The sequence below is a fragment of the Xiphophorus maculatus genome, chromosome 24 (genome assembly GCF_002775205.1).
Source record: "Xiphophorus maculatus strain JP 163 A chromosome 24, X_maculatus-5.0-male, whole genome shotgun sequence".
NCBI classification, from domain to species: Eukaryota; Metazoa; Chordata; class Actinopteri; order Cyprinodontiformes; family Poeciliidae; genus Xiphophorus; species Xiphophorus maculatus.
Window position 1 is genome coordinate 8,389,222 of NC_036466.1, and position 72,089 is coordinate 8,461,310.

At 39.0% G+C, this 72,089-nt stretch overlaps 1 protein-coding gene across 1 annotated transcript; it reads left to right on the forward strand.

Annotated features, from left to right (window-relative positions):
• Window positions 1-18,147: 18,147 nt before the first annotated feature.
• On the forward strand, window positions 18,148-32,024 carry slitrk6 (SLIT and NTRK like family member 6). Its single transcript, XM_023329485.1, has 2 exons — window positions 18,148-18,653; window positions 28,146-32,024. Exons 1-2 carry the CDS (start codon window positions 18,606-18,608, stop codon window positions 30,621-30,623), a joined length of 2,526 nt encoding a protein of 841 aa, XP_023185253.1. The 5' UTR covers window positions 18,148-18,605; the 3' UTR covers window positions 30,624-32,024.
• The last annotated feature ends 40,065 nt before the right edge of the window (window positions 32,025-72,089 follow it).

The window sequence follows — 72,089 nt, forward strand, 5'->3', positions numbered from 1 at the left end:
AACTGCGGGTTCACAGTTTTGTGCTCAGCAGCTATCTCCTCCCCAGCGGTGCCATTAATAATGGGAGGCAATCTGCCTCACCGAGACGTGGGGGAATGTAGTCATCTGTAGCACAGTGGTGTGACCAGCTAAATGTTGCTAATTGATATGGACAGCAGGAGCCTCTCTGTGTGTGGGATTAGAAGGTGGTGGGGCGGAGAGAGCCTGACTTGTTTTCAGGCTGTGATGAGCCTTTTGAGCACAGACCAAAAGAAAAAAAAAAAGGAGAGGATACAATTAATTCCTTGTTCTCCTTTCCTTTCACTCGCACGGATCATTTTCTCCTTGTACAGTAAATGTGTGGGGAGCTAAGAGACACATTTGTATTCAGCCAAGCCTATCTATTTTTACCCCCCTGTCCAATGATTGATGTATCCTTTCAGCATGTACAGCCCTGCTATCCACAGGGATGAATAAACCACAGATGAGCAAGAGTCTGTAGGGAGTACACACACATTTACAGTGGAAATGCACATAAGATGTCTGCGGAAGTACAAATAGGGGATGCATCACAAAACACACAGTCGTTAAACCTCTGAGGCTGTAGCTGTACCTCAAAGTCCTTTGCATCATTCACACTGTTGCATCCGTAATGGATGCGGATAATGTCATGGCAGAAGCATGTTTGTGTTTTGCAAAGGGACTTCTCATCACAGAACCTGACATGAGACAACTCTGTCAAGTTGAACAACATGAATGCTGATGGATACGGAAAGGGCAGCCCTGACCGCCCGATACATTCATCCTTTGAAGGAGGGGGGATGGTGAATTCTCGTCGTACTCCACTAGCTAATAGAGCCGGGTCAAGAGCGCCAGAGTGGCCATTTGTGGTCTCGAAAACAGGATGTGAGCGATGTCGTTTAGGTGCCCCCTACATCTCTCCTCTTTTGCTGGGTCAAAACACAAAGTAGACGGAGGATGGCAAAAGATACATGGTCAAGCACTGGATGCTGTGCATATGGAGTGACATGGAGGTCTCGATCTGTTTTGGTCTCAATGACAAGGCTAATTGTGATCCCTTTTATTCACCGGCAGACAATTTACAGGATGCTCACCTTGGAGGTCTATTTATATAGGAATGAGTACTAGAGAGTAGGCCACTTGCTCTAGGGCCAATGCTGCATGACTGAATTGGCTTTCCAGTTGACATTCCAGAGAGTAAACAGTGCCATCTTGTGTCCAAAAATAAGTAAAACGCCTTGAAGAGTCACAAGGTAAAGTTGTTTGTATGCACACTTGCTTAAGAGTGTAAATTGTGAAACTCTATGAATCTATGAGTGCTTCGTTGATGCATTTGATTCAGTCTGGAAATCCATCACCACCTTGTGGCATTAATGCACAGAGTAGGCTTTTCATGCAAAAGGTAGTGGAGGTGGTTCAAGCTGGGTTAAAAGCCAAATTATGGAGTGGGGGCTCTTCTGGTGACTCAGCAAAGCATGCTCATAAATTTCCCGAGCGCAAATCAGATCCATCGACCTCTGTCCTCATGCTGTCTTCCTGTTCCACAAGCTCATCAGAACATCGGGCTCAGTGTCTCATTTATCTTTACCACTTTTGGTTTTTTGACAGCTGGTATCAGTTATCAGTTTTCAGCGAGGTCGAGCAGGTTTTTTGTTTTTTCTTTCCTCCCCACCTCGGTTTCTTGGGGAACAAGTGTCTTACTTAAAGAAAAGCATTTCTTTGACACAGACATCTGGAGTGATATCAAGCAAAAGCTGCCTGATATTCTGAAAGAAACGCAATTACTTGAGCCCCGACAAGGATAATTGCCAGGTTTTGTTTGAAGAAAGCTATTTTTTGTGGTTTGAAGTATGAGATATCTTGTATCATTTGTGTTTGTGGCTTCAGCCCAGAAACAAAGACCACACCTCTTATTAAAATTTTCACGTTTTACACCTCTTTCTGGCAGGGATTGCTATGTTTTATGCTGATGCTGATGACATGGTTGAGCTTGGACTTCGTGTGCTAGCCTGCAGCTATTTCAATGTGGCCTAAAGTTTGAGCCCTCTCTCATTTGTCATATCAACCTTGTATACCTCGTCTCCATGTAGGGAAGAGTACTAAATCTACAAGTCTGACAGAGGTACAGGGTCCTCCAGATTTACTGACACTTCTACTAAATATGTGTAAAAAGCCTTCAAATAAATGTAGGTTTTGGCCCTGGAAGGTGAATAGCATCCCTATTTGCCATGGTTCCATTTGTTTGCACAGTTTCATTGTAGACCGATATTTGGGTTTTTCTCATAAAGTTATAAAAATACACATTTTATCATTTTTTTTCTTCCAGAGTAGTAAACACAGAAATGGACCTAGCTAGTTTACATTAAAATAATTTAACCAACTTTGTTACATACAAGAAACTAATGAAATTTTTGTTGAGAAGCTTTCCACATGATAGGCTATACTATAAGTTATATTTTTATTAGTGCTGTGAATCGAATAAAAATTTCAATCTCACACTAGCATTGTAATTAATCAATTTATCTCTATGCTCAACCTTGTATGTTTGAAATGTAAATATGCATGTTTTTTGAATAAATAAAAAAAATTCTTTCAAACAGAACATGTCTGAAATTTTTCAGTTTTCCAGGTTTTCATAGTTAGTTCCATGCATGCACTTTACATACATCAGGTTCAGATTATTTGTGCTTAAATGCACAATCAGATCATTTATTATTGAAACAATACAACAGGCATTGAGAACAATGGTTTTTTTCACCGTTTTACAGCTTTTGTTACAACTACAAATACAATTTCAGGTTAGGAGTGTCTTCTCATTTAGACTTCATCATGGATAAAATATGGATTAAAGATTCCAAAAGATTTCATGTGAAAATTTCAGACTTTTCTACACACTTTTTAATTCTACAGAAAGAAAGCCGGGATTGACAACGAAAGAAGGACGCAAGTAAAGATTTATGTCCACTGAATGGACAGGAATGAAGGAGCAAACAAATGTACAATCATTTTAAAAAGTCAAAGCCCAGATCTTCATGTCACTGAGATGGTCTGGGGTAATTTAAACAGGGTTGAACATACAAAAAAACCTCTTAAATATTTATATCTGAAAGTGAAAAGTGGGGTAAACTGTCCTGAAACTGATGTCAGACTGGTAGCTGACTACAAGAAGCATTTCACTTTTTCGCAAATGAAGGTAGGACTAGCTACAAGACTAGCCAGTGGAGTAAGGTTGTCTTCATTTTTTCCTTAGGATACAATCTAACTTCTTGTTTCACGCCTCCAAGTCAAGCCATCTAAATTGATGCTAACCGGCAACAGTGGCATGAGTAGATGTTTTTAGCTGCTACATTCCTACCGTTTACATCATGTTTGTTTCCACCACTTTATAGAATAATACTCTGTTTAATCTCATCCAGCTTGCTGTTGACACCACCAGTCTTAATAGCGGCATAATTAAACACTGAGGTGGTGGCTGAAAGTGAACAGATAAACTAATACCAAGATGCACAGCAGCTAGAAAGAGTCTCTGATTTAGACCTTGGCATTGGGGGGGACGTAATAGTGACTTGATCGCACTCTGCAAACAAACCTTGTACATTGTGTTTTCCTTGCCTGGTAATTAGTTGCTGGATGTTTGTATTAGAAGTGTGCGTGCCATGTCTGCATGTCAACAGCATTGTGCGTGTGTGCGTGTTAAGCTTTACGCCGATCTACCATTCGGTGTGTACCAGCATACCGCTTTGGACAAATCACCTTCATTATAAATGTGTCTAATTACGGTAATGAGACGATTTCATTATCACTTAAACGACCTTGTTCCACATGCTAAACAAGGCCGGTTGTTGCAAACCCAGTGGGTTTGCTGTGTCTAGTTGCTGCTGGAGAATTGCAGAAGGGCATCTCAGCATGTTCTACCAGCTGTACTGTACAGGGTTATCTAATTGAACTGCATAAATTAATATAATATATAATGACAAATTTCAGTAGAGACGCAAGCTGGTGACATTTTTGTTTAGCTGGATGAAATTTTAATCAAAATTGAACAAATACTTGCAAGATTAAGGGGTTTGACAGTAAATCCAGTCTTGCAGTTTGGGTCACATTTTGGTCAATCCCATAGTGCAAAGAGGCCCATTGACCTGCTAAATTAACAAATTTGGTTTAAACTAGGTACTCTTGGTCTAATTGCATACAGCAATTCTGACACAGAATATGTCTTCTAATATTTAGCAATATTTAAGATAATATAATTTTTTGATGGTGTACATATTGTACACAAATAGCTGAAAGGCATAGAAATAGCTAAACCTTAAACACTTAAGTTCTGTCAGCAACTTTGATTCTGACATTTTTGAAAAATGTAGTCACATTGAATTATAAATGCGTGGTTGGTTGGTTGGGTATGTAGTGAACCGGGATGAGTGTGGTCAAGGGCAGGCTTGATGGGGACTGCTTGGAACCATTTCATCACTACTTGCAGTTTTTTTTTTTTTTTTTTTTTTTTGCCTGATGTGGTATCAATGTGAAATTTATAAATATAGATAGCTTAAAACAGATATATTTGTGATGAAGAGAACTAAACTGCAGTCTTTTGATACATTTGAGACTGATGAGATTAAAAGTGTATTTAAGTAGCATTATATAATGCTTCATGTTACACAACATCTCACACTGTTTCCTGAGCTCTACCTGGCTACCTCTAAGGTCTCCTCTCATCATTGCTAAGCACTCAATCTGTTTGGTGGGTGACCTTTAGTTGTCAAAGAGCTTATCTCCTGCTTTTAAAGCACCCTGCACCCCTGAACTAATCCTTGGAGCCAAACACTGCCGGCCTAATCCCCACTCTCCGAGGTCCTCCCTCATTCACCGTTAGCTTTCTCTCTAATTGTCCTCAAGGCTCTTAAAGCCTCATGCAATTTTGTTTCACTGCGTGTGCCTTTTGTCTATGAGTGAATTTATTGATCTGCCAGTGTATGCAGGTATTCTTGCCTTTGTAGTGTGTACCTCCTTCTTAGGAACTAAAAGCTGTGTGTGTGTGTATTTGACCGATATATTTGGGCAGGGACCAGTGACCATGGAGCCATCAGGGTGCATTTAGGAGGATTGGCGGGGTGTGCAGGGAGGGATCAGCATTGGAGTTGGAACTAAAGCTGCTCAGGCAAAAGCCCAAAATCAGCATTGAGGAGGTTAGAGGTGTGTTCTGTGAATGCCTGCGTGCATAGCGTGCATGTGCATGTGTGTCCTGGCCCCAAGAGTAGCAGTTCCTGGTCACAGTCTGTGGATGAAAGTAATTGCCAGTGGAGGGTAACCTGCAGATGAGCCCAAGCTATAGTGTGTGTATATGTGTGTAAAATTTTGGGCTGCAGTTTTTCCAGCTGCAGTTCAGCGAGCCTAAATGCCATGGAGCTTTTGTTTAAACACAACTGTATAAATCTGCTGAATGTTAAGGAAAGCATCATCCTATGAAACTGTGACTGCCATAAAAAATGTTTATAGTTGTTTTTGTTTGTAGATGTTAGACAGTGCAGAGAAAAGCAAACAATACGGCCCTATAGCAAGCTATTGCCAAGTTTTACTTCCTGGGCGGCCATTTTATATTCCAAGGTGATAGCCTTATCTGAGCCGTAACTTTAACTTCATGACTCGTTCCAAGTTCACAGAGCACAAATTCAAACTTTCTCTTCCAAATGCACCAAGCAGTATTCCATAGTAACAAATAAAGAATTTATTCTATTAAATAGAGATTTACATTTTGGCCAGTTCATTTCAAAAGAGTTGAAACTCCGGAAAACTGGATTCAGAATTTCTAAACATTAGTTTTCAAGCATTTATAATTGTGACAGTTTCTCAATTAGAATTGGCTCTAGACTTTAAATGGACCATTCAGATTTATACAACAATTTGATGTAAACCATTCAATAGTCACAGCCTTTGCAAATATCCGAATTGTATCCCTTGAAAGTATACTGTTTAAATGCAAAATACTTTGCATTTAAAAAATATGGTAAATTATTTCATTGTGAATTTTATTTTTCTTCTTGTTTTTTCCTCTTTAGCAAATAATTAAATTTAAAAAAAGCTTACTGTGTTGAATGTTGAATTTAATCATGATTATGCATTGACTATTTGAATTAGGTACTTCGTAATAAAATGTGACTTCTTTACATAGTCTTTGTTTTATGTTATTCAATGTATTTAACTTTGCACATACTTTACATGTTTTTTCTATGTGATTACTTAATTTCTGCTAATTAAATCAGACTAAATTACTCAAGCACTCAAGTATAAAGCAGCCTTTACACAGAACAACAATATCCGAATTGATTCAATACTGCCATCAAATATATTGTAGTTGTTGTCAGGTAGTGACAAAATAGAAAGAAGTTCACGCGTATGGTTAACATATTGTGGTACTATTTGACAACTTTAACAATTATAGATTTTAAACTTCATATCTGAAATAGCATCAATTTTGCTTGGGAGAATTAACCTTTAGGAGTACCTTATGTTTTTATGGAAACCGGCTTGTGGTTTATTTAAAATACAATATTTTATCATCACCATATTTCATTGTTCACTTACAGTAGTGCAATATTTACTACTGTTGTTCCCCTAGATATTTTTTCCATTTTTCTTCATTTGACCTGAAGCAAGCGTTGTACAGCTACAGGCTTTTAATGATTTTTAGTGTTGCTATTTTTACATCATCTTCACCTAAGGCAAAGACTTGGAAAGAAGCTCCTCCAAAATGTATCCCTTCAAGTCCTACTGAAATTTGCAGCAACCCTGACGGACAAAGTAATCTGCAGAGAAAAAAATATATATATTTGAAGACAATTTTATTCTCAGTTGCTGGTTTCATTCACTGAAGGAAAAAAAATAGTGACAAAAAATTGGGTTAAAGATCTCACAAAGGGCCACATTTTGCCCCTAAATACAGGAATTCAAGATGGTATTGAATTAATACCATTAATATAGAAACAGTTACAAAGCTATTTGTTAGTCTGTAATAGACAAAAAGGACTTAGTAAAACTTCGCTGCAGAGGCTACTAAAATTACATAAATCAACGAACAACCCAGAACAACATCTAAGACTTTGCAGGTATCACTTCAATGTTTGTGATTTGGTAATAGAAAAATAGGCAGAAGTCACATCTATAAAAAAAACCACTGCTGACCAAACAGAACTCTAAGCTTTGAAAAGCATGGAAAATAATGAATTACCTAATTAGTTTTCATTATAAAATCACATTTGCCAAAAACATCTTAACCCTCAAAGAAAATATTTTGTTTAGACAAAAGTTGCCTCAAGCTAATAGCATTTAAAAAAAATAAAAAACAGCATAACTACAGCTAAGCATAATGATGGCAGTGTGATGGTCTGAGGCTGAATGAGACACTGATAATTGATGGGAAATTGTATTCGGTTCTCTATTAAGACATCTTCATGGAAAATGCCCCATCAGTTTGTTACTTTAAGTTGTGGAATTTTCAGCAAGCTAAAGCGCCAAAGCATACCATTTGGAGTGACCTAGTCAAAGTTCAGACTTAAATCAAATTGAGTTGCTGTGGGGTGACCTTCATTCACTGTGGAGTTTATTACATCATTAGGATTTGGAGCCAGTTTAGTGTGGATAGCTTTTCTCCCCTTTAATGAGATTATTAAAAAAAAATAAAAATAAAAAACGCACTGGTTCAAATTTAGGTTGTTTTTGATATTAAAGCTGCTTTGGTGATGCAAAACAGCTAAGTTCAACAAAAAATCTAATCAGTAAGGGGAGATATTTTTTCACTGCACTCTACAATGTGTGCAGAATGTAAATCTGTGCAAACTCATTGCACAAAGACTTGCCTTAAGGTATTAGTCATATGCTCAGACAACTGTGAGATGAGGCCATTTCTTCATCTTGCTATAATACCCTAAATGGCGTGTAAATGTCAACACTGACCTCAAGTCAGCAGACTGTCATATAGTCATACATACAGTGGGTGTGGACAGGTCAAGTTGCTTACTTCTATTCTCATCTTTTTTAAGCTCAAGGGTTGCTTCATGCAGGTTGGTCGGGTTTTAGAGGAGAAACAAGCTGAGTCAGGGGAAATACATAACGACAATAGGAAATTGTTCTCTAAATTACGATAAATGGACAAACACACCAAAAACAAGACGACAAACACTGACAATGTACGACATATCAATTCAAACTACCTGCCTGTAAGGGTAATTTTTCAAGTCGAGTCTGTCTCATGGTTTACAGGTTTGATCGATGGAGGCTTTGAAGTGGAAAAAAACAATTAGTTGCTACTTATAATCTATAAAGCTGTTAGATTTTCCAAACAGAAGTGCACTGTTTCCCCCAATCTGCTGAGTATTTGATTAGGAATGTGTACGGTCCGGGTTTAGGTTTACTGCAGGTCAGAATAGATGTGTAGAATGTACAGTACAGTAGGGAATAATTTAGTACAGTTATCAGAATATTTTAATCAAATTTATACAGTTCCATTCTATATTCTAAATACAGTTAATTTTTCTGCACCTATTTGAATTTGAGTTGTATGTTTTGTCAACACACCACCAGATGGCGCCAAATGCAAACTATTTAATCCCACAATTCACTTTTCTTCATGCAGCTGAATATGAGGCTGATGCAAAATGACTACAGAAAACAGTATTTTTCACTTGGTAATTTCAGGAATTATATAATGTATGAAAGTACATAAAATGACAACATTGAGATTGTAATGCATGTCTGGTATCGCAACTGCTACGACTAATAGTTGACCCTAGTAACACAGCGGCCTATCTCGTCTGCACGATTCTACCGAGAGAATATAACTGACAACTTCAGGTGGGGGTGGAAGAAGTCACACAAAAGTAAGAGGAACATGCACGGACACACCAGAAAACAAACTACACACAACCCCAAGACATTTGAGAGCCATGGGGGGAGGAACAATGTGGCAGAAGAAAAGCACCCTGAGGTCCTTCCCAATATCTCCAAGCTACTTCATCTGCAAAACAAGCTGTCTTCCTACACCAGATTTCACCTCGACTCTGCTCTCAGTTCACGGTGGGTTCATCATTTGCCACGTCACCTTAAAGCGGCCTCATAGATCACCGGTCAATAACACAAGACTCAAGAGTTGTGGACACAAAAGCAAGAGCAGGCCCCGCCGACCTGATTACAATGGCACTGGCTCTTTTGTAGCACAAACACAAAAGGCAGTGCTGGGCTTTAATTAAAAGTTGCCCCAGGTGAACAATGAAGCAGGATATTGCCCGCTTCGTCATCTTTTGTAGCAGTTTGTGGAGGTGGTGACGGTGGTGGTGGGGTGTGGGATCTGATGCAAAGATGACTGGAGCGGTTTCAAGTGAACGACTCGAGAGCGAACAGGTGTTCGTGGGGTGGAAAATTACAATTATATATCACCATTTTTCATACTGCATTCATGACTCGCGATGGACAGGTAAAGGAGCCCTGATTCTGAACGGAAGGGCACCAATTGATAAATGGGGTTGGATTTCTAAGGAGAATTTGGTTGAATAATTAATCAACGTTCAGATAGCATGAGTAATGTACATTTCAGGAGAGGACAGAAGGTTTTCTTTCACACTTTGTTGCACATTCATAGTTCACCTTGGTAGCAGGATGTTGGATTCCCTTTAGTCATTGATAAAAGTTCCTTAGACTGTATGTTTCATCATTGTCATGGCTGAAAGAGGTCATTAACCTTTCTTGGGTGGTGCCTTCAAGGTCTTTCCCTCCAAACACTGGAATTACACAACTTTTCTGATTTTGGTAAGGCCATTTAATACATCCTAGCAACCTTTCAACCAAATTTACATGTTCAGATGTAAGGAAACATATCTTCCAATCAAGTTTTGCTTCCGGACTACTTTTCTTTTGCACAACAATGCTGTACTTCAATCTCAGAGTGGAAATAAGGCCAAACATCTAGTTTTCCTGCCTTTCCTGTCACATCTTTGTACTCAGCCAGCTAGCCAGTGGCACCTGTTTTCACACACTTGTCATACACTTGAAGCGTGTTGCCCTCAGGTGGGAGAAGGATCAAATCAGACACCTGCCATGTTCCCCATACAGCCGTGGCTTTGCATCGTGGTTCACCTTTGCCCTTCTGTCAGTGACACAACTGAAAACAAAGAAACACACACCTACTGGAGGAAAGGCTGGTTGTGATTAATAACTGAACTGTCTCAGAGTGGGTGTTGAGCATGGTGTGGGGGAAGGAGACAGTAATATAAAATTAATAAAAAGCAGTCGTGTTGCACACATTGAGAATCAGTTCAGGAGCTGTTGTCGTAGTAAGGTGAATTTTCAGGAAAAAAAATCCTTTTTTTCTCAACCTTAAAAAGTAGGTTTGTGCCAAATCCAAAGGGGGGATACACAGACACCAACAATGAAGGATCACCAAGAAAAATAAACCAAAAAATGTCAAATGGAATTCAAGCTGAGAAGCAAAACATAACTCCAGTAGCTCAGCACATTTTTGTTTAGACAGTTTACACGTTCCACTAGTCTTTAGAAGACTGGAGAATTTGACTCCCTGAGAACTTAAACATTTAAGAAAAAAAAACAAAAGAGGGTCAATGTTGGTTCGGTGCTATGCTAATTTGAAAGTCAAGAGCTAGCTCTAGGTATTCTGCCAGATATTAATTAACAACAATATATTTGCTTACTTTAATCCATTACTAACAAGTTGAAGAGCTATTAAACCTGTAAAAGAAAGGTTGTAGTGCTATTAATAACAATTTCCATATGATGATAAATTGCATTTTAGATAAAGAAACCATGTGAAATGTTGCATGATGTTTGTGCTGCACATGCTGTACATTTTTCAGTTGGACAACAATGCTGTTATTACGCAACTCCACAAAGACAGGTTAGACTGCAAAACATTGACTAAATAACGTACAAGTCTGGATCTGTGTGAAAGAGTGCAAATGCAAATCAGGTGCTTCCTACCAGTACGGATGATGGCAAAAGGAAAAGTTTAGAACAAAGCAGAACACAGCAAAGTCATTTCTCTGACATATCAAGCGACTCTCTGTCCCCTCTGCTAAATGACATTGTGAAAGAGGCTGTCATCTTAACGTTTAGGTGTTAGACTCTGTAAATATCAGCCAAGTTGCACATGAGGTTGCGTCAGCATTTCTATCCTTTATTGATTGACAGCTATTGCAGTCCAAACTGAAGGTTCAGTCTAACCCTTAAGGGACGCTACGTCTTCTCTTTTTCTCCACTCTCAACAAGTCTAGCTGCATGGTATTCATACCTATACTGAAAAATCTCAGAAAAACCACAAAACGATGCCTTCGGAGACATGATTTCAAAAGACAACAGATAAGGATGGAGAAGAGATAGTCATCCGCGTGTCTCTTGGGTGTCCCTCCGTGGTCTGGTTCTTCACGCCAACAATAGCTGAATGAAAACAGACCATCTGTGCAGAGTCAGTTAGGACAGCACTGCTGGAACCTTTGATAAAATGTGCTGGTTCCAAACATTTGATATACAATTAAGAAGTCACTTAGATGTCAGTAAATAGGCCAGATGAGGAAAGAAGCCGGATGATACTGTGTAAACTCCTCCAAAAGCAACACTAACAGAGCAGCTATTTTGACCTGAGGGGGGCTTGGGGCTCTTGGTTGCGTCAGTTAAGGGAGAAACAATGTGTGAAGAATGAGAGCTCTCCAAGTAAACTGCCTCCCATGCCTGCATGAGCTTAACAACAACATATACCCAATTGAAGAATGGTATGAAGGAATATCGTATCAGTACACTCTGTTTTTGATTGAAGGGGATTGTTGTGGTTACAAGAAGATACAGGGAACCGGTTCAATCTAGCTTGCTCAATCCATTTTCTTCTTATGCAGGATGTTATAACAGCTGAACTCAAAATATAGCCTGATTTTTAGTCATGCATGTTTTACAGAATCTCAGCTTGATCTTCATTTTAACACAAGTACACTGATTGAAAGGAAAACACTACAATCGGTGCAAAAAAGAAGAACAGGAACAACTGTTTACTTTACAGGTCTGGAAATGATGGACATAAGCATGAAATAAGTTAAGTGAAAGAAGTGTTAAGCAAAATCTGTAAAAATAAACCAGCCCTGGAGCAAAGAGGTGTGTGCAAAAATGTAATGATGGAAAGACAACATGACCTGAAATGAGTCATTCCTGACCTGAGTTAATGTTTCTGTCCATCAATCTGGAAAGTGTTATAAGACAATTTCTGGAAGATTGAAGTAGGGGTGCACCAATTGCAGATCTGACCGATCACAAATCATCAGTCTTTAAAATGTCTGACCTGCCAATTTAGATTTTTTGGTCTTTAAAGTCATTACACATAGTGACAATATCCAAAAATTATATCAGCACAAACACTGAAAACTGTCAAGAATGGTGGTGGAGGTGCTGATTTGGGAAAGTTTTGAGGCAAAAAACAAACAAAAAAAAACAAGAAACCTTGCAGTTAATGAGTCAAACCTCGACTCCTCTACATCAAGGTGTTCTAGTCAAACCTGAGGCCATTTTTCTTTACAGCTGATTGACTAAAGCTGGGTCATCAGCAGTAAACTGTTCTAAAACAGAGCAACAAATCTACAGAAGCCATGAGTAAAAAAAACTTTTGCTGCGATGGCCAAGTCAAGGTCAAGCTTTCCGTTCTCACCAGGTTACATACTTCAACACTTATGGGGTTTGATTATGTTCACTCTGTATAAAAATAAATGTTTAAAAAGCTAGTTTGCAATGATACAGAATATATTGTCTCATTTGAGCATGAAATAAAATTATTTTCTTGCTTTCTGGGGAAAATAAAAAAGATGCTTCTTTAAAATACTGTAAGAGACTCGCACATAATTTACATCCAGTTCACTTTCCAAATGTCTACTATGGTTATTCTGAGGCTCAACAACATGCAGTGCACATCGACTTCAGTCCCACACAGCTCCAGCCTGTAGACTTTTGCTTACCACACCAGCTTTGCATGATTGACAGCTCGAGGTGAGCGGTGTACAGGCATTCGATGGGATTCTGAAGTTTAAGATTTGAAGGCCCGTTTCTGCACAGTCTCCTATTGACAGGAGAACAGCCTGAGCCCTGGAAAGACTACTTTTTTTTTTCTTTCCCCCCCAATAAAAATTCTGATGCAGAGCGTGTGAGACAGGCTGCGGCACATGAGCGGCGCGGTGCTGGACTGTAGGCGGATCGACTCCTTAGGCCAAGACTAAAAAACACGCGCGGATGCGAGAGGATCACCGATATTTGGAGAGAGATTCTCCTCACGCACAACAGGCAAAGTTGTCCCCTGTCTCCGGGACGTCGTCTTTAGGGAGGATTTTCCTCTGGGCCTCTTGCAGCGGGGGCCGTGTTATTTCCGTGAGGATGACTGCAAGTGACATCAGAAGGACTAAAAGTAGAGGCAGCGAGGGCTGGAGCTGCAAAATCGACGTGCCTTCAGGTCTAAACAAATCCAAGAATGCAGCTACTGTATTATTTGTCCTCTACGACGCAGCGGAAAATGTTCCCTTGATAGAGGATTACATGGGTCATTATTGTACATGTTGCAGAATAATTATGTAAAATATGATGTAAAAATTCCCCATTAAGCAAACGTACACTCTTTGGAAGTTATTTCAGAGAGCTATAACATGAGAGCTGTTAAAATATGCATCAGAAAAGCCTCTACATGTACCCCAGCAAATCCTGATACTTGCAAAGTAACCAAATCTCCATTGCCTTCTAATAAATGTAAGGGTTTTCTGAAAAACAAAATGTTTTTGCGTATTCACCCACATGTCTGCAGCTCACGTCTAACATGGAGACAGATGAAGTTTTGCTGTTGCCGTTAGTTAATGGTGTGCTGCCCTTAAATATCTCCAGGCTCTCTTCCTCTCAGTGCACATGTTTCTGTCTGCTGCTTATCAGGCGAATGGGGGGGGGGGCGTGTAATTGTGCGCTACAATGTCTGCTCTGTCCCCTTCGATATGCAGAGGTAACATTGCACTCATTACTGAAGGAGCGCTGGAAGAAAGCGAGGGCACAGATCATGCTGTGGACTCAGCGGAAGGATTTAAACCGTTAAGTGCACCATGATTGTGATAACAAAAAAAGAAAGAAAGAGAGATGTGTTGAAACAGCTTCTGGCGAGCTGTTCCTGTCACATTCTCCACAACGCTGTTTTGTTGCTGTCATTACTCAATGTAGGCCTTTCATACACAGCGATCACTAAACGCAATTCAAAAGCCATTTTCCTGTACATATGTCTTGGTGATATACTAACACCTACGTCACCTTAATGGATTCTAGCGTGTTGACCCATAAACCATCACATCAACTTCAAAAACTTTCTTTAAAAAATAAATAAATAAAAAAAATCATACATGGGCCAAATATGAAGAAATTGGTTGACATACTGACAACTATAAGGGTTAAAAATCCATTTCTAAGGCTGTGGAAACCGTTGAGAGAGCCGCTATCCGTGAATCGGGAGAATACTAAATGGTTGTACATCTTAGAAGTTGTGGCAGAAGGAACTCAACAGAATAGTTCCAGCAGCAGATAAACAGCTGTAGGCCTCACTTATCAGAGTTGATAATTTATAATTGTCTGAAAAAAGGAAAAAATTAGCAAGATACTATGAAAAAGACCACGAGTGTTTCACTATTGAAAAAGACCAAGACAAAATTGAAACATCTGTTACATTTTCGCTTCACTTTCACACTGTACTCAGTCAAATGAACCAAACCTTTTCAACAGAGCTTGAGCATCAGTGTCACGTTAAAGGAAGCACAACATGTCTGTGTTCAGTCTTGTGCTGCTGGCGCAAACTAAAGTTAGTAAAGGAACAATTCAAAAAGTTTGAGAAACCCCAGACTGTTTGAACTAAACCAAACAAACAGATGCCAATAAGAGGCCAAAACTAATATTTTTGTGGCTCTGCTGTTCGTAGAATGTGTCAAATCCTTTCATCCGACTGAAACACACAAAAAACGATCAGAGTTTCCTCCCTGGGTTGCAGTGTGAGATGTGTTGCTAAACTAGGGGTGACTGGGTCTGAATTGGGGATGGAATATAAATTTGACTGAAATTATTCATGTAAACATTGTTTTTCATAGCCGTGTGTCCGTCCTTTCTTCTTCGGCTCGGCCTCGTTTCAGTGGAATTTACTGCAGGTGGAAGCAGCACGAAACTCATTTGTTAATCAGGTCCAGTTTATTATGAAACTCAGTCCCTATTGATGAAACCATCTGCCCATGACTGCGGCACATTATCTTTGGTTATGAGCAAAAAGTGCCTCATTGTTTGATCAAACAACACGCTGATGGAAAAAGAAGTAAATAATTAAACATAGTGTGCCGTCAGTGAGATGATAACTACCTCAACAGCGGGGCCTGTCAGCACCTCAAGCCACAAAGCATCACATGCAAACAAAACAGATACACATCTCGTCTTTTGTCTATTTTAAAACCGAGTCTACTTTGCAATTGAAATAAAGGATTTATTTATATTTCTAAAACAAGAAAAGGACAATGGGGTATTTTAAACAGTTATCTAGAAGAGGGGATATATTAATAATGGTTTTGCATGCATAGTCTGTTTAAGCTGATATCTGGAATTGGAACCCAGGTCATTTCGGGTGTGAACGAATGAGACGTTCATGTCACACTGTTGGTCATAAATCCTTTTCACTAGTTTGTACTTTTGCAGTTTTTTTTTTTTTTTTTTTTTGGAGTGGCAAAAGCAAATGAGATGGATTAGCTGCCGACAACTGATGGTGATACCCAAGACATGCTATGCTGAAGCATCTTTACTGCAAGGAACCGAGGCGTAAACATTTCAGAACGTGTCCTGTATGACAGTGACGAGGCACAATCCCATCCACAGCCATTCTTTCAACAAACTTGGATTATATCAGTTATAACCACATTTAATTTTCCTTTGGAATAAATAAAATCATTTTGAATTTGAATTATTTTGTGTCCAACCAAATTTTTCGGGAAATTGAATGAAGTCGAGCAGCTGACAATAAGTTATGAACAATTGATAAGATTGGCTACATTTACCTGTTCCTGTATTGTCTAAATAACAATGTCCATCCAGTCATCATCTAAGATTGTCCATCCATTTGTCCGTCTATGATCTGTCATGGATAAATGGACAGACTATTTTTTCTATTTCTATTCAAAGTTGTGTAAAATTCCTTTGGAAAAGTATGGAGTTTTTTTTTTTTTTATTCCATTGTCCAATGTATTACCCACCATCTGCTATTACCCAAATATAAAAGCAAAGTTTATACTATAAAATTCAGGCTTATATTTTGGTCCATTCAAGGTTATGTGAATTGAGAAACTACACTGCAGATACCGTTAACATTTAGGATAGTTGAGGTTCTTGTGTAATTTCAAGGTTATAACCTTTCCGGTTTATTAAAGTCTGGCTTCTCATTTCTCAGACGGCCTCCTCTGAGAGAATATCTAGGTTGTGTGATCAGTGAGGTCAAGCACCTCTCTGATGTTCCAGATGGGAGCAAATTTACACTGATCCATGACAAATTGGCCTGGTTTTAAGCAGCCAGTATGCTAAAACACAAGGTGAGGGGGGCATTCTTGACCCATCTGAAAGTGATCAGCCTGCAGAAAACAGCAGCTCAGAGGTTAGACTCAGATTAATCACTTACTTCCCCTAAATTACTCAGAGCAGTTTAATCAGATAAACTATTTGGCGCTTTGAAAGTTGTCGCGTGGCGGCGTGAGTCCAGATGATGGTGATGGTTTATGAGTGTCCGCGCCACAGGGAGGGTAGGGGTCAGGCTGAGCAACAACTCAGCTGGCGCTGGTAGCGCTGGAGTCGTTTTCAAGGACACAAAGTGGCTTGATTTCTGTTGGCTGTGTGATGTATTTAACATTTACTACACACCAAGACTCTAGTTTTATTTATCAAGAAGAAATTTAACACTATTACAAGTGTTATAAATGATGCACCTCCATGGTAACCTATTGTTTCCTTTTTATTTTAGACAAGTCTATTTTGGAAGCATTATCTGTTTGTGCCAGCTGTATACAGTATTGTATTTGTCCTTGGGGCTGAGAGCAGCAGGTTAATTAAAGCTTATCAATGTAAGATTATTATTATTTTATTTTTGCCCATAATTAGATAGGAACCTCATAGAGGAGGCACTCTGTCTAACAGTGACAGAGCCTTTCTGTCTGAGTTACCAGCTATGCCCCATTTAGACACCAGCAAAGTAAATTGGACCACGGGTGGGAGGAGACAGGAGTTGAAATTTGTGCAGACCAGGCAGTCAACGTATGAAATGTTACATTGCAAGAATAAAAATGATATTCTTAATAATTAGGACATTACTTTTGATGTCCTAATTAAAACATACTCTTAATTATTTTCTATGACATTCTTCCCCAGTTAATAATGAACTAAAAACAACTAAAACGACATGGAGAATGACTCGAAAAACAATGAAAATACTAAACATTTTACTCAACCGAAATCAAAAGAAATTGTTTTAAAGTAGGAAGTCAAGCCACATCTAATTTTCAGCTGCGTGGTGTAGAAAAGTGGGACAATTAAGAATAAAAATACAACACACTTAATCTAAGATTGTTTTAAATACAAAAAATGATTTTCCACATAAATGCATAAAATCTTATAGTAAAATTAGTGACATAGTAAGGTTTCCACAGATGACTAAACTGTGCGTACAATCTCTACTGGTTGTCGCTAATTTAAGAATTCACCTCCCTCAGCGCTATTCACATCTTGCCGTCAAGTCGCACACCGGCTGTTTGGCAAGGAAGAGACCCATCATTTCCCAAGTTTTACCAATGAAATGACGGAAGCTTGGTGATTTTACATAATCTAAAATTAGATTTTAGAATTTGGATGTAAAAGAATTGAGTGTTACCAAAGCTTAAAACGAATCTTATTTGTTTTATTTAAGAGATGATTGAAATACATTCAGAAAGTGGGGGGAAAAAGCAATCGGGTTCGTCATTTTATTAAAAAAAAACTTCACGTTGCAGATTTTATTTTTAAAGTCCAAAACGGAAACACATTTCCATACTGTAGTTACCCTGACAACGACTCTATGACTTGTCCACCTCTACAGCATGCAAATGACTGCGCGAGACCAATACAACTCAGATTGGTTAACTAAACAGAGCGCGGGGCGCATGCAGCGCCAGAGCAGAGCAGATCAGAGCAGAGTGCGTGTTTGACAGCTGCTGATATAACAAGAGCTGCACGAATTTCTGGAGGGGCGCAACCGTAGCCTATTTTAAATCAGTTACCTCGAATCTTCAACTTTAATCTTAATTAACTCTGCGGATGGTGTACACCCATCTACACGGGACTTGAGTGCTCAAGCTTGTCCCCTACGTGCATTGGAATAACTGGAACCCGAGAGACAAGCAGAAGAAAGGGTACACGGGAGCAAGACGGGACGGCTTTGAAGTTTATGCACCTTTTCTTTTTTTGGCTTGAACGGAGCTCATATTGGACAAGAGAGACGGCCGTTCGTTCCCTTTTCATGCGTCGGCTGCCCACATTTTAAAAATGGTACGAGTATGCTGACATTCGGACTACCCTGCTTTTCTCCACTTCGGTTTTATTCGGTAAGTCACGAAGCTGAGAATGCATGTGTGTATAAGGTGTTTAATTACTTTTAATTACAGCTGCGCACCAGTTTACTGTGGAAATTCAGGTCCAATTACGGACATGTTCAAACCAGCTTGTAGCGCAATTTGCAGCCAAATATATATATATATATATATATATATATATATATATATATATATATATATATATATATATATATAGTTTCTTAAATAAAAACGTGGGACATAAATAACATAACAGAGGGCATGTTCGACAGAAAATGACTTGGGAGGTGTGGGGTGCTTCATTATCTAACTCCAGCACACCTGGCTGTCTGCCACACACAGTTACAGTATTCCCACAGTGCCGCGCTGCCTTATGGCAACCTGGACTGATGTTGTCCGTTATTAAAGTTAACGTTGAGTGTTTGTTACTCATATTATAATAACGCATCACCGACGTGTTTGCTTTATGCAGCATTTATTATAGAGGTACATGTTGCGCATTAATGTTTTAATTAAGACTCATTTGTCACAGGTGTGTTTAATGCGCGCTGCGTCAGAGCCAATCAGAACGCCTTCAATAATAGCTAATTCGTTCAGTTGTTGGTCCTGCAGCACCGTTGTCTACTACATGAGGCTATAGTTCTTTTTTAAATGGAAGTTAATGAGGAAGGCAGTGTTCTAATTAGGTTGTGAATTGCATAATTGAGTCTGGGCTCCAATTTCTTGCTTGGATGAATCAATGGTTAATAGCCAAACAGCTTAGCTATATGTCACTGGAGTGGCGTGAATGTTTTTTCCTGGGTGATTTAGTGAGAAATGATCCTGCATGCTTCAGATTTCTATTCAGTCTGGAAAAGTTTGGATTCAAGTGTAATTAGAAAAGAAAAATGATTGTGGAATAATGTATTTTTAGACTTGCTATACTGTAAAACCTAGCCAAAAACATTGAACCTCCTGAAAAGTCTGACATTTTGACAGTGAAAGTGTAAGAGGTGTAAGATCCTGTCTTGTTGCAATAGATTCATATGAAATGATCAGGCAGCTACAGGGAATTAGGGCAAAAACAAATATGCTGTCGTAGATATCCTGCGGTTTAGTGGTGATAAGTACCTTGGCAATGAAGGTAAACAATTATGTGTTTGACCAGGTGTTTTATTGAGTAAAGCAGCTAAATAATATTGGCCTGACTGATGCAGATTTAGAGTTGCAACTTTAAGCTGCTATCAGACTGTGCTCAGGCGGAGAGGAGCAGCCCAGAAAATGTTGAATCAATCACAAATGTGCAGCGAAAAATAAAACAGGGCCTGCTCTCTTGGCTGAGCGAGTTGAACTGTCTCTTGCCACTTGAGGGGGCGGATGTCATAATTATCATTTCTCCTGGACTGCAGCGGAGAGGCCGCTGGCGCTGGCAGGATCCCAGCAACTCCGTGGGTGTATATAGTGACCATGTTGACTTTTTAGGGCGAGCCGCATCACTTCCAATTCGGAGGAGGTGGGGAAAATGGTGACGAGTAGGGGAGGCTATTCCATGTCACATTGAAATGAAATGAAACAACCTTCACCGTCTCACTCTGTGATGCTGCTGAGGCAGGTTGTTGTGGTTTTTCACCCAATACATTAGCGTGTATTAAAGTAAATGATCAGGTTGAACTTTTCGTCTAGCAAATGTTGTCGGACAAGACGCCTAGTTATTATGCTGTTTTACTGTTGTCCGCAAGTGTCTTATTCGAGACACCTGCAAGAAAATAGCCACTTTCACTAAAAAGCTCTCTTTCAAGAGGAATAGAGTAGCTGCAGGCCAGCCATCTTTTATTGGAGGACTGGTGAGTCAATAGAGTCCTCACAGGGCTCCTCATTATGTCTGTTCCACTTGGGGCACTGCTGCTCCTTAGTCTGACAAAAAATGGTGCATGATTGATAGTATTTAAATGACAAAGAGGCTTCTCGGGAGTATGATGGCTTTGTGATTCTGCTGAAATGCTTAGCGAGCAGGTTATTTAGGACAGCAAACACCCGACTGCCTTTGTTTGAAGTCAAACACTCCCATCTGTGGCACCCAGGTCACGTGTCTTTCTGTATTGTCGGTAAATGCCGCTAATCTTAACACCACCAATATCCAACCTAATCTGTTTCAGTAACAAATAAGGACTTCTGGGTATTTTAGAGATTGGCTTTTATTAAAAAACAAAAAATATACTTCCAAGCTTCTGCCCCGTGTTTTAACTGGAACCGCTCTAATTGCCCTCGGTGGCATTGCTAGTTAATTGGTTTTGTCCAGGCGGACAGGTCTGGCCAGTTGTTTAGTTGTCAGGCACTCAATTAAGTCTGCCACTGTTGCATAAAAGAGGCCATACAGACAGAAAGATTTCTAAAGTTTCCCAAATCTAGAGATTTGGAAAACTCTAAAGATTGAGACTGATTTTTAGTCTCACTGAGACTAAAACTCAGTGAGACATCTTTTTAAATTCAGAAGGGTGTTATTCTGTCTTCCATGAAAGGATTTTCCACTCATCTGCCTCTGTCTGCACACGGTTTCTATCAGCCTCTCTTATTCTGTTTCCGCCGGCAGCAGACTGGATTTCCTCGGACCAGAAATTGGTCGGCTCAGAGCTTCACGCAGGTGGAGTTTTTCAGTTCTGCCAGCTGCGCATCACAAAGCGAACCTGTGCCGATCTCTGTGTGACACAGGAGTGAATTATGCCAGCATCTGGTGAATGTACAGTCAGAGGGCAAGGCGAAGGAAGAATAGGAAGCAGTAAATTCAGACTTAGCTTTTGACCTCTTTTTCTATTTTTCCATAACAGGATATACAGATAGTAGCAGTGTTTTTGCTTGAGTAGCTGAAAGGTTTTAACCCTCAGGGCTTAAAGCTGGGGCCCCTGTTTTGATGATATGCTTCATAAGCATGCATGAGCTTAACATCCCTCTACAATGTGCCAACATGAACAATAGTCACCCAGAAGCAGATGCTTGCTTCTGGCATCCACAATGTCTTTTTAGAGAGCTTCTTCCCTAATTGTCATTAATTAGTTTCTTATTATTCCAGTCACTGGTAGGTCGACTTTATACAAGTTTGTCCAATTAATTAACCCAGCAGGATTCTGCTGAAGAGCTGGGAGCTTACCGTTCAATATAATTAGCACCTACTGACTGTTTTATACAAGTTTCACTATAAGATTTTATTTTTAGGAGGTAGCGGGGGAGAGGTGATAATACCGTGTCTGTTTATATTAACAGCAGGATGAGTTTTTGCTTGGTAACAATTGAGTTACCAAGCAAAAACTCATCAAACACTTTCCGCTGTTTTAAAAATTTTTGTAAATGTTTTTGTTAATGTTTTCTGCTTAATGAGTTTGTGAAAGAAAATCTTTTGCACTGAAACTTGTTTTGTTCCAGCTCAGTGAGCAGATTTGTCATCTCCACATATTTTAGATGTAGATTAAGTGTGTTGTCTGACAATTCTGCAAAGGTATTCATACCGCTTCAACTGGCTCCTCATTTAACAGCTTTAAAAACAGAAAATTGAACATATTTTATTCAAACTTTTTTTAATATATCAACAATGGTATCAGTAACTGGCAGGTTAATAAAAAAGAAAATCAGACCAAATGATCTGATGTCTAAATGCGGATATTATCTATTTTTTATTCAGTTTTGCTTCTATGAAATAATATCCAGTGTTTCCACACAAGTTTTTTTTTTTTCAAATTCTTTCCAAACAACATCTGTTGCTTTTGCAAGTCTATGATTTTTACCGTAGCATCAGCTGTAAGTCTTTCAGGCGTTTCTTCCATCAATATCAATATTTAGCTCCTGGAAAGACCAACCAGCTTCCCTGCTGTGAAAAAAACATCCCCACAGCATGATACTGCTACCATGTTTCACCACAAAGTGTGTTAAGATTAACAAAAACATCTGTTAACTTCAGCACGCAGCTGTATTTACACACAGAATGCCTATCTTATAATTATTTGTCTGAAGTACATTTTCTTGCATTAGATTTTATTTTAAAGCATCAGAGGTGGAAATGCTTCCCATAGTTTTCAGATTTGTGTTGCTGTCACAGAAACAGAGGTTTGGTTAAATATTTAAAGTTGAAATATTTTGGCCAGTATCTCTAAAAAAAGAACAACCTTCCATCTGATCAGTTTATCGACTGATTCAGGCTAACCACTTGTTATGAACTATGCTGGGCACCACTCAAGACGAGATGGTCTCTGCTGCATGTCATTTTTCTGCTTTTCTCATACAGCTACCTTTTTTATTGCCTGCTCTGAACAGATCAATTTCCAGTATGCCAGTCCCTGCCAGTGACTCACTGAAGAGCAGAAAGCGTCGCTTTTTAAAGCGACAGCTTTGTCGGCGACAAACATACATCTGCCGGCCGCAGATGGGTCTTCCTGCGAAATGCACCTCAATGCTGCTGTTATAACACTGCTGTTCATTTCTGGAGAACTAATTACTGCGCATTAGTTAAACAGACCATTTGAAATGCAAGCCTGGCAAATCACCCTTGCCATGGGGAGGTGAGCTGCCCTCCCTTTTCTCCTCCTATGCAGACCTGGTGATTCTATTCTTAGTGCTATCAGCATATGTTTGTATCAGGAAGTTAAGGTCCGCAAGTACAGATTTACACCAAATCTATTCTGGTTCTGGTTAATGCTAACATACTGCAGATGGAGGTAGTTTACAGAAGTTTTTAATGCTTTCAGGCTGTACAGTGTCATCCATTTCTCAGCTGATGGAGAATCTTTGACTCAGTTTTCAGCAGCGTAGTGACATCCATATGACTTTTATCCGAGTTGGACGAGCCAGCAGATCTGTGGGACGCCACCGTGGATAACAAGCCTTTCATATTCGCCTTCCCCTACAGAAAAATGGATCAGGCTCCTGCCTCGTGGGCTGTTCACGGCTCCAGCATGCATTACTTACTCTGACAGTGACAAGCACTAAACACGACTACAGCTGTGTTCATTTCCTCTCAAATTAATACACTAAGCTGTCTCCTGGATATAGTGCGCTCTATGCTGTACAGTTCAACTCAAGGTCCATGTTCTGCTCTGTTCTGTGTGTTGCTTCAGTGCCAAACTGTGACAAACGTTCAGATAAGACATATGCGGCCACAAGGCCTACAGCATCAAATTAGATATGAGAATACCAAACTATACAATACAAATCTGTTTTTTTCTTAAGCGTGTACAAATTCAGTACTCAAATATTATCTATTTAAGGATGCAGTCCTGGTCATACAGGACTTGATATGATGAGGTCTCATGATATAATGGAGCACCTCAGTGCGCCGCAACACTTTACAGCTGGCTTAAATGAAGTGTGAAGAGGCTTTTTATGGGTTTATAAGTGGGCAGACCCTGTTGTCTGCGTTACAGCAGCTGGAGGGGTTCCATGTTTGATAAATATTCCATCACTGCCTTTCCCTTCTCCTCTCGACTTCATCTCCGCGGTCCAACCCACCTAAGGTCTGCACTGCTTTTGATGTCAGACGGCGAGGAGAGCTGAGAACTCTCAGGGCCCTCACAAGACTCCTAATTGAATTGTCTGAACAGCGAAAGAAGCACATTCAAATCCATACATATGAGCGCAATTCAAGACCGGAAAAATGTTTCATCTCCTCCAGCCGTCACAGAGGAGTCGCATGGAACATTGATTGCCTGAAAAATGGATCTGTTAAAGAAGTCTGTTTGAAATACAGAAGACAGAGAGCAGCAGGCTCCTGCCTCCAATACCTCCCATCTGCAGTGCTATCATGCAGATAACATCTCCTAATAGTCCCTTTTTTCATTGTGTATTGTCCTGGAAGCCAGCAGGGCACAGTGGTGGCTGCTTCACGCAGGGACTCAAACAAGCTCTTGCTGGTAACCAATAAAAGGGAAGATATCTCCGTCCCAGCCTTACATTCCCTGTCTTGTTGCTTTTTATTGAATAAACAATTCATAATTAATGAGATTAACTAATTACATTTTAATTTTACCGTTCATAAACATTAGCAGCTGGAGATCGCAGAAAATCACACTCATGGGGTTGGTACATTTGGGGGAATGCTGAGAAAGCCAAAAGAAATTATGGAAGTTGATTAAAGAATTCCCCAGGTCAGAATAACCACGGAGGCAAAAAGAAAGAGTCCCTTTGTTTTCCTTTATTTTTTGTTTCTCCATTTGGTTGCTTTATGTCCATTTGTTCATCTGTCATTTGTCCATAACTTTCTATCCATTTGCCATTTCATTCACCTGTTGGTTCTCTTGTTCTAGCCTGTCTGTTCATTTCATTTATCCAACGTTTTGTTCATTTGCTCCACTTGCCAGTTGAATTTTGTCCCACTCTGTCCCGCTGACCATTTGTGTGTCTGTTCAGTCTTCTGTCCGACCAATCGTTTGTACTCAATTGTCAAGTTTGACAATTAATTTGCTCATGTTTGTTCATCTTTCCCCTTCATCTGTTCATTTGTCATTGTGTCTTTTTACTTGTCTGTTATTTCTTATTTGGTCATTCCTTCCTTCCTTCCTTGGGTCCTTGAAGATTTCTTAGTCTGGAACATTATGGGATTTTTACATTACAATAGGAGTAACTTCCTGCATGTTTAACACTGGGTTTTCAGACTGCAATAAACTACTCTCCTTTTTCATGTGTTCAAATCCTGGTTTTGTAGCAGCTCTATAATGAGTTTGTCTCGGGAAGATTTTCCACTGTGCTGATGTCTGACTTATAGAGATTTTTATGGCAATTTGGAGCACAAGCTATTGCTGGAGGCAACAACACACAACTAATTACTCTGGAAAGGGAGGGATTACTAGTATATTCACTTTAACATACACTGCACGCGAATGATCAATCACATTTATAGCGATCGATTTCCTTATTTTGGGAAGAAGCAGCTTTTTACGGTTATCTGCAACAGGCTAACCTCTGATTTTCCAGTCCTTGGAAATGAGCACAAGTCTAGATATGTGCCTGGAATGCCGACAGTGACCTTGCAGTTTATGTCTGAATACCTAATAGCAATGACTTGGCTTTAATCAATAATTTCCACTCGACCGCACAATAATTTATCAAAGAAAGTGAGCAACGTTATAGTGGAGAGGGAATGTCGGAGAAAGCCAAACTTCTCTCTGAGGTCTTCTGTTTGTAGTGAGAAATTGAAAGAATTTGTGTGGTGTTGCGTAACAGAGGTAGGATTTATATTTTTACTTTAGTCCACATTCCCCAGTGTCAACACACACACACACCCCCAGTATCTGCTGTAGGCCAAACACCCCGTCAGAGTGTGCCCACGCCTCATCGACTCTCAACTGGGTGGAAGTATTCTCCCGAACTTAATTCAAAAGAAAGGCTGACTATCGCGGCTGAATCATCAGTCAGAGGATTCATTCTCCAACAAACCCAGCTGAGCCGGGCTCGCCCCATTCTTGCTTTTTTCAGAAGCTAATCAGATTCATTACCAAGAAGAGCTGTCATATTCTGTATCCTACCTCTTTGAAGAACTCTGTTAGCTAACACGGCATGTCTGGCTCTTCCTTGATCTTAGAAAGATGTCTACACTTCCCCACCGGTCCCCCTGGGACTGAATTAGCTTTTGATCCGTGCAGTGTTAGTCAACTTTGTGTAATAGATTTCGATCAAATGCTGATTCTGCTTTTTGGAAAAGTCCGTTTTTATTATTCCCTTTGTCACTCAAGGGAAATTCAACTGAAATCCTCTTCATAAGAGCTCGGTTGAAAATTTAGCGAACAGCATTGCCAGCTTTTGAGATGGAACCATCAGATAACCTTAAAGGATTCAGACTGATGTCTTTAAACCAGAAACACAAAGCCCTTCATCAGTCAGATAGAGCAGCTGTCATAAATGTGGCTTTGACATGGACTGAAGCGACTTTTACATTGCATGACTCACGCTGAGAAAGTCTTAACTCAGATGAGTCAGCATGTATAAAGGGCAGAGAATTCAGTGGAATGAGAGTCATTTTTTTAAAAGTAGAAGTATCCCACACTGAGTCAGTGGAAAGGGAGCATCTTCATCTCTTTTCTTGTGTAGTCAGAAGGTTAATGTCCTTCGGTACAATCCAAATGCATTTTGGCTTCTGGAAATAAAACCCAATACTGCAGAAAATGTTATTACTTCCCACTGTCTGAATACCAATTGTGATACTAGTCATTTTTAACAAGAAACATCTCAGATGGTTTGGATGTCTTCCATTCTTTTTACTCTAAACACGTCCCGTTGCTTTCTTAAGTCATCTTAAGAGTAAATGTAAGAACAGACAGCATCATGGATATCAAGAAACACACCGGACTAGTCAGAGATAAAGAAGTTTCTAGCAACGTTGTATCAGAAAACAGCATTTCAACATTTTTGGACACCAAAAAGAGCACAGGTTATGACCAAACATGTCAAAGAAGAATTTCCAGTCAGAGCAGATCATAAATTACCTTTTTCCTCCTGCAAGCAAAACGCTTGCTGTAAGAAAATCAACCTTAAGAACACCATCAACCACAGAGAACAATGGTGGTGACAGCAGAAGGCGGTGCGCTACATGTCCTGACCAATATAAATAAACATGGTTTCTTGGTTCTATATAATTAAATTAATTTGAATGGGAAGTTAATCAGAGTTACAAGATGGTTTGGGCAAAATACAGGAAAATCCTAGGAGAAAATAACCTGCTAAAGATTGACCACTTGCTTTATTATCACATTGCAAAAATAATATTTTACCAAGTATTTGTGGTCCAGTTTCTAGTTCAAATATATTAGTATACTTTAAATAAGAGTGTTAGGTGAAACCTGACAAAGAGTAAACTAAATAAGTACTGTACATTTTCAGTATGTTAGAGGTGCTTGCTTTAAGTCAATAATTTGCCGACATTGATGAAAAACTACTGGATACCGGTGACAATCTGCCAGTGGAACAAGATATTTTTCCACATACTATAAGCCAAAATGTCCTTTTATACTGCAGATTATTTCACTTATAGCTAGTGCTTTTTCCTCAATATTTTGACTTTATAAAACAAGCTCCTATATCGTACTGAAAAGTTACTTGTCAGTTTTATCTTATTTCAAGTACACCAGGATATTTGCACTAGAAACTAGACCAAAAATACTTATTTTATTGTATATTTTAAATAAAAGGACATGAAAGGTGCAGTATATTTCCCTGTAGTTTCTCCAACCTTGCACAAGGTCTTTTGCAGGAGACAAACCTATCCAGCGTTGCAGATATGCATTTAAATGAGTTGGTGAATTTGTTTATTTTAAGGCTTTCCTTAATTGTGCCTTAATCCAATACAGAACCACTTGTTTTCTCTACATGCATATAATTACCTCATAAAGGCATGTTTGAACTCGATCTGTACACTCAGTAGAAACTATGTTTTAAAGCATGGTAATCAAAACAACCATGTTTTAAACAAAATTACCAAGTGTTTTTATTCGTTTCTGAAACCAATGTAATCAAACCACTTTTTTTCCTCTCTCCTTTCTGTCTCCACAGATATCCAGGTCCAGAATGCAGCCCTGGATCATTTTAATCGGCTTGTTTCTGTCGGCAGCTCACACCCAAGATATCTATCCCTCAAAGGCGTCGTCTTCCATCAGCGAGTCGTGTGAGTCTCTGTGCTCCTGCGAGGCAAAGGACGGCGTCCTTCATCTCAACTGCGAGCAGAGGAACATCAGCAAAATCTCCCAAATCCAAATCCCGTCAGGTGTCTCCTTCCATCTGAATCTTTACAAAAATGACTTAGTGGAGCTCCGAGTGGAGGAAATGGAAGGGCTTAGGGGCGCCCTTTCTCTGCACATTGGGGGTAATAGCATACAAGAGCTGGAGCCAGGGGTCTTTAACACTCTCGGTTCCCTGAAAAAGCTCCACATAAATAGCAATTTTCTTGTCACCCTGAAAGAGGACACTTTCCAGGGTCTGATAAATCTAGAGTTCCTTCAAGCCGACACGAATTTCATCCGGATCATCGAGCCAGGGGCATTCAACAAGCTGATCCGCCTCAAAGTCCTCATCCTCAATGACAATTCCATCGAGTTTTTACCCAGCAACATCTTCCGCTTCGTGCCGCTCACTCACCTAGACCTACGAGGCAACAAGCTCCAGACGCTGCCGTACGTGGGCTTTCTGGAGCACATCGGGCGCATCATGGAGCTCCTCCTGGAGGACAATGACTGGATCTGCGACTGTGATGTCCTCCATTTAAAAACCTGGATGGAGAACATGAGGGCACAGTCGGTCATCAGTGACGTGGTGTGCAGCTCACCGCAGCACCTGAAGGGAACCATCCTGGCTAAAGTCAAACGGGATGTTCTGTGTCCGTTCCACAAAGACCTCCCGCTGGAGGGACCGCCATCAATGGATATGGTTGTTACGCCATCGTCCAAGGTGTCTCAGATTCCCAAACAGACACCCTCCCATGTTCCCGACAGTCCCTGCGTGGAGCACTGTTCATGCCACAATCACCCTGAGGCTGGATTATTGATGCACTGTCAGGACAGAGGGATTCAGAAGGTGTCTGATATCGGAATACTTCAGGAGAGCCCTACTAAGCTGGTTATGACAGGAAACATGATCCAGAAACTCTTTAAGTATGACTTTGTCACATACGACAGGTTGGAATTGCTCAACCTGGCCAACAACCGCATTGACTACATCGATAACGAAACATTTCTCAGCCTGAGCAGCTTGAAAAAGCTTCAGCTGAACGGGAACAGGATCGAGAAGCTGTTTTCCACCATGTTCGTGGGCCTCCACAACCTGGAGTCTCTTTACCTGGAATATAACCTCATCAAGGAGATTGCGCCAGGCACATTCAACCCCTTGCCCAAACTGAAGCTGCTGTCACTGAACAACAACCAACTGAGCTCCCTTCCGGCTCAGATCTTCCGCAACGTTCCCCTGGTCAAATTAAACCTGAGGAAGAACCTGCTCATGCACCTGCCGGTGAGCAACGTGCTGGATCAGCTCAATGTGCTGGAGCAGATCTATTTAGAGGACAACCCCTGGGACTGCAGCTGCGATCTGCTTAGTCTCAAGCAGTGGGTGGAGAAGCTTAAGACAGACACCGTGGTGGGCTCTGTTCTGTGTGAAACCCCCAAGAAGGTGAAGCAGACGGAGCTGAGGAGTCTTCGCCACGAGATGCTCTGTCCTGGGTTGGAGACATCCACAGTCACACAGGGGCCCCCTGCAAACAAGGGTCTCCTGATCTCCTTAACCGACTCCATACCGCTCTCAGTGCTCATCCTCAGCCTCCTCATCTTTATCCTCATGATCATCTTCTGCTCGGCCGGATTGGTGGTCTTCGTGGTGCACCGTAGGCGGCGGAAGGCAAAGAAAAAGGCTACGGAGGAACCAGCACGGGAAAACACCAGCAGCACTTCCCCGATCCACTTACACTACAGCATGTTTGGGCAGAAGACCACCCACCACACCGTGACCCAGAGGACAGGGCCCGGTTCCTTATATGAGGACAGATCTCACAGCCCCATTGTCCAGATCTGCCGGAACCCCACCTACTGCTCCCAGCACAAGGGCCACGACTCAGATCTGGATTACAGTCTGGATGATCCAAAGCACCACGTCTGCCGGAGCATCATGGAGAAGGAGAACACCTCCCCGCTGACGGGAAACCCCAAGTTCAGGGCCATAGCTGAGGAGCGGCCGGGGGACTTCGTGACCCTGGGGACTCCCAGCTCTCTGTACAGGAACATCCTGGAGAGAGAGAAGGAGCTTCAGCAGCAGCTTGGAATAACCGAGTACTTCAGGAAAAACCTGCCGCAGCTGCAGCCTGCCATGGACATGCAGGTCCCAGGGCACCAGGAGGAGCTAAAGCTAATGGAGGCGATAATGTATTCTAGACCACGCAAGGTCATGCTGGAACAAACCAAGAACGAGTACTTTGAGCTCAAAGCGAACCTGCACACGGAGCCGGACTACTTGGAGGTTCTGGAACATCAGACTGCGTTTAACTGAGCTGACATACAGTATATATCATGTCTAAACCAAGTGCCTTGGCCTGTTTGCCCTCTATTTTCCACAGTGTGAAATGTAAAAACATAGAAATATGATAGATATATAGATATATATACACACAGGCACATGTGTTTATTGTAGCACAGAATGTATCTTTCCGTTTCTGCTCATCTGTTGAAGGTGGAATATTGTAGAGATGCACCAATCAGGCTTTTTCCGGCTGAGACCAATTTCTGTTTTACTCTGTGCCAAATTTTATTTTACACTTCTTTAAGAGGAATTCTGATGTATGTCATCAATAAAAAACAATTCAATTGAGGTTTCTTTTTCACCTTACCTGTATTTGAACCTGCTGACGGAGGGAAAATCGTCCCGATTTCATCTCTTGCCAACTGATCGGTGCATCCCTACTAAGCATTTTCAGCCAAATCAAACCTGGAAGAAGCTGTGGCTGTCTGCAGAGCAGGCCTGGGTTAAAACCCACGCTGAAATCCACTCTATCAGCTTTTTACATGTGATTAAATTTTCATGCTCCTACAGCAGCCGAGCGAATTGATCCACGCAGCACAACTCCCTCTCCCCCACTCCCCCCACTCGGCCTCCTCCCAGGATAAAGCAGATGTTTGGAAAGAATTGAGTGAATTTCAATCAGTGCTTGACCCAGAATTCCGCTTAATCAGTCTATCCCGATTCTGGCCGTGACCTGATTACACCACCCCCCCCTCCTGTCAACCCCCCATGAGAGCAGCTTTAACGCTGGAACCAGAGTTCTCGTGCCGTAGAGTCAGCAGTTCGTACAGCCAAGTACATTGAAAAAGGAAGAAAAAAACAAAAACACAGCGATAGGAGTGAGGTTCTCCTCCTGACAGATGATTGATCCAACGCGCTGCAGAGCTGCAGTCAGAGGAACTTTATTTTTATACAGACTGAGGCAGATCAGTCAGAAAGTGGAGTACAGTATCTACACAACTTGTACAAAACGCATTGCACTATTTAAAATGCCATAAGATGGTGCATGACAATCAACAAGAGTCCTGCTGAAACGGTTTAGTTTTCATTTCTGCCAGAAACGAGCCGCTCACCATGTGCTCATTTCATGTGGGAGACCGACGCCATTATATTTCTGTTGAATTCATTAAAAAAACAACAAACAGCCAGGAACAGTTGAAGACAGAGACATTTGCAGAGTGGACCGGATTTACGTTCCCTGTTTTCAGAAACAGCTCATGTAAGCACACTCTCTGTAGCTTTTCTACTTTAACTAGATTGACTTATTTATTCTGTATATTTTGTATATACTTCTGTTCCATTTTATCTTTGGGTTTTGTGTGCCTTCAGTGCTGTACAGAATATAAACAGAAGTTGTATCTGAAAGAGGAAAAATAAAGAATTGCTATATGATGTGACTCTGCAAATTGTCTGCTTCTCAGCAGTGCTCCGCCTCCTCACTAATTAACACACCAGGTAACCTGGACTGCAATACTACGACTTTTTCTCGACATGTTTTATCTGTCCTCTGCAGTGCTTATGGATATTTAGGTGGATGTACATGTTTAAGCTGCATTTCCTTCTTTTTCCTGCTGTGGAATAATTCCACCCCCCACCGATTGGAGCAAGCGTAGTCTTTAATCACACTGCAATGCCTTCAGAGTTCTTTCCTTTTCTCCATTTCATCTGCCGATCCTCTCATTTTCCTATAATAACCCGCAGATCTAAAGTTCTGCTGCAAGAATACATATAGGCTCTGAAGCTTGAAATGCGCAAGCACACAATCTGGCATGCAGCGCTGGCATCTAAAAACAGAATCCCTCGTCTGCATGAGGAAAATAGCTATATATTTACATGCACACATTGTTTCAGCAAACAAGCAGCTTCTACTCATAAGCAGCAGGAGCCTTACCTCAAGGTGTGACTTTAGCAAAGTAAGTAAGCTAAATACGAATGTGAAAATAATTCAGAGATTAAATATTTTAGATTAGCTAGTGTACCAGACAGGTTGAAATGTTATTACTTGACTGGTGCTGCCCAGATGCCCTTCAAACATCCTACATCAGCTGTCACTAAAGTCAAATTTCAAACCTCCAATGTAATACACAGTTCCTTCTGACAATATTAATAAACATCTCGTCACTAAACCTTTCAGCACCACCCTTAATGGAGACTTTGGGTTATTCCTGCCAGATTTGCACACATTGAAAATGAATTTCTTGCCCATTTACAGAGTAGCTCATGCGATGTCGGATTCCACGGTGTCTGTGAGCTGCGTTTTCAGCCCTTGCTACAGAATGAGTGTGGTTTGATTATTGTATGTACAGAGATGCTGCTGGAAATGTAAGCTTGTACCTCAGTCTCAAACCATTTGCTCTAATTGCCTTGTTGAATGCCATCCAGTTTCCATGTTTAGAAGGTTATTTTTCTGCATCTGAACTTGAGCTGAAACAATTAATCATGATTAATTGATCATTCAAATAATCATCAACTAATTTATTAATCCATTAATCATTAACTGAATATGTTTTAGCCAGAACTCATCCATTGCCAGAGTTTTAGCTTCACCGGGTTCAGATTAACTAAAGGAATGCAATGTTATTGCATTTTTGTCAAAATGTATATTTTATTTAAAAAAGGAATTGATTTGTTTATTTAAATCTTAATTTATTTCTAATACTGTTTAAAAAAAGCATGAGTGGTTAAATGAAAAGTCATTAGAATGTACCAATTTTTTTCTTATTAATCATCAGAATAATTGATTAATCAATAACTAAATAAATCATTAGTTGTTGCATTGATCTCAACTGAATAGAGCATCTTCTTATACATTATGTGTCCTATGTGTTTGCTAAGGCTAGCTGGCAGATGTATGTCTGCTAAGGTTTCTTCTTATGCTACTCTGCTTCCATCCCTTATATTATGCAAAATTTGTGGGAACTTAAAAAGTGTTGCATAAAACATAACCTGAATTAGTTGCATTTCCATCTGTTAGTAAGGAGCAAACCAACCAAGCTATGCAAAACATAATTTCATCATTTGTTGACACTACAAACGACTAATAAACAAGATGTAGATGTTGAAAACTAGCGTGAATCACTCATCCCAGAAAAATAGACTGAATTCTCTATGCTTTGTACCTCTGGAACAGAACAGGTCAACCATTATGGCAGCTTTGTTTTTTAACAGCATGTTATAGCTACAACAGCACCTGGAAATTAAAGAAAATAAACAACAGAGCACTTTGACAAAGTGCATCTTGTAAATTTTTTAAGTCATTTGTCTAAATTAACTTCTATCAAGCCCATTTACATTTAATAAATGCATCAGCGTATTTTAGACTTGAAACACAAACAAGACCAATTAGATAAGTGCAAACATCCTGCTAAGTGTCTATTTACTTAGAATTAACTGTTAAGCACCTTATAGCTACATGATGAGTGCTCAGATTCCTTCTACATGAAGGGAAGCAAAATGATAGCTATGTAAAACACGGTTCATCCTCAGCAATGTGTCTGACAACGTGTTCAGTGCACAATCAAAAACCATCACATAATATTCACCAATACTTCCACCGTTGTAATGACCAAACATAAGAAAGTCATCCCTGACACATAAAAGCTCATTTATGAAGCTGAAGGAAAAATGAGGAAATATGATGTAGCTGAGTGAGATCATAAAAATACAAAGCAAAGAATTTGCCTTATTGACCATCCCACTATATTTCTGCAGTGGCAGATTGTCAACATATTCTAATCTGTCACAATCTTGCATCGTCATATTGCTTATCCTTGGGATTATTAAAAGGAAGTGCAGCTGACTACTAATTCCTTTCATATTTTTCAGATGTTCATTTGTTGAAAAATATAATTTCACTTCTTTTTGACACCCAACATTGTGTTTATACATCACATGACGATCACCAAACATGTTAAAGGCTATGGTTGTAATGTCACAAAATCTGAAAAAACTTCAAGGGAAGTAAATATGTCCACAGGATGGGACTCAGGTTCATGGTCTCCGAGTAATTACCCAGGTTATACATCATTTCCAATGTATGAATCAATGTCACTTAATATTTTTTGTAGGTCTTGTTTATCATACAGCATCTTGCTGCGAGGGTTTCTTCTGAACTCGAGGACATTACTTAAAGTAATTTGCATTAGCATCGCATCCAGAGTGGCTGATACGGTGACATTTTGCTGCATAAATTTGCACAACAATGACGAAACCGGTGGTACATCAGGACTAAGTGCCTCTTGTTCCATATGAGCAGAGCCCGCTGTGATAACCGCGGATGTCCGGGTTTCGATTGTAGCTCCTCAACGTAATGCCTCTGTACACCAACTGTAATCATGTGTAACGCAATTATGTGGAAATGCGAACAATGCCGCCCAATGCACAATGCTCAGCGAGCTCACTGGAAATGAAATGGAAGGCACAGATGAAAGTTGGACATAAAGTGCCCTGTTTACACTCTTATGCACACACTCAAAGCTCGACTCACACGGCCAAACAAACTAAGACCTTAATTCAAACAGTGCACCATACACCAGCTGTGACTGTTTACAATTCCTTTTAAACCATGCCTATGTTTGATTTGAATAGCAGCCAGAGAGAAAAAAATATCCTGTATCCTCAAATGTAATTACTGATTTGGAAATGTGGTTTTTCTACATAGATCCCCCTGAAATACTGTAAGAAAATGCCCAAATAATACCTTCAATACACAGAATAACAATGTGTATTACAGCGATAAAGTGGCCACCATCTCATATATACCACAGATGATAGATTGGGTTTATTAGCAAAAATGTTTTCAAACAGAAGTCTGAAAAAAAATCCATAAGATTTCACCCAGTTATTTATAAAAATGGTCTATCTGATGCAGCATCCCCGAAGCCGCAGATCATAAATATTCATATCCGACAGCACAACAACAGAAGATCTCTTCTGGGCAACAATATTGATCACTGCTTTTCTTTTTGTCTTATTTGTATCCCAGAGATTCACCGGGGTGCTTTGAAGTAAGCACTAGTCAATTAATGTCTCACACATGATATCGCCCAGGCCGCAATACTTTCTCGCCTTTTTGAGTTCCGGTTTGACATTTAATGAACAGTGAGTGGCAAAAGGCAGAACAATGGCCCCCGCTGGATGTGATTGTTAGAGCAGCAAAGGGGGTTTAGGATCTTCGGAGTGGAAGGATACGAGACCAAAAGTTGAATTTAGCCAGAGATGCATTGAAAGAAGTGAAGTGTTAACATATTTGCATTGGCTGAGCAAGCCGACTTGTGTTGCAAAAGTCTCTCAGTGTTAATCCATCCATTTTGTCTTCAATTGATGGGACGTGATTTAGAATTAAACTCCATTGATTTGTCCAGTCTAAGGCTTTTTTAACCATGTTTTTGCTCAACAAAGTCAAAAGAAGGCTACAGTCGACCCAAGCTATACTAAACAATCCAATTTACCCATGTATGAAACAACAGTAGGTCCTACCCCGAAACAGAACCAGGCCTCCCTACTTTGTAACCTGACCCGTATGTCTTCTTCTCTGATCTTTACTGTTGGCTTAAGCTGAAGAGTTGGATATATCTGGACTAGAGATTGATGGATGTTTAAAAACGACAGCAGTTGATATTCTATTCTTTGTTTTGGTTGACCCAATACCCATATGAAATTATGTCAGAATTGTTTGCTTCTGGGATAATTCCAGGATTTATATGATTCAGTTTTTAGATAATTAACACTTTGATTTATCAGCATACTATTATATTGTCCAACCTCTAATGTGACCGTTAAGAATTTTTTCTCAGTCCATTAAAACAAAGGTATACTGAGTGGACCTGCATGCAATATTACAGGCTTAAAATATATCATTTGTATATTTAACGTGTTCCTTTTGGTGCACAGTGGTGTGAACAAGTGTTTGATGTGGGCCAACATTCCTCCACAGCGCCGTACAAGACTCATTGCAACTTATTGCAAATGCTTGATTGCAGTTGTTGCTGCTAATGGGGGCCCAAATAGTTATTAGGTTTAGGGGCCAATCAGTTTTTCACACATTGCCATGTAGCTTTGGATTTCTTTTCTTCCTTAACAGTAAGCACTTATTTAAAAAGTGCATTTAGTATCTACTTTAGTGTAGCTAACATTTAAATTAGAAATGGGCTACAGTCAAGCTTATAGAAGTTGTTTATTTGGTTAGCTGTCAGGCAATATGGATAAATAAGCCAATATTTTTGCTGAGTTAAATCTCATTTTGCTGTTAACAAAAAAGGGAAATGAGAATTTAAGGGCTGTTAACATTCCACCTCAAGTGTCCACACGTTGCGTTGTGTACTTAGCAAACCTGATGAATGAAGCACCATCATAATCGCCGCCTTTGTCTGTCAGCGCACCCCCACTTCCTGACTGAACTGTAGTCTGTTGCTGAGCTCTACCCTGGGGGCGATCTTATGATGCCGTCTGCCAGACTGAGCAGCTTGCGCCGACGCCACGGACACCGAGCCCCGATCCTGTTGTTTGCTCGGCAAACAGTTCAAACGCAAAGCCGGTGACCCAGTTTTTAGGATCCCAGCATCAGAAGTATTAAGTCGCGGGACGGATTGTGTCGAATCCTTTTGTTGTGCGAGCAGCCGCTCAGGTATGGGGGATCAAAACAGCATTAAAGAAAAATCCCTAAAACCAAAAGTAATTCCATTCACGATTTTTTTTCCCCTCAATTTTGTTTTTGCTCCAAACAATGAAACATTACATACATACTTCCCATGAGCCATTCTTTTTCTCATGCTCTCTCGTTTTGCAGAAACAATTGTTCTTCCACCCGTATCCTCGACATGAAATGCAATTAGTTTCAAGAGTTTTATTCATGCGAGGTAGTGTTTGCTTTAAATTCTTTCTTGGACGTTTAGGTTTTTTATGTGAAATTCCAGTAGATTTATAATACAACTTTGCTAAATACAAAAAAGAAGAAATAAGAGAAAGTGAGGGGTGACCCGAAAAGTCAACCGCGGCACTTTATCACCAAATAGCTCCTGGCGTGCACCGCACATCCCAGATTGATGATGGGAATCAGTGATAGGGAATTACTCCTCCTAATAGATTGTGTGCAGAATTTTATCAGGTATCGCATATACTGCATAACATATAAATGAATGTGGAATGAGATCATAACCAATTGATAGATTAAATGGTAGATAAATCTGAGACAAGAACAGAAAGTGCTTTATGAATAGCATCGATTTGTCCTTTTCTCACACAATGACCTTTTTCCCATCGAATCAGAAGCAATGCTCATGAATTACAATGCACAGTGTAAAGCCGTTGTCTTTTAATTGATTAATGTTTAAATAATAACTCATGGGGAAAGTCATGGAGACCGAATCAAGGACAATGTGCTCTATTAAGATCTTTCATGTTTTTCTGATTAATTTGTGTCATTTTGTGAACACTTCATTTTTTTTATTGAGCAGGCACGGTTATGAAGACGTTGCTTCCGCTTCCTAACCATGCTTCAGCGAGAGAGAAGTGACATCAGCATTAATGACTGCTAATTTCAAAAGAACAACGTCCAGAACAGGGCCAAAGCAGTGCCAAGCTAAACACTAAATGTGCAAAGTAAGCCCCACTATATCAGGCAAAAAGTCGCAGTTCAAATCCACGGGGATGCACCACAAAGTTTAAAAAATAAATCACCTTCAAATTCAAGGACATTTTAAGAATCTCATATTCCTAACAAAAAAATAGGTTGTAATTGACCAAGCATGAAAAAAAAACATGTAAGGATGCCTGCAGACCAGTCCTGTTTAGTCCGCTTTGATCAAACTCCAGTGTTGTTACAAAGAAAGCCTAACTTCTTCAAAACCTAAAACTCTAGGTTTGGTTTGGTTGAGGTGAACAGTGGCGTGGATTTAATAAATATTTGAATGCCAAGCAGACCAGAGAGGGGTGTTAAAGCAGGAAGTATACTGAAGGTCAACGCATTCTGGGTCAATACAAGAAAAACAATGCATGAGTCCAGCTCTAGCTAGTTCTAGCCTGAGAAATAGCTTGTGGTCTTTAGCCAAAGACAAAAGAGAAATCTTAAAACCACTAAAATCTCACGCCACTCCATTTTTGTTTACATTTTGTAAAGAAAGTTGTGCTTCAGAGGTTTTCATATTGTTTTCTTCAGTGGTTCTTGGTGCAGCGCCAGCACAGGCCAGGAGGTAAACAGGTGTTTCAAAAGGTTTCGTCTGTTTGACACAGTAGTGTGAAAGTGGACCACACCAATTGAAAACATAAAATGTTTAAAGTTGGTCCCCAAATCAAACAGAGTCTACTGGACTACCAGGTGTGAAAACATCCTGATAACTTGTTATTTTCTCATGGCTAGAATATGCAGCTTCATCCTGCCAGTACTGGCAGAAAGGTCACATAAAGTAGAGTCAGTGATGCATGATGTTGACTTTAAAGGACAGATAATTTAAATTACCTCACAACAAAAGATCAATGCTTCAAAATATTCCAAAAATACAGCAAAAGGAAGTGTGTTCTTTGGGGGAAATGTTTAAATTACACTGATTGGACACTAGCGACACATAATAGAGTTTATAAGAGCTTTAAACTTTAGTGACCACAAACAAAACAACCATGATCACTTGCTGCTTACTGGCGTATTGGGTGAGTTCATCATCATTATTGGCTTATATTTCCAATGGCACTGAATCTGGTCACTAATAATGAGAAACTTCCATCTAGTGTGAAGACAACTTTAAAAGTTCAAGTTACCAACAGGTTTCAGATATGATCAATATTCTCTAATCTTTTTATTTTTTCACATTTGCTGCTCTGAAGTGGTGGCAAATCTTGCCACATTCCCTTACATTGTGCACTTTCCACTGCAGACAAAAAAAACAAATTGACGACAGTCGGTAGGCAACAGCTGACAAACACGCAACATGTGTAATGTACAAACGGTCACGCTTTCTTCCATATGGCACAGATGCGAATGTAGCCAAAATTCAAAGCTAATTTTTGAAGCGCCTCCCTATAGATTCAGTGAGTTGGACATTACTGGCAAGAAGAAAAAAAAGCCCATTCATGCAACAGTGAAACATGCATCATCTGCGAACACAATTGTCTCGCCAACAGCGGCGTAAGCTTGTGGAGTGTGTCCTCAAAGTCTGCAATAATGAGGAACAGATCAACAACCTCCAGGACAAGAGTCACAAGTCCCACTTGTGCTGCCGACATTGCAACAAATTTTCTCATGTGATCACACTTGCAGATAAATGAGACGGTCGCCCTAAGTGTTTCTAATAATATTACAAGCTAATGACCCATTTCATAAAGTGGCTCGCCCAGCCCACTTGGCACGCCGAGCGGGAGCACTGATGGGCTTTCGCGGCTTGGAGAAGACGTGCCGACGCAGCAGCACAACCCATCGGTTCCCTTCCTCCCCTGAATGATGGCGCAATTAAATGTTTCATAGGGTGCCAACGTCAGAGCCGCTCCCAGCTATCGTGTTCTTCATCCACAAAGAGCTGTCAAGCGAAGCACAAAGAGATGAAACAGAAGTAGAAGTATTTTTCCTCCCTCTTTTTATATTCCATTTTCTTCTGCTTGCTTCATTTTTAACTTGGTCCAACTTTTCCTTTGGACTCCTTTCCTTCTGCCCCCCTCTCTCTTCACTGGGGTGGTGCATTTGAATCTCAACATCAGAAACGTAAACTTTTAACCTTCTACAGTTAGCCCAAATCCATAAGTAGTAACACACTTAGAAGGGCGGCAATTATTTTGAAGTGGTGCTTTAGGCAAGTTCTTGAAACTGTGGAAGTATTGAGTGTGCAATACCACCACAGATTTGAGTCAAAAGCTGCTTAATTGAAAGAGCATTTCAAGCAGAGAGGTCAGCCTGCATCTTATTCCTGAGCCCATTGGAGAGTCTGGCATCCAGAAGAGAAATCCCCGCTTATTCCACTTCCACGCACATTAATTTCTCTACAGGAAACTTTTTTTGTTTTGCAGGTAGGGCAAGTGGTTTTGTCTGTCGATATTGGAAAAAAAACCTCAGGTTCTACCTTCACTTCAGGGTTTCTTCTAATTACACTCAAAACCTTTTTCACCGTTTTAAGGACTAACTTCACTTAGCCTGGAAACAAGTTAATTCAGTTATGACATTTACTCTTCCTTCACACTCTGGCACAAGTATTTCCAATAAAATTTTAAATTTACTTTCACCTGAAAAAACAACATCAGCTATTTTTTCACTTTATTCGAGGTGGAATCTACATTGAATATGGTTCAGGATTGGCTCAAAATAATTTAAATGACAGCTGCATCTTGTTTCCTGGTGCTTTATGCACTGATGTAATATTTTATACTTCTTTGATTCTCTCTACAACTCTGTCTTTGCTACACAATTCTTTCAAGATTGCAGCCATTTCTGGATTGTGCACACTCTGAACACCTTCTTTAGAAAAACCTTTTTCCGACTATTAAGTCAGTCTACCCCATTACCATAAAGTGACTATAATATGGCATATTAATTCTATTTTTAATGGTCTCATGTTTCTTTCAGAAACTGAATTTTATATTTCCGTTAGCTGGAAGGCAGTAGTTGTCAGAGATACATTTTCACTTGAATTTAATAACTGAAATAAATTAACTTGCACATATAGACCAAATATCAGAGGTGATATTTGGTGGATTACGAGTCTAGAAATACATTTAATCAAGAGTTGTCAGTTTTTAGCTACTGACAGTTTATTACGGGTTGCATTTGGGTTTTATTAGGGAACTTGGGTGTGTTGTGCAGTTGCGTGGTATCTATGAAGTACACATATAGCAATTGTAACCAGATCCTATATAGGGAATTACTAAATTTCATAATTCTTTGCAGAGAAAAGTGGGTTTATCCAATAGGTTTAATTTCATTCGACTTTCTTTCTCCCCACCTTCTGACACCAATAAAATATGAACTTTTGTCGGGGTCCTCATGAAACTGAACACTTAAGCTGAAGTAATACTCTAAATGGGGTGCATTTCCACCAGTCACTCAGTGTATGACTCAGCTAAAAGAGTTTACAGCCAGCAAAGGAAGAACACTGACATTTTATATACTTGTTAGGTCTTTAACAGCTGCCATCATAAATATCCAGCAAACATAAATCTAATCTACCGGAGATCACTGGCTGGATCATACTGACCTGATTCACTATCTAGTCATCGATTTGTATGTTTATGCCAATCATTTAGCTGATGTAGGCATTGTTTTTATTTATTTTATTGCATAGTGCAATTTGAGTGCAAATAACGTTTTTATTTTTATTTATGTATTTCAAATATGTAGATGATACCTAGCTTCAAGAAAACACAGTAACTATAGAACACTGTAACCAAAGAAGATAGCCGGCAAATTCAAAAATGTACCTGGGGACAATGGGTAAAATGTGTGCTGTAATAAACATAATAAAGCAGAAATAAGTATAAAAATTGAGTTAAAATAATAGGTGTTGGGCTATGTGTGCATGCAGCGTGAGTTGTTAAAGTTTCTACCCTGTAGTGTTTGTAAATATAAATTCTGGCCCATATGTTGAAAATTACCATGAATTGTTTCTTGGCACTTTATGATGTTTAATAATATTCCATCTTGGAATGAACTACAGCGCCTCCCATTTACAAGATCTAAAGAGCTCAAAACCGCAAATTAATGCAACATATTTTTACAGCAGCTTGGAGTTGACTTTTCACAGAATATACAAAACGTTGAAAATGAAGCCCACAGTTGCTAAACCTATCAAGTAAATCTTGGTGCTTTACATCAGAGTTTTTATTACAGACATTTTTTTTTATTATTTGATCGTCTAGTAGAGATGCAGTATGTGGGTAAAATAAGTCAAGAAACCACTAAAAATATGTTTTTTTATAGACAGAGCTGATACAAAACAGATTTGAATAAGTTCACTCAGTCCTAGTGGAGTAACAATGTAGAATCAAACTTATTTTTCTTTTAAATGCAAAGAATAATAATGGATATATGTTGAGGTTTTACCTAATGGACATGATATCCCAAAAATGGTTGTACTAGGACAACTGCTGCCTGTGAACAGCTGTAAAAAGAACTTGGGACACCAAAAACACATACATTCATAACACTACCACAGAAGTGAATATCTACAGTATCCCTGTTCTGGTGCAGCCAATCAGTGTCAAAGTAAGTGAATGGCACTCCTGTAGTGTTGCCCCAAAATATCCCAACTTCCCTAGCTGCAATTTCTATCCAGTATTTCAGATATCCTCTTCAGAATAATCTGCAAAGAAAGCAAATTTTTCCACAAATGATTTGGAGTTATTCCACAGAAAAAAAATCTGTGAATCTGAAAATACTAAACTGCAATTAAGCAGGAGTCCGCTGTACACATTTATAAATCAACTTGATCCTATTCTGGTTAAATAGTTGGAAGGCAGCACTTTAAGTGGAGAAAATAAACTCTCCAAAGGACAGGGACATTTCAATACAATATCCTAGCATTGCTTTCCCCATCCAATTGACAAATCATAAGCAGACCACCAAAGACTGAGAACCCAGACGGTCCTCTTCATCATCTCAAAAACATTGCAGTTCAACATGGCTATCGATTGGAAAACAATTACTTTAGAGCGCCACAACGACCATATTGTTGAGGAGGAAAGTGGTTATCAATGTTGCATGCACTCTTTGCCAAATGATCCTATTAAATCTTACAAACTGAAACGTCAAACCGACCTACCGGCTACGTTCGTCTTTTACACACTTTATGATTTCTGCAGTAAAATTCATGGCAGTTAATCCATTTTTACCCTGTTTCCAATAAATTGCATTGCTGGTTTGACTGCAAGACTAATGAGGGGACTATTGATTTTTTGTGTGTCAATTTTATACCAAAAAAGACTTGTGATTGCTACAATTCAAAATGAAACTCATTTCTTTACTTTTAAAAGTGACATAAAAAGCACTGTATATGATGCAAATCAAAGAAATGCACCACATGAAACATAAATGTTGCTTATCTGATGCATAAACAAAGCTGCTCCATGTCACTGTTATCTCTTAAATCTGTCAATAAGCGGATGTGTTGCTTTTTAATCTCCCTCTTCATGCCTGCTTCCTAAGTTGCTCCGTGCTGTTTTTCCAGTTTTCTGCCACAGATCATTAAACCCATCTCCAAAATCCCACAGACACCTGACTCGCAGGTTATGTCCCCCTCAACCTCTTCCAGCGGTCTGGAGGATCCTCAGAACTTCGTGACATGGTTTCCCCGTCTGCTGGGGGCTTAAGGAACGTCCCTCCTTGTGAAATCACTAAGTCCCTCAAGTCTCTTATGTGGATTTTCGAAGCTTCTTATTTGGAATTATAACAAGTCCTTAAGCTCCTGGATTTAGCAGAAGAGGATTGCTCTGGAAGAAAGGAAAATGTTGTACTTAAGATCAAAATTATTCCTTAATTTGCAAAAAGTCATTGACGTAATGTTTTTTAAAAAAAAAGAAAAAATACTCCCAAGCTTTTAGCTCTATAATATTTCAGCAATATTCTGTTAAAAAGCACCTCAATTTCCACCAACCAGCTTTAAACTTCAACAACTTTCATCCTTCAACAACTGCCAAATCAAGCATGCATTTTTAACCCACACTGCAGAGTTTGACCTCCTTTCTTTTCTCCTTTTTCACTTCTGCGAGGTTTAAATCCATGAAAGAAAACACGTGCCATTGGCTCCGGGCCTAACATGTTCCTGCTGTTGTATTCTTGACGATAGAAGTCAAAGCAATTAAGTCACTCTTCGCCCATAGGCCTCAGTCTACAGGAAAACACATGGGCTACAGTTTCAGTCAGACGTTTATATACTAGAACACATTCATATATGACATGTTAATTTGGCTCTTGGTACGTTTTGTGATATGGAGTCACTGTTAAAGCCTAATTCATTATTTTTCAATAAGGTTGGGGTCACGGTTATGTCAGTTTTGATTATCCAAATTTTGTTGATGTGAGGCGAACCTTTCCCAAATGGATTTTTTTTTTTTGCTTGACAATCCTCTAAAGGCTGCAGTTATCCCAGTTGCACCTTCTCCTACCACACTCTTTCCTTCCACTCAACTTTTTATGGATATGCTTGGATACAGCACTCTGAATAACCGGCATTTTTAGCAAAAACTATTTAAACTTAAATCAAACTTGCTGGTCAGGACAGACTTTGCTGGACGATAAATGTTCCCAGAAATTATTGTGATAAATGATACTGTTGTTTAGAATCTACTTTTAAGTAATCTATTGACAAAGACCAATAAACTTAAATTTTCTAAAAACTTGAAATATCAAAAAAAATAAACATTAAAATGGAAATAACACACATAACCAAAACCATAAATAAAATGGAATAGGGTGTCTCTTACAAAATTGCAACTCACAAAGTATCACAATGGAAATTGTGGAGCTTATATTAGTTTGTCATGTGATTACTGGCTTAATTGCTTGAAAGGCCTATTTGGAACAGGGTCCAAACTTCCAGAACTCAAAGTGGTAATGTCATCCAGATAACCTTTACTTTACTGTTTGCATTTATTCCACATAAGAAATATATCATAAAGAACTAAGTCATTAAAATTCCACTTTATGACTGTTTAGACATCAATTTTCTATCCAACATTTCAAATTTATTCATTATTTCTTCAGTATGTGGCTGTAAAATAATTCTATTCATGAGCAGCTTTAAGTGGCAATATGCATCAAATTGTTCTCTCCTGATGCTTTGAATACACACACAGATTGTAATCATATACGATTTGTCATAAATAGCGCTGTGATTGTTGCAGTAAACGCCAGCGTTTCCAGGAGAACGGAGTTCACGCCGTTGACACGGACTGCAAAACAAACGTCTGGAGCCTGACCGAGGTCAGCTTTTGCGATTCAGCTGAAACTCCGACCGACCCACACACCACACAATAAACGCAGACGGGCGAGACTCAGCTTGCTCTGGAATGACGGTGACGACTTGCCGCTTCATGACCTGGTGAACACGCTGGGTGTGCAGGCATGTATGTGTCATATACACAAAGCCCACTCGCAGTTCTCAGTTTCAGCTCTTACTAAAGCCAGCATGTGCTTTATGATGCCACCCAGTTGGAAAAAAAATCTCACAACCTGTGCTAATTTGGTCCCGATGACACAGTCACACACTCTCACGTGCCCACGCTTGAAAGAAAAGAGATATTAGTGGGGCTGTGAGGCGGGTGTGTCACCAGAAATGTAGCTGACTAAGCTGGTACAGATCAGACACTGAATTCAGAACTTCCGCTTGTTTAATAAAACATTACTAATTTGAAAAACTAACAAAAAAAAGTGAAAGTGTGGAGAGCAGTCTTTGTATTGTTAATGCACTGTGAAAAGTTCATTTTGTTCTTCTTCTTTGTCGCACCATCTGACAATGATAATTCAGTAGAAACATGATGATTTTCAAATGATTTATTAAAATGAAAACTTTCTTATGTACAAAAGTAATTGCCCCCGAAAACTATCGCCTGGTTCTGCCACCCTTTGTATCACAACGGAGTGATTTACATCATTACGGAAAAATTGTGGGCCACAATTCTTTGCAAAAATCACTGTAATTCAGCCACAATGGAGAGTTTTTCAACCATGAACAGCCTGTTTAAAGTCATGAAATTGAGATTTTAAGATTTAAGTGTAAAGTTTTACTAGACCAAGACTTTAACTTTCCGAGACATTCAGAGTTGGACTTCCTGGTTAGGTGTTGGATCATTGTCCTACTGTGAAACCCTAATGTCACAAACAAACTGCAAGGATTATTAACTCACTGCAGAAACACAAAATCTTAAAAAGTACTTTACAGTGCAAATATCTTAACTAGGAATAAGAAAAACATCTAAGAGTCCATTTTGGTCAGCAGTGGCACTCATTGGATCTCTCCAGTGGTTGCCATTTTACTCCAGTTTCTTAATGCTGAATCATAAACATTGAACTGAATTATAGCAAGAAATAGCACCGCAATTGTGAAATTGTGCTTTCTCGACATTAGTGGAGTAATAAAAGTTTTACACACATTTGTAATGGAAAAGCAGCTTGTGCTGAGGAAGTTTCACTATATTTTCACGTGAAGCTAGATTAGTTTGGAGAATTTTCTTCTCTACCTGGACTACGCCAACATCATGGCCACCTACCAATGCACTGCACTTGGACATGGCATGCAGGACTATGGAGTCAGACTGCTTTATAAAGCATTTTCTCATGCTTTATAAAGGTTTAACAAACTCGATGAATCACACAAAATCCCTTTCAGCATATTTTTTCAAATAAGAAAATGTGAAGGGGACGGACTCTGCAGTGCTATCCACTCTGGCACTATCTGCTGTAAGCTAGGTCACAAGCTTCAGCAGGAAGCCTCCCCCCCCACCATCTCATCAGCTCCCCTCCGCACGCTCACACTTCCAAAAGGTGCACACGGGGATTTGTGTAACTGGATCTACACAGCACTTCACTGCAGGAGCTCGAGCCGGCTGTCAGTTTGGAGAAAGAGAGTCTCCGAGCTCTCGGAGTTTGGCCTCTTCCTCCCTCTCCATTCTGCCGGATTCTCTCCTGATTCTCCTCACTTCTCTCTCCCTCTCCTTTAACCTCGCCTCTCTACCTATATCTCTTCCTCCCACTCCCCTACAATCCCTTGCCTTCCATCCTGACAAAAAAAAAAAAAGCATCAACATGCCGCTATCGGTCTGCGTTACGAGCACATGCATCCCTCTTTTGCTCCATCAACCCCCTGGGTTATTTTTAGCTGCCTTGCTGCACCCACACAAATGAGCCAGAGCCTCCCTCCAACTTAACGGAAATCTCATTATGCGGCATGCACCACTTGCGGAGAAGTTGGACAGGAAGAGTAAATCTCTAAAGATCAAATCTCTTTGATACGGGGAGCTTATGTAGCCAAGCAGGTCCCCAAATCCAAAAAGGTAAAACAGATGCAGCTGCAGCCCTTGTCTGAAAGTCGCGGAGTTCGACTAAAGCTTGTTTTGGCATTTGCTTTAAGGTGTAGCAAATTACTCAAGCATTCAAACTATATCCCCTATGCCATTTACTGTCAATCACTATGGGGCTCTTCTTTTTTTTCTATCCATGCTCCCTAGCAACAGTTTCAACCGAAAGCACTGGGTAAGTAAGCAAACAATCTTTTATTTACAGTCACTGAAGTTCTTCAGTGTTAGACATTTTCAGATTGACTCATGTTCCTCTTGCTGCTATTTTAAAATACCAGCAAAGAATTTCAACAATGAAAGATGCTTGTTTTCATTTGCACAGACAGATTTCACCGGCGGTCATCCATGAAGGACTCCACTGACGTGTTATCACACCAGAATGCACGAAAACCCAAACAAAAGTAAACAAAAAGATATCAGATAACACAGTTATTCAATAGTTGATCAAAAACAAGAGAAGTAAAAAACACGCAAGGGATTTTATTTGTAGCTGAAACGTGTTTGATGACCACTTAAGGAAGAACGTTGCGGGTGTTGGGTGCAGCTGAAATGGCAAAGCCAGCTACTGTCCTTAAGAAAATCAAAACAAGATACATGGAAAGATGTTCTAGTGCAGGACAGACGGTAAAAAAGTAAAAAAAAAATATGCAGAAGAAGGGGATAATTGAATCTGTACACTATCCAAAACAGAGTGATACATTTTCTCAAAGTGAAGTTCGCCTTAGCAAGTGCCATAGTGGCTTGATACAACTAACTCTTGTAATAATGTCAGACAAAGTTTTTCCTGTGACATTAATGCTCTTCAAAGTAATGATCGCTTTATGCTTGTTTTGAACTAAACAAGCTTTTGAAATGACTGAATTCCTGTACGCTCCATAAGGATTGCATGTCAGTAGACCTTGAAAACACAGGTTGCAGGTGAAAGGACCTTTGATCTTCTTGTTTTGGAGCTTTCTTCCTTTAAATACTTGTAGAACCAAAGCAAAAGCAGCCAAATACAATCTATTTTTTTTTGGGGGGGGGGGGGGGGTTATCAGATCTTTTGTTTAATATGTGCCATGGACATGTTTTCCAAACTCCATGGTTGGCATTTGATGACACCCTGTTTTGGGCGAGTCCAGGAGGACCGAGAATCAGAATAAGGACAAGCCATTACCTTGAATAAGAATCAGTAAGTTTTTTTGATTAGAATCTTCAGTTACAGTTCCAGGAAGTCTTGTTTTGATTTCACACCTGAGGTAGAGAACGGAATCCAGCTTTTGCGGAATTGTGACTTTCTGAGGAAGGGCAAAAAAAACCACAAGACATATGAGAAGCTGAGTCAAATCAGAACAACTAACACATACCGTAAGTGACAAGACATAGGCCAAATATAATGCACTCTTCTATCAATTTAGCTAAGAACAATGTCTGGAATCTGAACCTGTTAGACAGAAAAGGCCCTCCTCCTCAAGAAACCTTTTCCTTTTGTTTTCTTGTAGTCAAAGAGTAAGTTAGTAATGTAGACTTTACACTTGTGTAATCGTATTATGTTTAATTTGTGTTGAATTTTAACCAATGAGAAGGAAAATTTCAGATTAAAAATTTGATTTATTAAGTTTTGATTATGACTGGAATTTGAGACTAATGTTTATTATTATAGATTAATGCAACTCAGCTGCTGCTGAAGACTGGCACAGGTTACATTGCAACAATAGATACCCTAATAAAAGTTATATAGAAACATCCATCTAAATAAAATCCTCAACTTGACTTTATAACGCTTGGCGGACATTAGAGCACCTGGAAAAGCCACATACCCTGCCCTTACCTCCTCCATAAATTACTATGCAAAGGACTAATTGCACCCCTTCCTCTCACTTATAGTTCAATCAACCACAGAAAATCCTGCTGCAGAGGAGTACGAGGAAATTATGAATTTATCGACAGTATTAAATTGAATATGATATAATAGTGCGACTTTGGCAGAGAAAATCACTGTTTATGGTTTAGGCATTGTCACTCTGAATAATACTTTTTACACTGCACAAATAATTGCTGACACTTTGTCGAGTTAATTACAGATCACCCACATGATCCAGTCTGCAAGACAGTAATTTACTTATACTGTTGGCATTCACCTACATGCCAGTAGTTTCCTTCTCTCCTTTCTATGCGCCTCATTGTTGCCTCTGCACCTCAGAAATTGTGCCATCACTGCTTGATGTCATATGTTAATGCCACATCGACAAGACTAAATATCTAGATTGTTGAAATGTGGATTGTAGCAAAGTTAGCAACAGAGTCAACAGGAAAAACACTTTTTTACTTCTATTTTTATACACAATATTTATGTTTCTGCCTCCAAAACAAGCGTATAGATAAGAAAAAGGAGGTGATGCCTTGCACATTCTTGCACAACAATGATTTTCACATACTCAGAATTGTTCCACCACACATCGTCATCTTATCGGAGCTTTTCTTTTCCATTGAAGTCTTTGTTATTCAGGTCTTGCTACAGTCTCTGCCTCTAGATGTCCTCAGGTTAGAAGCTTCCTTAGTCAAACATGTCCTCTATTCTTAATTTGGCAACTGTTTCCACTCTCTAATCACTCCTCCCTTTATATCAGAGCCTGCATTTCCTCAGTCCATTACCAGAGGCTTCTGTTCAAGGTTAGTTGACTTGATTCTATTCAACTATTCATCCTTTCATCACTCCATCTATTAATCCTCCTATCCGTCTATCCATCCAGCCAACCATTGACTATGATGTTAAATCACCAGCCTGTACATTCATCCAACCACCAATGTTTGTTCCATCCCTCAATGAATCCATTTATGTCAATGCTTTCATCCACTAATGAGGTTACCAATCTATTTGACAGCTCCTTAAGTTCATCAGTTTGTCCATCCATCCGTCCTCTGACAGCGGTAAAGTCATGAATTCAAAGGAAACTGTTTCAGGAAAACTGTACTTTTCCAGCCAAAAAGAAATTATGTAGAACTCCACCACAAGTTGTAAATTGTATTTGTTTTCATAAGTGTACTCAAAGCAGTCTAATTGTTTATCTTCAAGTTATTTTTCCATTTTTTAGCCCACTCTTATTTTTTTTTTTAAGCTATGCCGCTACAATGTCAGCTGAAATAGTTTGGCTTAACCTACATAAGCTTAGAGACTTTTGGACATGTTTTGTTCTCCACGTTGCAAACCTAATGAGGAACAATTTAATTTTACTTAAGCGTTTTAGTGACAAAGGTAACATTTCCATGAAAACCTTTCAATAAAAGAAAACTTAGAAATTCAGAGTTAAAAACACAAGGCTTAAAAACTTATTTCCCTGTTTCTTGTCCCTCAAGGACTTTTCAGCTCAGCACAATGGCTAGGGAGGGATTACATAAGTTTTAAGTTTATTACACATAATTTGAGCTACAGGTAAGAGGCAGTCACCGTGACTTGAGGGTAGCTTTGTGCTAAATCATGGATAAAATATGGAATAAAATGACAAGCCCCATTCCCTTTTGTGTCCTGATAATGAGGCGCTGGAAGGTTATGCGTGGGATTACTTCAATACCGCAAGCATTTTCACATTATTGGAGCTCTGCACAGAAAGCTTGGGTTTCCATATGTTGCTGCCTGGAGGTGACTCTGATTTATCTTTCAACAAAATTTGGAGCTTGTGCATGAAAATGTCAGCTGTCAATTACGGTCAAATTTATGAAGTATTAGCGATAGCGGACGTGTTAAACACACAGTTAGGCAGCAAGATAAGGAGGAAGGCATGGCAATTGTAAAGTAATATACAATTAGGAAAGTCGGTCTTCTGTGCCAAAATACGAAATGAAAGATTTAATGTGATTGAGTCATGCTCCTGTGTGCAGCAGCTGTAAGATTTTATAGTTTCACTGCTCTGTGATTCAAAGAATTTTCTGGATATTTCTTTTCTTTAATATTTGAGAATAAGTCTGGAATGGCTTCACGTCAGCTTAATCAATGGGACTTAGTGGGTGCCTTTTCCATTTGCAGCAAATTGCATACCTCATGATTCTCTTCCAACATCTTAAATGTGAGAGATTAGCTTAAATTGATAGTAATTGGTCCCAAATACATCAGGATGCTATGAATTGCAATATAATGATAGATCTGAACTGTGATATTTCCCCCTTAACGATTGTAAAGTAAATTTGAATCCATTTTAAATTTGATGCATCAGGTTACGGTGGATTTTGTCTAATTCACACCACAATTATTGAAATATTAACTAAAATTGGTCAGGGAATTTCCAGAAGTTTAATACTTCCCTGGCGAATGAGTTTCAGGTGGAGATTGTTGGGGAAAAAATTAAGTTTTTTTACTCAGTTATATATTATATATTGTTAGCTGATGTAATCTATCCTTAACACACGATGAATGAAATTTGACAGTGCTCTTTGTTTTTATGCATCTTTTCTGAAATATACTTGCTGTTTGTTAAGGTGTTTGAAAACTGGATACTAAGAAACTTTCTTTTTAACAAACCGCCAGTCGGAAACCTGATACAGTACCATTATCACAGCTGGAGTGCACATTTTTAAGGTGGCTTGTTTTCAAATTCTTTTGCAATTTACGGCAAAGTAAACAAGATTTTTGAAGAAAAAGGGTGGGGAATTTTTACAAAAACTAAACTTCTAAAGTAACCCTGAATAGAAAATCTGTTGTCTTTTTCTGAGGGATTATTACATGTGAAAGGCTTCCATTTGTTCAATGCTGAAGGTGACAGGTGGATGATGGTGAGCGGGGTATAATGTAACGCAGCGCTGATATGGAAACGCTCAACTGTGGCACAACAAAATTGCGATTAAACAAACTCTGACAAAACGCAAATTAAGGCCTCCGTCTTTACCATGATGGATTACCTCGCAGGAGCTTTGGCAGTTTTCAAGTTGTTTCAAGTACAAAGTTGAGCGGCGATAAATGGCTTATTCAGAAAGAGGAAGGGGAAAAAAAATTGCATCTATACGTGGAGAACAATCCTTTAAGCCTTGATTGATTTTTTTTTTGTTTTCTTTTTTGTAATTCCACACCACTTCATACGTCAGAGAAGCCTCGTAGCACGGTCGGATGATTTCGTCAAACAAAACCGGCGGTTTATAAATGTAACGGCCAACAGATTTAGAGGGACCGTTTAGACATCAATAACACCGTCAAAGTTTGACCCTCTGTGGGATAAACTGAGGTGACAAGAGATTTTGTAGGCCGAATATCACTCGTCAAATCAAGAGTTTGAAAACCGCTCTTCGTGGACATTGTTTACTCTTTTCCTTCTGCCTTAAAACAGGATTAGACTTGTTCTACCGATTTGTCTTGACAAGCTCTGAAGAATTCAGCAAGGGCTTTTCGAGCACATAATTGGCCCCACTGCTTCCTCGCCCTTTCAGTGGACAGATTTCTGAGAAGTCAGAGAAGTTCTTAGCAGAGGCCAAACCAGGATAACACAAGCCTATGGTAATCATCCAAGAGATAACTGTTCTCATTGTAATCATGTTGTCAAACTAATCTCAAGGGCATTTTACAAGACAAACATGTCCAAATAACATCCAGTCACAGAATGCAGTTCAGTCAATCAGTCCACTACATCCTTATCAAGTCCAGTGTCTCCAAAGAAACAATTCTAAACTAAAGCTGTTTCCAAAATCAGGTAAACACTTAAGACTATTTGGTAAAGAGCATTTTTACACCAGGGAAGTAATTTAGTTCGCTTTTTTAGTTGATACCAAGAATAGACTTTGCTTTTTGTGTTTGGTCAGGTTTGCTTCCACATTAGGCATTTTCACTAGCGTACTATGATTTGAAAACAAAGTCTCACAGGTGAGGCGACGATCACTGCTCCCATTGGACAGAAAAGATAGAGGGTGGGACAGAGCACAGACCCGGAAAAAACAAACATTGGAACTCCTTCTAGCTGCATTTATGTTGTTCGCAATTATAACTGCAATACAGTTTTGCGATGTGATATTTCTAATTTTGGAACAACGCCAGCAAAAGCGTGCTGCAAGTTGAATGAAGCGAGATGATCTGCATGTTCTGACTCACATATTGCTGGCAGCAGGATTGCTAAGCAGAAAACAGGAAACCGTATTTCTAGCACTACATGCAACAGTAAAGTTAGCAACACTAGAGGTCTAATTTTCATCACAATGCCCACAATTTATGTCTAAAAAGATGTACATTTCCTGTAGTTGGTTCCAATCGAGGCTGGTCTGCATTCACGCACCAACTTGGGAAACAAACTCTGGTCCGTTTAAAGCAGACCAAATGTGAGGTGTGAATACACCCTACGGTTATCCAACCACGTGCACAGAGCTGTTGATTTTGACACAATTACTCATGTACAGAAAGCATATGGTATTTGTTCACAAAGCATCCAGCAGAACTAGACTCAGCGTAGGTCAGTGGTGGGCAATTCAAATTTAAAAATGAACTGAATGAGAAATTTGATTGATGTCTTTGCCTACAAGTTCCATTCTATAAGCTAGTATTTACAAAAGCATTAAAAATATCAATGTTTAATCAGGCAAGAGTGAAGGTACACAACTATTGCAGTTTCACATTTATAAAAGAAATTTAATCAAACAATGATTTTTTTTTCCTCCTAAAGAAATAACGGCACCCAGTGACCCTTTTTTTATTTGGTTTACCTCAGTCGTCTTTGTGGCCAGTGAGAACATGAATTCACTTTTTTCATAATAAAGTCAGTAACAGCATAGGTGAGATCTGCCATCCAGTGCAGCTGAAAGCTCTAGGATGCTGTTTTCTTTCTAAAATAAATAAATAAAAACTCCTGAATCTCTGCTTTGAAGTCCCAGACTCTTAAGAACCTTGTCCAGGCAGAGCCATCTCAGTTTTCTGTCACTATGTTCACTGAAACAAACTGTGATTTTGCCCCGATGAAATTGATTCTTTAGTTAGAGCTTGGCAAAGTTTTTAGCATTAATTCGCACATCTACAAAGATACAATGCAAAAATATCAGTTTGCGTTCAGAGTTAATTTCAGTCACTGTCTTGCATCTGTTTCAAATGTCCACCATTTTTCCCAGCCAGCCATCAGTTGTAACACCCATCAGTTTGTCCAATTTCTGTCCCAGCATGTCTTAAAACTTTGCTGTTTACATAAATTGTGTTTCTGATTTCTATTTGCAACATGAACTTTGAAAATATAACATTTTCAAAGTTCAAGCTAGCAAAGAATCTAAGAGCAAAGCCATAAAAACAAACTTTTTAAACAGGCACAGTGGGTCTCCACTTTGGAAAAAATCAATCCAATGCAAAGTAAAACTTTTGCTTTTTACAAAAACTTCCAGAAGTTCTCATTCTACGTGAACTTTTGCAATCTGTCACTGTAAAACCACAAAATAATGTTTTGCAGAAATTTAATGTGAATTGCATAATGGTGAAGTGAAAGGCAAATGATTAATAGTTTACTAATCAATATACACGTATAATGAAAAATGTGCTCCAACTTATGTATAGTCATTCAGTAAATTAGAATATGCTTTCAGATGAGGCTCATTTGTCAGATTAAAAGTACCTTTTAACAACTTCTAAGTAGGTATTGAACATACTTTTCATTAAGCCTACATTTCTGCATGAATATATAGTTGTTAAAGGTGTTATGCAATATTGTAATTTTAACTGTCATGTTTTCATTACCTGCAAGTGGAAAATTATAATGAACAGAAACGAAGGCTTTCAAACATTAAAATGTGTAATTAATCTACATAATGTATTTCACTCAGAGAAAGTTTCAGAAATAATTGGACTTTCCAGCAATATTCTAATTTATTGAAGGGGTTTGTATAGTCTAGGTTTGTTTTTCATTGCGTGTCTGTACCACCTTTGCATGTCTAGAGACAGAACCTTTAGTCCATTCTAACCCTAACCCCAATGTGGATCTTTGCAGCTCCTCCAGAGTTATTGCCATTATTTTGCCTGCTTCTCTGATTAATGGTCTTCTTGCCACAACTGTCTGTTTAGTTGGTTGGCCACGTCTTGATAAGTATCAGATAATGTTTCATGACCCAACTCTGGCTTAAACTTTATCTGTCACTTGTGTTCTTTACTCTTCATGGAGCTCTTTTCAAACTAAACCCAAAGCATTCACAGAACAGCTGTATTCATACATTACTTCAGAAGACAAAGCAGATCAAATCTAAATAAAGTATATTGGAGTTTGTGGTTGTAACACAAGTAGCATGAATACTATTGCAAGTCTGTAATTTTAATGGTTGTTAGAAAGTTCTGCTGGATATTTCAAACCTTTTCTTTTTCATTTCCGCACATCAATACACAATGTTTGACAATTTGTACCAATTTATCTGTTAATGGGCTGACTTTCCGCACCACCTGCATGTCATCTCGTCACGCTCTGATCAGATCCCTTTTAGACACCCCTTTCCATGCAGGCAGGTTCTTATAAAAGCTTTTCTGTCTGCCTCTGATTTGAATTTGAGTAATTTACTTTTAATATCCCCTCGTCATCATTTCTCTTAATCAGAAGTATTTTGTTCACATGGCTCTCATTTGTGATATTGCAGAACGAATCCTTCATTTTCTTTTTTACGTTGATGTAATTTGCCAAGTCAAGTGGTATAACATTGTGTGCTTCTGTGTTATCTTGCCTGTTTCTAAAAATCACTCTCCGGTTTTAAATTGTTTGTATAATTGAATTGACTAGATGAAGTAAAAGAGGAATCATCTGCATCTTTCAGTTTGGTCCAAAGAACAGAATAAGATGCTAAGGTTTAAAGTCTAAGGGTCCACAAAAAAAAACAAAAAACCATCGGAAAGTGTTGGTATTGACGGGTGTTTGCAGACAACAGTACTTTGTGAGTTCTAATCTGCAGTAATTGCTTCGCTTCCCTTGCCAGTAAAAGACAAACAGATGTTCAGACACAGGAGTTAGTGAAAAATAAAGTCTGTTCATTAAAGGAAACATTGACAATTGGAGAAGAAAATCAAGTCTAATTAGTGTTTTATTTCCAATGAAAACATGTGACATTTATTAAACTCGAAAGGGTTACACGTTTGTTTTTGGCACATTCACCTTTTCACTTTTAAACACCATCTATACTGTCCAGGCTCTTGAAACCGTGTTGGCATCTTGGGAATGGGGGTGGAAGGGTTGAGTCATTTACGCAACATATCCTGGTATGTTGCGTAACATGAAACTAAAATTTTGATTTTAGTTTCAAAATTTCAGGGTGTATTCCCACCAGTTTTGTTTAGTCTGCTTTAATTAAACTCCACTTTGTTTCCTTAGAAAGTCCATTTCATTCGAGTAGGTGAAGGTGCTCAATCAAACTCTAATGTCGACTGAAAAAGCAAAGTGTTGTCCATCTACAAATCTAGGTCTTAGTTGAATTCTGGTCCACTTCAAATGCATAAGTGAATGCCAATAGCACAAGAGACCGATCCAAAAGCAGAAAGTAGATTACGACATAGGGCATTCTGGGTAAAGAAAACTGAAACAAATGTGTGTCTATCAATAACAGGAGAAACGTCTCATGGTTTATCCTGAAGATACAAAAGAAATCCGACAAGCCCTAAAATCTCACGCCACTCCATTTTTGACGACCTGGTTGAGTGTAATTCTACTTTGTTTATTTGGGAGTTCCATATGTTTTCTGATTAAGATTGACATCATTAGATTCTTATTAGATTCTAGCAAAAATACTTTTTATTGGATTAACAAATCAACATATAAGTAGCCTAGGAAACAGATACATTAGACTAGGAAACAAGATTTTTTTTCATCTTATCTGAAACAAATCCTGACGGTTTTAGAGAATTTCCCCCAGAGCTTGGCAAAAACTTGCCACCCTAGCAACCAAACTAACCCGTTCAGATTGACACAATGTAGGTGACAACAGGCATCTTTATACCCAGCCAATGGAGGAGTCTTTTGCTTTCCATGGCAACAGGCTGTATTTTAATGCATATTGTGCTTGCACCAAGGTATTCTTCACTTATGTAAATTTTCCAGCAAAGTGATACAAATAAGTTGTGTTTTTTTACATTACAACAGAAATTTTGTCATTAAAATTTAAAAAAAAGCTTCATGGCATCTCAGTATTGACAGGCTCAGTGCTGAAATGTGTCAAGCAGAGTCATTTTTTACCTCCACGCAGAGGCAAAGGAGTTCCATGCCAGTGCGCCAAAGACATGCCACTTCTCTTCAGAAAGTTATAAACATGCTTATCATCACTGAGAGAAATAAAGTGTGAATTGTGCAGACCCAGGCCACAGACCGCCAGCAAGTTATTCACACAATCTGCTGCTCAGTGCGGAGCTGAGAGTAATACACCCTCAGGGGGAAGAGCAAGGGAAAGGCATGTGGGCGAGCAGGGCAGCCACGCAGTTGTTGAAATGCGGCTTTCCAGCGTTCGGCGTGCTCACAGTTTAAAAGTTAATTCTATTCTGCAGCAAAAACACATTAATGCCACTCCTATGATCTTGGAGCATTTTTTTCATTCTGGTCTAACAAAGGGGCCATTGAATAAAACAGATTTTTAATGCGGCAGATTAAACGCAGATGATGGGAGAAATCTGATTAATACCATGCATCCTGAGTTAAAATGTCATAACTTATTATTAGCTTGTCACTTGATTACCATTTTACTTCTACAATTGCTTCTTAAAAAAATCAAGAAAACTATTAATACACATGTGAGTTGCTTCAATGAAAAAGTTCAGTCCTGTCAATGCCAAACAGCTTTTCTGGAGGCAGTTTGACTGTGTGGGGCAGCAACTCCCTTTCTGGAAAAAAAAGAGCAAAAAAATAAACAATACTTGTCATCATTGGAGATCTCAATGCAGAGAGATGCTGAGATAAGATTGTGCAACCAGAGGCAATCCCATATCTCCAATTTTGGGAACCAAATTTTGTCCACCAGGTTGTCAATACTCGCCCCCGCAGAGCAGCGTTTATCAGACTACATCCAGAATTTGGTAACAGAGAGGATAGAAAAGCCATTCTATGATGCACTTGTGCAATGAATAAACTTAAATTACAAATTTGTCTGTTTTCTTGAAACATACTATCTTATAAATGGAAGCAGGCAAGAGTCAATTGTGGGATAATTGTCTTGACACTGGTACAATGGATTCCTTTTTTTTATTTCATTGCTGTTTTAGTGCCAACAAGAAGCCTACCTTCAACAATGGAATATTACAGCTCCCCAAGTCCCATACAACTAATTAAACTGCTTAACCCAGAAAATGTATTTCCTTTACAAATGTGGCATTACTAAAGAGGAAAAATGTATTTTTATTACCAAAAAGTATTATTATGACGACAAAAACCAAATAATATTCTTTTATTATGAGTTAGCTGTTCACTCTTCAGTTCTTTAAATTCATAACTCAACTGGAAAAGATAACTTTCCAACAAACTTTAACCTTTTCCATGTCACACTAAGGAGGCATAAATTGGCATAATGGAGGAAAGCCAAGTATAGCAACTTATTTTGTTTTTCTCCTTTTTATTATCACCATTTGTTCCTTTGTTGTGTTTACTTGTATTCTGTACGGCTGCAGAGAGACCCCTGAGCTTTATGTTGCCAACACGGCATTGATTTCCAGATAATTTAGCAACAAAAAAATTACATGGAAGTTGTTCTAAACAAGACCAGTGGGGATTGGAATGGAAAGATTGGATTTGGCCTGCAAAAGTGCTTGCATTCTATTACACAACTTCAGAGAACGATCACCAAGCAGATGACATTACAACGAGCATCAGTCCACCCAGTTTAAACGGTAAACAAAGTCTGAACTCTGTAATTAGAAAAATGAGAAAGGTGCATTGCAGTGTGTTAACTAGCAAACATTTGAAAGTACTCAAAGATTTAGTGACACAGAAGTCGCAAAATTAAGTTCTCTGCTCTGTTTATGCATTTTATACCATCTGAGTGTGAAAAATAGACTAATTAACTGATTTTGAATGTGTTAGTTTGTACCAGACAGGCTGGTCCCTTTATTTCAGAAACCGCTGAACTAGTAAAGATATTTTGTGTGGCACAATTCAGCGACAAGGCAGGAACTACTGGAATTTCCCCCCACACAGCCACCTATTGGATTTACGGAGAAATATCCAGTGATGGGCATTTGTGTGGAGTTGATGTCAGAAGTCAAAGAGGGCAGACTGATTCGAGATGATAGGAAGGCAAACGGAGCTCAAATAACCACATGTCACAGGAAGGTTTAAAGGACGCCAACTCAAACACAAAATGTGTCCAACTGCGAAGCAGATGGGATGCAGCAGTTGACGTTCACACCAGTTGCCGCTCCTTTTAGATAGGATCAACAACTATAACAGGTTGGAAAAATATTGCTTGATCTGATGTGTGTCTGTTTCAACTTTGACATTCATATTTTGGCACAACTGTTTTTATCTGTCTTGCCTTGGACCAACAACTGATGGTCTAATGTGTGCAGGGTACATATTTGACATGCTTTGGTCTGTGTGTAAATTGTTTTTATTTTTGCTTTTTAGTTGTTATTTCTTGAAAATAATTAAAAAAAAACATTTTCAAGTTGCTGCTATTGTTAGCTATTTACTTTCAAGCTTTTCTTAAATATATTCTCCTTTTTCAAATGTCTCCAAATCCAAACTGCTTCTCTTGACAAAAGCAAACACGCATTTACATGGAAACCTGTTAGACTGTATTACTTTCCTCTTTTTTTTCTTCTTAAACAAAAGGTCTTGTTTAATTTGTCAAGTGAAAAAAAGCAAAAAATGGGACATTAGAGGTACCTGAAAGTCATTTATTTGCTTTCTTTTTGAGCACACACAAGGCTTGCGGAAATTGGGGGCCTCTGTCCGCTCACCGCTTTCATCTAAATCAGAATTATCTGCCTTTGCTGCATTGAATTGTCGGAGGGCCAGCCGCTAATGACTCAGGATTTCTTGCTGTCGAAAAAGAAAAGCTCTTCTGCAGAAATAACAGCCTAAAAGACCTCATTTATATGTGGTTATCTTCACTCCGTCTACTGTACATCCAGCTATCATTAGGCTAGCATTTTGGATATAATGACCTTGTGTTGTTACATGGCTGTCAAGGGTTATATCGTTAATGGCCCTCAAGCCATGGTTTCTTCTCGTTGTTGCTGAAATGTGACACAAATTTAGGACACACTTACACACACAGAGTTGGTGGTGCTTTTCCACGGTCATGCCCCAAGGTCCGGATGGCCACTGGCCAAACAGTGCCGCTTCAACACCTTGTCACAACCCCAGATCTGGGCAATTCGTTTGTCTTTTTCAAAGTGTGTGCGTGAGATCGTCATCTTCTCAGATACGCCATGCCCTATCGATGTGACACTGCAAAGTGGAAAGCCGTTTGCGATGGTGTACCACTCGCCAGCAGGATGTTTTATGATGTTGTTTGTGCCATACATGAAGGTCGTTTACATCAAGTAGTGCCTGATGTAAATTGGACCGTTTTCAATTGACTCTTAGATAACTCTATTGCATCACTGCTTCTGTGGGATCTATTTCCCGCTCCACTGATCAAGAGGAATGTAAAGGAGTGGAGTACAAATTTACCAAAAAAACTAAAGACATCACTATGTTTCAAAGATAAAATATGCGACAGATTTGCTTTTTAAAGACCAGCGTTTAAAATTAACATCACATTTTAAAGCTCTGGGTCATGAGAAGCAAAAAAAAATAAATATTAAAATCTATATTTTCTTTGATGTGGTCGATTGATCATAAATGCGAGCTGCAACCTGCTGCAATTTAAATTTACATTTGTGGTGAAAAATTATGTTTGCCGCCAACATGCCTCACATCAAAGAAAATACACTTTTTTTTTTCTTTAATTCAGGTTCTAACTGCTGCAAGGTCCAAGTTGCTACATCCATTTCAAAACCTATTCCGCCTGACTTCCGGTTATGGCGCTGAGGTGAGCAGACGCATTGAACCAGAGCTCCCAACTCGGTCGTCTTATTCCCCCCTGCCAGAGCTGAATTAACCCTCTAAAATCGATTATTTTATGATGAAAAGGGGAAAGGCATCAAAAAGTAACGGTAAATCAAAACAAACAGACGAGAGAACTTTTAAAACACTGTTTGACGAAGGCGAATCTGAGCAGCACGTGGCTATGGAAGGGCTTCAGGCTAGCATCGGAGCTATCCACAAAGAGATCGTAGCTATCCGGGCAGACGTGAAGGAAGAGCTGAGCTGCTTTCGTGACGACTTCTCCGCCGACATGAAGAGAGATTTAAGACGTTTTCAAGAAGAGATTAATGGAAGACTAAACGAAATCGTGTCGGACATAAAAGAGAACCAGAAGAGAACGGAGGAGTCGTTAAAACGTGTGGCAGAAATGGAGGAGTGGACCGCGGCGGCGAAAGAGGTGCTGTCTCAAACTATAAGCAACCAAGATAAAATTCAAGCCAAACTGACTGATTTAGAAGCACGCTCACGCAGAAACAACATCCGTGTGTACGGGATTCCGGAGGACACAGAGGGAGACAATTTGTTGGAGTTTATGGACGGTTTCATTAAGGCTGAGCTGTCACTCCAGGATACGGATCTAGCTATACAACGCTGCCACCGGGCTCTGGGTCCCAAACCGCCGCAGAATGCGAGCCCCCGCTCCGTGGTGATCGCCTTTCTGGCATTCAGAACCAGGGATTTGGTGCTTCGCGCCGCGTGGAAGAAAAGAGAGGTACACCTCAACCAGCAGCGGGTTTATTTCGACCAGGACTACCCGACAGAGACCCAAAAGAAGAGGAAAGCTTACGCCCCTATCAGAAAACTTCTGAAAGAAAAAGGTCTCCGTTTCCAAACCCCGCAGCCAGCGAAGCTCCGAGTGTTTTTTGACGGCGGCCCGGTCACGTATAGCAGCGCGGCGGAGGCCATGAAGGACCTGCAGAAGAGAGGTATCGCTCCCGACGGCAATAGCAACGATGGTTATCTCACGGCAGCGCCGATGGAGAAACTGGACAGACTGTCCTGGGTGATGGTGGAGGCCAAACGACGGAGCTCCGATGCACACGGAGAGAGAGCGCGGAAAAAACTCAGCGGATTTCGCCATGAGGCTGGAGACGCCGCCGCTTCTCCAAGTTAAGCGCCGCTCGGTAAAACCATGCGGTAAGATGAGCAATCAGTGATCTGATCCAGCGTGTGGACTAAGAACTGAACATTTCTGTATAGAGACACTGTCAGACATAATATCCCTTCATTCAATCTTCGCTAATGTTAACTAGAAATACGTTACTGATAAAAAAAAAATAAAATAGATAACACATGACCGTAGTTTTGGGAGCCGGTTTGAAGGCTCTGATCGTGCACTGAGTTAAACTCATACCGAGCTATGTCAGTTTGCACCGGAGAGACCCCCCATGGAAAGAGTCTCATGGGGATTTTTCTCTCCACCCAGGACTCCTTAATGAGTCATTTTGTTTTGGAAGTCGTTCCTTTAGTATGTTTTCAAGTTTCAGGTTCCTTGTTTTTGATTTTTACAAATGTTTTATTTTTAAGGTCACCTTGGATGTGTAAGTTAGAGGGATTTATCCATTTAAAGATTTATGCTCCAACAGCAATATAAATTTATAACTATTAATGTGCACGGGTTACAGAATCCAATTAAAAGAGGAAAGCTCATAGCTAAGATGAAGAGAGAACAGCAACAAATTATCTTCTGGCAAGAAACCCATTTAACAAAACAGAATCATGAAAAATTAAAAAAAATGGGGTTTAAAAAGACATTTTATTCCTCCCACTCAAATGGAAACACTAGGGGCGTGGCAATATTAATTGCAAATAATGTGGACTTCCAGGTATCCAAACAAATTACAGACAAAGAAGGCCGTTTCGTTTTGGTGAGGGGAACACTAGACTCAAACGAAGTAACTTTATTTAACATATATAGGCCTCCAGGACATGACAAAACATTTATTGATAAAATATTTGATCTTATATTGACTGAAACATCTGGCGTGTTGGTATGTGGAGGGGACTGGAATGCACAACTGCATCCTTCCCTGGATTCTTCAAACCCTTTAAAAAAAATCAACTCAGAATCCCTGTATATAAACAAAATGATTAAAAGGATTGGCTTATTGGATGTCTGGAGGGAATGCCACCCATTGGCTAAAGAGTTCACCTTTTTCTCCCACCCTCATGGTGTTTACTCAAGAATTGATTACTTTTTCCTATTTAGAGCAGACAGATACAGGGTCCTAGACTGTAGTATTGGTACTAGGGATGTGTCGGATCATTCTGGGGTATACTTGAAACTACATTTAGACTCTCACCCTAAGACAACAATATGGAGACTTAACACAGCTCTGTTGAACGATAACAAATTTGAGGAATTCATTAACAAGGAATTTACAGAATATGTTGAATTTAATAACAGCGAAGAAATGTCTCCAAGTATATTATGGGATGCGGCAAAAGCAGTACTGCGTGGAAAAATTATAATGTGGGCATCAAGGAAGAAAAAAGAAAAATCTGAGCAATTCAATGACATGACTAAACAACTAAACATTTTAGAGCAGAAACATATTGAAACCAAAGACCCTGCTCTACTACAGCAAATAGCTGCAATAAAAGTAGACCTAAATCGGAAGCTCAACGACAAAGTGATACTTAATCTCAAATATATTAAACAAACTTACTATGAAAATGGACCCCGAGCGAAAAAAATATTAGCCTGGCGACTAAAACAACAACAGCTTGACAGATCCATCTTTAAAATTAGAAACCCCATTTCCAACCAGATGTGTTTCTCCCCAGACGAAATACATAAATCATTTGAAATATACTACAGGAATTTATATAGTCAACCCGAATTAACTGAGCTACCCTCAGTAAAACAGTTTCTAGATTCTTTGGATCTTCCCTCAATTGGCAATGAGCAAAATAAGTGGTTATCTGCAGATATAACACCAGCAGAGGTCGATAAAGCCATCTCAAAATTGAAAGCAAGTAAGTCACCAGGAGGAGACGGATTACCAGCTGAATGGTATAAAATCTTTAGGAGATCTATAACACCTATGCTGCTAAAATGTTTTAATCATGTGCTTAAAGGAGGGGAGACTCCACCATCCTGGAAACAAGCGATAATATCCGTTATACCAAAACCAGGAAAGGATAAAAGTGAGTGTAGCTCATACCGGCCCATTTCAGTCTTGAACATTGATTATAAAATATTCACTTCAATAATTGTTAGTAGACTAGAAAATATTATCCCCGAACTGATTGATACAGACCAGACAGGATTTATCAAAAATAGACGTACACAGGATAATGTGAGGCGAGTGTTACATTTATTCGACATCATGAACAGAAATAATTTGAATTCTTTAGCAATCAGTTTTGACGCTGAAAAAGCCTTTGACTCCGTACGATGGGAATACTTATATCTGGTTCTGCAGAGGTTTGGCTTTAATAATACAATCATAAATTGTTTAAAATCAATATACAGTTCGCCAGTAGCCCGGATCAAAATAAATGGAGGCCTTTCAGGCACAATTCCTCTGAAACGAGGATGCCGGCAAGGATGTCCTCTGAGCCCAATTCTCTTCGCTCTTTTTATAGAGCCACTTGCCCAAAAAATTAGGGAAGACCCAGAAATTAAAGGAATCATATTTAAGGGAAAAGAATACAAGTCATGTCTATATGCCGATGATGTCCTGGTGACCCTATCTGACCCAGATGCCAGTCTACCTAACCTCATGTCCTGCCTCTACCAATTTGGACTTTACTCAGGTTATAAATTAAATATTGGAAAAACTCAGACCCTGTGCTTTAACTACTCACCCAAAGAAGATATAAGTAATCGGTTTAAATTTAATTGGAAAACAAAAACCATGAAATATTTAGGTGTTAATATTACTAAAAATTTAATCAAAATATACAAGGCAAATTATGGTACTATAACTAATAAAGTTAAAGATAACCTGAACAAATGGGCTCCCCTGACGCTCGATTTGTACAACCGAATAGAAATCATAAAAATGATAATTTTACCTCAACTGTTGTTCCTTTTTCAATCTTTATCAATAGAAATTCCTATCAAGCAATTTAACGAGTGGAATCGGATCATCTCCAGGTTTATATGGCAGAATAAGAAACCAAGGGTACGCTATAAAACGTTACAATTACCAAGAGATAAAGGAGGAATGTCGCTCCCATGTCTGGAAAATTATTACAGAGCAGCACAACTGCAATTCGCGGTTTACTGGTGTGAAGAGGGTTATGAAGCAAAATGGAAAGAACTAGAATTAAGTCAAATTGACATCCCCCTGCAAGCTCTGCTGGGGGATAAACACCTCAAGACTATGTATGCAGATGAGTTGAGTGTTTCCACAAAAGTCCCTCTCAGCATCTGGTTTAGAGAGTTTCGAAACCCACTTTTAGAGAGGAAAACTAGGTTATTAAGATGGATTGAACATGATAGGGATTTTGTGCCAGCACAACTTGACTCTACATTCAATCAACTAACCAGAAAAGGCATGACATCATACTGCGTGATTTCTTCTGGAACTGATCTGGATAGTTTCCAACAACTGCAGGAAAAATTTGACCTTGATAAACAAGACTTTTTCAGATACCTGCAGCTCAGGCACCACTTTAATAAAAACATTAAAATATTGGGAAAAAATGATCAGGACCTCATTAATATCTTTATTGATGCTTATAAAGGTAAATCTTATAAGAAGAGGCTGTCCAGACTATATGTGTGCTTAGAAAATAATAAAAAAACATCTACATTATATATTAAAAATACATGGGAAAAGGAGGCTAAAATAACGCTGACGGAGGACGAGTGGCTCAACATTTGCCAAACAAACTCCACCACCACCAGCTCAGGACACTGGAGGGAATTTTCATGGAAGAATATTGTTAGGTTTTTTATAACCCCCAAAAGAACATTTTCTCAGACCGGAAGAGCTGAATCTGGGCAATGTTGGAGACGATGTAACAACATAATGGCTGACAACTTTCATATTTTCTGGGACTGCCCATTGATTTATCCCTATTGGCTAAAGGTAGCCAAAGAGATAAAAGTAATTCTTGGTTTTGAAATAGAGCACAATTTTAAAATTATATATTTAAGTTATTTACCAACTGAACTCAACACTCAAGATAAGTACCTTCTGAAAATACTACTGATAGCAGGAAAGAAATCAATAACAAGAAAGTGGCTTAGTGGAAGCCCACCGACATTGTGTGACTGGTCAGCTACTGTAGAAGAAATACGTGAAATGGAAATGCTTACCTTCTCCATAAGACTCCAGGAAAACAAAATTCAAAAATATTGGTCGAAATGGTTAACTTATAGGAATGCTAAAGCAAGTTGAGTATCATTAATTAATTATTCGGGGTGGTAATTGAGGTTTGGCGCTGTAAAGTTTTGCAGGACTTGGTAACTATGCAAAGAAACTCTCTCCTGTTTGACTCTTCATGGATCTCTACATACATTGTAACCTGTTCACCTGAATTCTGTCTGTAATTTAATTTTATTTTGCGTGTGTAGTATTGCTGTCCCCCTCCCTTGGTGACCTTTCAGTTCTGTATGCAGTTCATTGTACTTGTTGTGATTTTTTTTTATTGTTACTATTATTTCCTCCTTTTTTGTGTTGTGGCTGTATTTTGCCATGTATAAAAATCTGATCAAAAATAAAGTTTAAAAAAAAAACCTATTCCGCCTGCATACCTTTCAGCTGAACATGAAGTTAAAAAGTTCCAAAAAAAATCTACTTTGGTCTTCTGCCTTTTTTTTACTTCGACTCAAGTCACTTGTCTTTTCACACAACTGAACATTTGACTTTACAGTTTTAGTTTAGTTTAGTTTTAGAGTGCATTTTTTGCCCAACTTCAGACGTTAGTATGTTAGGCATAATTTGAGTGCAAATGTCTAAATTATTGTCCAGCTTGATAATTTATGAATCCACTGTAATCAAACAAATTCTTTGGAAAGTTAAAGTAAACTTCACAAAGCATACCCGGGCTTGATTGAGGAGTGCAGAATGTCTGAAAAAATCAAAAAATCAGTTTAACAAAGCTTGACTGACAATATAAAGAAAACTAAAAAACCTCAAAATATAACTAATAACAGATGAAAAGCAAAGAAACCTACCAGTCTGGAAAGGGCAACTCATTTTTGAGTCTTTGTATATCCAGTGTACAACAATAACTGTCAGAACAGAGGTAACAAAAGCAAGCAGATGACCTAAAGTACTGCAGACCTCAATTGCTTCAGTAAAGCCAATGTTCCCAATTCAATAATGGGGAAGATATTGGGCAAAATTTGGCTTGTTTCACAGAGTTCCAAAGCCAAAGGAATGACTAACCAAAAAACACAAAAAGCGAGTCACAGATTTGAAAAAAAAAAAGACTTTATAATCCACCAAACATATGGGAAGATTTTCTGTAAGACTGACCATGCATAAAAAGAAATTTTATTGTCAGTCTTAAATCTGAAATAGCATTTCAGAGAAAAGCCAAATCAGTCACATCTGATAGATGTGTATTAATTTTGGCTGCTTCACGATGTAAATAAATGGTCATAAATGATGGAGCCATGAATCCTATTCTCTTGAAGTAAATCCTGAAGAAAAAGCCGTGTCAACTGAGTTCCACTACTGTGAGAAACAACTCCTAACCACAGCTACAAATGGAGATGTTATAAAATGGTTTGTATAATCTATATCATGAGAAACTCTTTCTTTTGTCTGCTCACCTCAGGTTTGAGATGGTGTGTTAGTGACGCTGATGCAACAGTATACTCACATGGGTCCCAAGTGTCTAAAAAGAATGTGTTGTCTGAATTATTAATGTCTGAAATAAAAGCAAACAACTTGGATGTGTTGTTCTTCAAATTGTTTCATTCCCTGTTGAGTTGTAGTGTTTTGAATATTTCCAGATGAGTCTAATCTGAAAAAGGAGCTTTAAAAACTCTGCATTGTCCCACTAGCTCCCGATAAATGTCAATATTTTGGGATCCTGAGCAAACCCAATTAAATTTTCTCTCTCATTTCCGTCAACCTTGAATTACCCCTTAGACACTGTTTCTAGTACAAAACAGTACCACTCATAAGAAACTGCATGATGCTATCCTGGCATCTTAATGTGGGGAAGATAACACTAAAGACTAATCATTTTAATCTTTTCAAACTTTGACTCTGGTTTTGGTTTATATGCACAGGATGACTTTGCAGGTTACACTTTGTTTTCTCAGCAACAAGCCACCCTGCTCTGAGTGCCAAAGCAGCTACTTCCAGCTAGTATACACTATTTTTCACTTCTTTTACTCTTGACCTTATTCAGCCATTGATGGAACAACAAAGCAATAGAAAGTACAAAACCTTAAATCACACTGAGCTCTGGCAGCCTGCTTCAGAGAGCCTTATTTTATGTAAAATGCAGTATAAGACTATATGTAGAAAATTATCATGGTAAGATAAATTATTAAATATAATTTGACAGGATAGTTTTTATGCTAACAGAAATGCAATTATTACTAAAACTGCTAAAATAAATCTATAGTTACATTCTCAATACATGTTTTGTTTCTTGAATTTAAGCGCAGGTATGGAATTACACAATTTTAAGTATTTGTCAGGTGTTTTTTATTACCTTTAACATTTTTTTTCCCAATGTGACACTCTGTTAGTGTGTCAACATTAAAAATTGCACACAGAGACATATCTTGTACAATTCAACTGAAAAACTAAATTATAAAAGAAAAAACATATAAAAAATCTGAAATACTATGGCTACATAAATGTGTAAACAACTAAACTAAACTTTTATTGAAGCAGCTTAAGATACATTTTCAGTCTATCTCCAGGAGTTCACACCAACCACTCTATACAGTGAATACGATCATCTGAAATTTCCTGACTTTTATAGATTTGCATCCCTTAATCAAATCTCAACAAAAGTATCAGTCAGGAGATGAGTACAAAATTATTACCATTATGTATATACTATAAGGAAGTCACCAATAATAAAAACATAAATAAAACATGGGACAACAATGTCAATAAATGAAATTTTCTATTGTTGATCATGTTGTCCTGTCAGACAATAGCCAGAGATCAACAGGTCTAAATAAATTTTTTAATTAGTACAGTTTATGTTGTTTATGTGAATAACTCTTGCATTCTCCATTCAAAATTAATTATTTTGAAAGCAAATATCCAAGCCTATCCCCATCTCGCAAACCTTGGCCTGAACCACGATGGATTTAATTAAACTAAACTGGACGACTACAAATAAGTTCAGCACAAAAACACCACCGCAAATCACCAAATGTACATAAAATCTAAGGCGAAATATGCTGGCGGCAGCTTTGTGCTCTGATGTTACATTAATTCAGGTAAAGTCGAAGTTTCTGTTAAGACTAAGCACCAGCTGTTTTTTCTAAAAATGACAGGTGTCTCCTAAAAAGCCATAGAGGGGATTACAACCAAGTTATTGCAACCACTTTTTTCTGATTCTCACAGTTACATTTTACAAAATGGTTTAAGTTTCTATTTCAGAAATCAATCTTTTCTCTGTTGATGCTTAAAGCAATTTAGAAAACAGCAGAAATCTTCACTGGGCCTTTATATATATATATATATATATATATATATATATAAATCAATTCCAATGACAGCGATATTAATGGAAGCCACAGGTCACAGTAAATGGTACCACTATGGCACTGACCACTCATCAAAGTAAGTCCATAAGTACTAGCTAACTCAATCAGCAGTGGCCACTGTAGTTTTGTCTCTGTCTGGTAAAAGGGACTCAAAAGGCTATAAGGCTTGTCTGATCTCCTGGGAGGTGAATTTAAACCAGCTGATGGACAGTCTTGCCCCTGGCTGTACTTCCCATCAGGCACTTGACATCATTTAGCAGCTATTTCGACTTGACTCTAGCAAAGCTTTCAATGGGATTGTGGTGCTGAAGTCACTGCTCACACGTTGACAAACAAGTTCTTGTTCTACATGTTGAAACTCTTAGTGACTAACCTGGAGTCTGGTGCTGTAAACTTATACGTGCAAACTATTAGATTGAGTAGAAATACAGAAGTTTCTCTGTATGATAGTACTTATACAAAACATAAACTGCAAAAACAGAGAGTAGCGACCCAGTAAATTTGCTAATAGTTTTTAGATGCCTATTGGGCAAAATATTAGACCTTAATTTGTTCTTCCATTGTATATTCAGTAGAAACAAAATGGATACTGATGCCCAATAGAAAACCATTCTTGTTCCGAACAAATGCTTCTTGTATAATAAGTTAATCTTTATAATTTAGATCAACTTGTCTGGGAATCTGCTTAGGTCACTAGTCTGGAGTCTGCTGCTTTAGACTTATACAACCTGTGGCCAGGGTTTAAAGGGTTAGGGTATATTATATATATATTTTCCAACAATTACGTTTATCTTTTGTCTATTTGAGGGAGAAAGCTAAGTAACATGCATAGTTTTTTGTGCTAGTTTTCTTTTTTATCACAGAAAACTTTTGAGACACTGGTACTTTCTAAGATAAAAAAGGACTTTAAACCAAAGGAAAGGTAAGATGCAAAACTCTAAATTATTCATGTTCTCCGGATGTTTAAATGCTAATCCTAATACCAGGCTGAGTAAGAATACATCCATGCATCAAGATTTCAAAAGCAGCTTATTTGCAAACATTGTGCAAAATGAGTAATATTATGTGAGGGCTAGAAAATAATGGCTTTACTATTTTCTAAAACATTATGTTTAATATGGAAAGGCCTGAGGTTGATACAAGAACTGATGTTGGTGGGTTGGATGACAAAATGCAATCTACCCTGATCAACAAACAGATACACCACCCACAATTTTCTCTGAGAAGGATGTAATCACAGATGCCACGGCTTTTTCATCTGATCTCAGTGTGACCCCAGCTCCGTGCTAACTCTACTGGCTTTGATTAGAATTTTAATTACAGGTAACATACCTTCTAAAAGAGCTCGTCTGTGCAAAGCATGACAATGCCTTGCCTATGTGTGATTTTCCCATGCTCATTTGTGAAGGACAACATTGCAAAAGCATCATAACAGTGCAAAATGACCTAACTTGATTCTCCAGCTTTTTTTTAATTTCCACAGCTGACGTTCACTGAAGCGGACGTCAAATCACAAATCAAACGCAAATCGCCATTAAGCTGTCAGATGTGGTTTTTCCATAGCTATCTACTGCTGCATTATGGCCCGGTGTAATATTTATCCTCTCTGAATTCAGTTCGTATCAAAGTTAAACCTTTAAAAGAAACTTCCAAGACCCCGGAGGATTAAAAGTCAATTTAGCCTCAGAAGAGTCACCTTTGGATTCAGTCTGAGGAAGAAACCTGAATGTTTTAAATGAACCGAAGTTACATGCTTTAAGTAATGCACCCAACAGGATTATGTGGGGCTCTTCAGACGGATTTGTGGGAGTTTGTGTGTCTGCGCCAAAGAATACCGAAGCCCTT

Bases quoted from the DNA above. Each gene is read 5' to 3' on its own strand.
- slitrk6 (XM_023329485.1), top strand. From the start codon at position 18,606: ATGCTGACATTCGGACTACCCTGCTTTTCTCCACTTCGGTTTTATTCG. The intron at 18,654-28,145 runs GTAAGTCACGAA...CTGTCTCCACAG, and splicing joins CTCCACTTCGGTTTTATTCG to ATATCCAGGTCCAGAATGCA.